The sequence below is a fragment of the Peromyscus maniculatus genome, chromosome 5 (assembly GCF_049852395.1).
Source record: "Peromyscus maniculatus bairdii isolate BWxNUB_F1_BW_parent chromosome 5, HU_Pman_BW_mat_3.1, whole genome shotgun sequence".
In the NCBI taxonomy this organism is placed as follows: Eukaryota; Metazoa; Chordata; class Mammalia; order Rodentia; family Cricetidae; genus Peromyscus; species Peromyscus maniculatus.
Genome location: NC_134856.1, coordinates 67,839,587 through 67,911,675, shown reverse-complemented (window position 1 = coordinate 67,911,675; position 72,089 = coordinate 67,839,587). Strand labels below are relative to the sequence as shown.

The 72,089-nt window shown below is 47.3% G+C and overlaps 1 long non-coding RNA gene across 1 annotated transcript; it reads left to right on the top strand.

The window, feature by feature from the left end:
• The first annotated feature begins 26,919 nt into the window (after positions 1-26,919).
• Positions 26,920-50,944, top strand: LOC121829491 (uncharacterized). Its single transcript, XR_006072377.2, has 4 exons — positions 26,920-27,047; positions 36,826-41,606; positions 47,404-48,439; positions 48,723-50,944. It is a non-coding gene; the product is annotated as an uncharacterized LOC121829491 (long non-coding RNA).
• The last annotated feature ends 21,145 nt before the right edge of the window (positions 50,945-72,089 follow it).

Sequence of the window (72,089 nt, the reverse complement as noted above, 5' to 3'; positions counted from 1 at the left end):
TCCCCTCTACAAGTCTTACAGCTCTGAAGAGAAAGGGACCCTGGCAGTCGGGAGCCAAGGAATACCACAAAGTCACACCACACAACAAACCTCGCCCAAGAGATTTATCGGGGAAGACCCAAGAGGGCGGCTGCCTCTGCTAGAGCAAGAAACAGAGGGGAACTGAGGGGGAGGCAGGCTTTATATAAGATTTCTTTGAGGGTGGAGTTTCCGGGGTGGGGATTGGTGAGATTTCAAGGCAAGCCCAGGGACTGGTGGGTTTGGGTGAGTTTTCCAACCCTGAAGTGGACTGGGGCCGTCTTCCTAAAATAAGGTTGCTATTAGTCTGTCCAGGTTTGGCTTGGGCAGAGGACAGTTGCTTGCTTTACTAACACGGCATGGGGTCATCCTGCTCCAGCACTTGTGCTTAAAACAGAGAACTGTTTTGTAAAATGAAATCATCCAGGGCAAGCACAGCCAGCTTAGACCAGGGCACAGCCTGCTCCATGCTCCTCCTGGGCAGAATGGTTCCCAGAGTCCCCTAAGGACATGGAAATCTGCGTATGCTGCAGCTCCTCATATGTCATAGTCAGGTATTTATCTAGAACCTATGCACATCCTTCTGCATAGTTTAGATGTCTCTGCAACAGTTACGGCACCTAATATAATGGAAATGCCATGTTGATAGTAGTCATACTGCATTATTCAGGAATGATGAGGAGAAAAGTACTGTGGATATATTTGCCCCGATATTTCCCAGTCATTGTTGATGGAATTGGCCAGCGAAGAACTCAAGAATCCTGGGTAGTAGGGAGGGGCTGGCTATGTAGTGATGCTCTACTAGAAAATATGAAAGAACGGGCCCCATGATTTAAGTTTTTTTTGTCTTAAATTTGTGTGTGTGTTGTGTGTGTGTGTGTGTGTGTGTGTGTGTGTGTGTGTGTGTGTGTGTTTAGGGGATAGTAGACATGTGTACAAGTGGAGATCAGAGGTCAGTATCATATGTTGTTCCTCAAGTACCATCCACCTTGGGTTTTTGTTTTGTTTTATTTGAACCAGGGTCTCTCACTGGCCCAAACTTTGCCAAATAGCTTAGACTGGCTGTCCAGCAAGCCCCAGAGGCTCACCTGCCTCTACCTCCCCGAGTGGATATTAGAATATTAGAAGTACACACCATCATGCCTGGCTTCTTCTTCTTCTTCTTCTTCTCCTTCTTCTTCTCCTTCTTCTTCTTCTCCTTCTTCTTCTTCTTCTCCTCCTCCTCCTCCTCCTCCTCCTCCTCCTCCTCCTCCTCCTCCTCCTCCTCCTTCTTCTTCTTCTCCTTCTGGTGGGTTCTTGAAACAGAATTCAAGTCCTTATGCTTACAATCCAAGCACTCTGCTGGCTGAGCCCTCTCTCCAGCCCCTGATTAAATTTTCAAAAGTACTTAATTAGAGTTGAGAAACTTTATAAAACTCCCATTCGCTGGTCACTCCAACGGAGCCTGCCCTCACTGTCACTACGCTTCCCTTCTAGTGAGAGCTGCTAGGGATGCCATTTTTTGCTTGACCCAGAGTGACAGGTAAGATAGGAACAGCATGGACAGATGATCCGTCTGTGCTGTGGAGTCTGCGCAGACATCTGTCCTGCTTTATAACGGCTCTAGTAAAGGACTCTAACTCTGCCCACAGGACCACTCCTGGGGTCCTCTACAAGGTGGGTGGTAGAAGAAGCGGTTGAAGACAGCATGGGACCAAATAATTTATTATTGTTGTATTAAAAAATATAAAGGCCGGGCGGTGGTGGCGCACGCCTTTAATCCCAGCACTCGGGAGGCAGAGCCAGGCGGATCTCTGTGAGTTCGAGGCCAGCCTGGGCTACCAAGTGAGTTCCAGGAAAGGTGCAAAGCTATACAGAGAAACCCTGTCTCGAAAAACTAAAAAAAAAAAATAATAATAATAATAATAATAATAAAATAAAAATAAAATAAAATAAAATAAAATAAAGGCTCAAAGAGATTCTAGCAATTGTCAGTAAGCACAGCCGACTCAGTCACTAAGTGGCACCAGGGGCCTGTTGCCTAAGCTCCCAATTTCCTTGAAACTAAACACCGGTTGACTCGAAGTCTAAAATTATCCCATCATGCTAATGCACGTGAACACAGATAAAAACACCCAATGGAAGCTGCCGGATGACACTGAAAGGCCTTATTAGTGCGTTATAAATCAAACTCTTTACAAACGGACAAGGAATAATAGGCGCTTGGCGCCATTCTGATGTTCACACCAGCAAGTGGCAGCTCAGCTCACCCACCGTGTGCCTTCTGCGGTCCTTTCCTTGTGGATGCCAGGCAGTGGTCGGGCACAGCTCTCAGAACAAGCTTTTAGAAAGGAAAAGCATGTTCTCCCCATGCTTTAATAGAGAAAATGGAAACATAGAAACATGGTTACAAGGACTTCTTGTCATGCTTTGTTACATAAGCAGCACAGTGTCTGAGGCAGATCCCTCCTTGACAGCCTTTTGTGTGGTGTGTGTGTGTGTGTGTGTGTGTGTGTGTGTGTGTGTGTGTGTGGCGCGCGCGCGCACGCGCGCGCAGTCACACTGTGGTTCAGAAAAGGGTGGTTGTTTTTTTTTATTCTCAATTTTCAAAAGTGTGCTTTTTAAAAATTACTACTCTAGCAGAGAGGTGGCGCAGCCTAGAGAACTGGGGTTCAGTTCCCAGCACTCATTTCAGGTAGCTCGCAAACACCTTTAAGTCCAGTTCCAAAGGATCCAGCATACTTTTCTGGCCTTTGCAGGTACCTTAGTGCACGCGCGCGCGCACACACACACACACACACACACACACACACACACACACACACAGACACTACCAGCACAACCTTTTGTGGTGGTTGTTTTCTTTTAAATCAATTTTTTGTTTGTTTGTTTCATAATTTTTTATTGATTCTTTGGGAATTTCACATCATGCACCTCAATTCTACTCTCCTCCCAGTCCCTCCCTATCTGCCCCTCACCCCTGAAGCATCCCCCCAAAAGAAACCTCTCCAAAAATTAATTTAAAACAAAACAAAACAAAATTACCTCGCTCCTCCATCTTTCCCGCCTCTCCACCACCTCTTTATTCCTCCCAGTGACGTTGGGAGCTGCAGAGTGTCACACAGTACACTGTTTTGTCCACTCAGCCCCCCCACTAACGTTCATTGCAATGAGTCATTGGTCTGGTTCAAGGTCACTGGCTCATCATCATCTCTGGACCCTCACAAAAACTCTTCTCGGACATCCTGCTGTTGCCCTGAGTCATGGGGATCCGGCGGTTAACCCGTCCCTTCCTGTGCTCCAGCAGGTCATAGATGAGATAGGTGCTAGTGTGGGCCAACCTAAAGCCCAGGATGTGGGCCTGGGTGATAGCTGAGCTGGTCAGTCTAGGATGCTGGGAACTTCCCCCTCAGGCGAGGGCAGAGTCAGCTCTCCCACACTTGTGCTGAGGGGTGGGACCATCTGTATTTTTTTTTTAATTACTACTTGAATATTTCCCAGTTGGTGTGAATTGGCTTTATTCTAGTCCGCACAAGAGTGTTACTTCTCGACATTCTTATTTTCAGAGTCTTCTAGGTATTGGCTGTGACAGCAGTCATTGTTTTAAATAGAATGTCACATTTCATGTGAGTCTGGTGATTGGTTCTCATCAGATAGAATCATGTGATAGAAAATTCCAACTGCTGTACTAATAACCAATTGCTAATTAAGTAAAGCATGATGGAATGCATAAGGTGACCCCTAAGTTACACTCTTATTTGATCACTAATAGCCACTGCCACCAATTTGGATATATTACACCAAAATGTTGCTGACAAAAATACCAACTAAAAATGATGAAAAATGTCAGCTGGGACTAGCAAACATCTGGATGCCATTAAGACTGGAGACTTTCCCTCTATATCCTTACTGCCAAGGTTCAAACCAACCACCCAGAAACTGAGCCTCAGCTAACTCATTGTTTATGTTTCATTAAAAAATGGTTTCAGGGATTTACATCTCTCTGCATGGCCCAGTTCCCACGCTTACAGCATCAGTCTCGCTCCGCATGCCCTGGAGTGCAGCTAGATACCCCTTGGGTTTGAAGAGAGGGTCTTCTTGGACAGCAATCCCAGGTTCCTTTCTCGGACCTACAGCCCCATCACAAACCTTCAGGCTACATCATCTCGAAAGAAATGAAGAGACCAAAGCCAGGATATAAGATCCAACAGTGAGAATATTAAAATAAAAAATTACTATGTTGAGATTGGCTTTTGGATGTCTAATAAATCCCCATTGTGTCATGAACATGGCTAATGGAAAGCCCTACAGTGGCTTGGCATCGCTGCTGTAGGAGTCACTTCAAACAGTGGGTTCAAACACAAACTGCTTTCTTACTGGTCTGTAAGTTGGAAGTTTATTGCAGATATGGCTGAGTTAAAAATCAAGATGCTGGGCTTGGGAAACAGCTCTGTAGGTAAAGCACTTGCCATACAGACATGAGGATCAGCAGAGTTCGAATCCTCAGAACCCATTTAAAACATAGTGGTGGAAGCACACATATGTGACTCCAGCGTTCTCACAGCAAGGTGAGCTGCTGCAGAATACTTGTTTACACTGTGAAGATGTGTCTCTGCCAAGGTGCCTTCTGATAACAAAGAGCTGAATGGCCAATAGCAAGGCAGGAAGAGGTTAGGCAGGACTTCTGAGGACAGAGAGGACTCCGGGAAGAAGAAAGGCAGAGTCGCTAGCCAGACATAGAGGAAGCAGGATGGGCAGTATGGAGAAATGAGGTAATGAGCCATGCAACAGAACATAGATTTAAAAATATGGGTTAATTTAAGTTATAAGAACTAGTTAGGAACAAGCCTACGCTAAGGTTGAGCTTTCATATTTAATAATAAGTCTCTCCTGGTGGTGGTGGAGCACGCCTTTAATCCCAGCACTTGGAGGCAGAGACAGGTGGATCTCTGTGAGTTTGAGGCCAGCCTGGTCTACAAAGTGAGTTCCAAAACATTAAGGGTGATTACACAGAAAAACCCTGTCTCGAAACAAAACAAAACAAAAGTTTCCATGTTGAGATTTGTGAGCTGGTGGCCCAAAGAAAAATCCATCTACTGTGAGTGGTAGAGACAGAAGAAACCCCTGAAGTGTGCAGGCAGGCTAGCCCAGTGTATGTATGCTAACAGGGAATAGCAAAGCAACTCTGTCTTAAAGAAAGCAGTAGGTAAGGAACCACATTCAAGGTTGGCCTCTGACCTCTCCATATGTGTCATGGCATGTTCACACCTGCATTCACACACACATACATGTGCATGTATCACACATACACACATACACTAAAATCAAGGTGTCAACATAGTAGCATTCCTGTTCGTGAGTTCCTCAGCAAAGTACATTTTTTCACCCTGGGAACTGTGCTTTGCCCAAATTTTCAAAGCCTGGAGCCTGGCTTGAGTTTTGCTCTGGATGGCTACATATCAGTAAGTGTCTGGAAACGGATTGAGGGCTCATCTGTCTTTGGGGATGTGGTTGTCATCGGCAGGAACCTCTGTGCTTCTTTGTCTCTTCCTGTCCACAGTCATGGCCCTCACCCTCCATCTTCACAGCTGGCAAAGTTGCCCTGCTCTGCCCTTCCATAGCCCCTAACCGCTGCAGGGCAAGGGTCCCCGAGTGAAAGAGCCCCGGGGTTTGTCTGAGCTCCCTCAGGCTGACCAAGATAAACCCTCCACTTCAGACCCTTTAACGCCTGCCCAGCACCTTACTGAGGTGGCATGGCTCCTCACAGAGGGGATGCGTTCCCTGGTACTGCAACGCGGGCATCTTTGGCAGGCGCATGCTGCCTCTCAAAACCTCTCTCTAGAATCCCAGGCGTGAAGATGTCTGCAGCTCAAGTGTTTACCAGTCAAACCATCCCTTTGCAAAATTGCATTTTGCCCGAAGAAATAAGACAGACGTTTCCAATACATGGAGCCGTAAACATGGGGCCATTCTACAAATTGCCCAAATCCAGAATAAATCCCTTGGCTAAAAGTTGTTGGTTTTTTTCCCCTCAATTTTCCACATGATTATTTCAGTTTTGCTGGTAAACATGAGCTCTATCCAACTTCACTATTGTAGATTATATGAGACATTAAGTAGTGGCTTTTTGAAGCAGCAAGCTGTTAATGCAAAGTATATTCCTTCACTTTTAAGACTATATGGACAAGGGGTGTGTGTGTGTGTGTGTGTGTGTGTGTGTGTGTGTGTGTGTGTGTGTGTGTGTGTGTGTGTCGTATATGCACGCATGGGCCTGTACTAAGGACAGAGAGGAATAAAGAATACCCGGTATCCTCTGCCACTCTTCACCTTGTTCCCTTGAGAGAGGGTCTCCCCCTGGACCTCAAGCCAGCCTGGCAGTTAGCAAGCCCCAGGGATTGTCCTGTCTGTCCCCGCTTAGCCCTGGAGTTACAGGTACATATGGCCACACCCAGCTTCTTATAGGCGTCCCCATACTTCACAGCAAGCACTCTTACGCACCGAACCATTTCTCTAGTCCCACGTGTGCTTCTTAAACCCTGCCTTTCACACTGGCTTCCCTCATGGTGTGTGTGGATACGCATTTCGGGGCAAAGAGGAGCACTCGCATCTTGGCCAGGCTCGCACTCCTGAGTGATATCATGCACTTGAGACTGCCCTGCCTGGCAAGCCCTGGGCTGAAGCCAGGGATCGAAGATGAAGTGCTTACAGCTGTTTTGTGAACACACCACGCTTTTGGCGGATGCTCAGCAGAGGACATTTCTTTTGCTCTGGGCCCCGTGGATATGCTCATGTTTTTAAACTCAGAGCGCAGCTTAGGTTGTAGTCTGGATCTCTGTGTAACCTCAGGAGGTGTGCGGAACGGCTAATGGCTCGTTTACTGTGGGTTTTGGCAGGATCACACTGTTCTCTGACCACGCCAACATGCTTTCAGGAGGTGCACACAGGATCAAGGTCTATAATGTGTGACAGGGAGGCCACATTTTGCCTAGAATGACTTAGGAAGGCAGAGGCAGCTTACTGAATCCTTAGCTCTACTCTATCTAGGTAAACTGGGGCCTCAAGGCTTTTGCTTCTCCTGTAATACATGCCCAATGCCCCTGCAGGAGTCCACTGGGAAGCCAGTCTACTCCTCAACTTCATTCCCTCCGTGGTTCAGGCAGCTCTCCAGTAGTGCTTGTTCACAGTCCCCCGGAGCCAGCCCTGACTGCTGCCAGGCTGTCCACGTCAGGGAGGAAGCTTCCCTGGCCAAAGATGGGATATGCAGATTCCCTTCCTGTCAGGAGGGTTCTTATGAAACACTTCATAAAGATTGTCATCCCACCTCCTTTCCTGTCCTCGGCCACTCCTGAACGTCACAGCAGGGCAGCTTCCTCACAGCATCATCTTTACGTGCCGTGAAGCACCTCCCTCCAGCACCTGGCTTTCAGATACCACTTTTAAATGCCGCTGTGAAGTGGAGCAGCCTTGTCCTGGAATCCACAAATCATAGCTCTGCACCCTGCACCCTCTGAGCCCTGCTCAGGCTCTGGCCCACAGCCTGTCCTCCTTATTGCCACTTCCTCTGGTGACCACTGTCTCTGTTCTAATTCTCAATTTAAATAAAATAAACTTACTCTTCCTTTCTTTTTTTTTTTTTTTTTTTTTTTTTGGTTTTTCAAGACAGGGTTTCTCTGTGTAGCTTTGCACCTTCCCTGGAGCTTACTTGGTAGCCCAGGCTGACCTCGAACTCACAGAGATCCGCCTGGCTCTGCCTCCCGAGTGCTGGGATTAAAGGCGTGCGTCACCACCGCCTGGCTACTCTTCCTTTTTAAAGCAACAAACAATACTCTCTCTCTCTCCCTCTCGCCCTGCACCTTCTTCCTCTTTCCTTTCCCCCCTCTCTCCCTCCCCACCCCTGCTCCTTGAGTGAGGGTGTTCTTACTCTGACTCTGGGGCCCAGTGTAGGCTGGTTTCTGAGGGTTCTGGATGGAGCTTCCCTTGTTCAAGTGTCGGGCTCATATTTGCTCAGAATAGATAGATGATAGATAGATGATAGATAAAGACAGATAGATAGATAGATAGATAGATAGATAGATAGATAGATAGATAGATAGATAGATAGATAGACCTAATCTGTCCTGAAGGTAGCTGAGTTTAACAGCAAAAAGGGAAACTATTTGGTTACATGCTGGTAGCTCCAGTCCTAGGAGGTTAGGAGGTAAAGATATGGGGATCCTGTGAGTTCTGGCCAGCCTGGTCTACATAGCAAGTTCCAGGCCAATCAGGACTACACAAGGAGACCCTGTCTCAATGAAGAAAAAGAAAAAGAGGAATGCTCTTTTCTAGAGGCAGCTGCGCAATCGCCCAGCCAATGCCAGCTGTATCAGTTGTATCATCAGTGTATTAAGGTACATCGTCTCCACGCCACTTACTTATTCTTAATAGCTTGCTTCTGGTTAAATAAGAATAATGTAAAAGGTGGTGGGTCGGGGGTATGGAAGATCTTTTTAAAAATTCACTTGCAAGGCTAGCCATGCAGCTCAGCAATAGAGTTTGCCTGTGCCTGACCCTGGACGTGGAGAACATCAGTCCCACCCCAGGCCTAAGGGAATAAGTAGTAGGAGAGAGCGTTTGCGCTTAAACCCGCCAATATTTTCCTATCTGCCTTTTCCATCAGAAAGAAACCCTTGCTGGTCTGATGACAGTTTTCCGTGCTGGTGACCATGAACCTGGATATAAATTAATGCTAACATTCGCTCACAGGAATACACTTTCTCTCGAACAGTCACCAAGTAATGGAGGGCAAGGAAGCCTTCGGATTTTGTCATAAATGAATGCTTTCATGAACACGGGTACAAACAGTTCTTAAATCCTCTTGAATAAAATGCATGACGTTAAATTGCTGGGTGAAAGGATGTGTAGACGTTAAGGCTTTTAACACTGCTGAGCAAGCTGTACTGAAAAAACTCAAACACTTGAACGCTTCCACATGTCTGTGTAAACTCACCAAGGAAGCTTGCCCTTCTAGAGAAGGCACCTTCCTTACAAATGATGAGCTCCCGCAGAGCTTCTGAGCCCCTGGCGGCGGTGAGAAGGTTGCTGCTGCAGGTCACCTCACCTTGAGCCCTAGAGTCTGCTGCGTTCACATCGCCTGTGGAGCTGGTAAATCTTCTGTTGCTGAGCCCACTCTGGAGGTGCCGGCTTTGTTAGCACTGGGTGGGAATGAGCTTGCGATCACATAAGGGATCTGTCTTAGTCATTGTTCTATTGCTGTGAAGAGACGCCATGACCAAGGCAACTCTTACAAAAGAAAATATTTAATTGGAAGCTTGCTTGCTCACAGTTTCAGAGGGTTAGTCCGGTATCATCATGGCAGGAGCGTGGCGGCACTCATGGCACTGGAGCAGTAGCTGAGAGCTACATCCTGATCTGTGGGCAGAGAGAGAGAGACACTGGGGTTGGCAGGGCCTTGGAAACCTTCACGCCCATCCCCAGTGACACACTTCCTTCAACAAGGCTGTATCTCCAAATCCTTCTTAAACAGTGCCACTCCCTGATGACTAAGCATTCAAATCTACGAGCCTATGGGGGGCCGTTCTGATTAAAGCTATCACAAGCTCTAAGCACTGATGTCAGCCAAGGTCAGGAGTCACCTAGCTAAAAGACCTTTTAAGTGGAAGAATTATCTAGAAGTACAGTTAGATTAGGTTGTACGCCAGGGGATGACCCGCCAAAATTCATGTATTGCCCACAATTCTTTGACTTTGCAGAAAAACACTACTAAGAACACTGTAACAGATTATGAACTTCGGAAAGGAAATCACGAGGTCTCGTCTAAGACACATAGCTTAAAATAAGACACAGCTCATGAAGTACCTGTCTTGTGAACATGTATGTAGTATGCTCTAGCATTTGAATAGCTTCTGGGGAAGTAGCTGCTCTTACGCAGCCACAGACCTGGGTTTCCAGGAGTGAGGACACTGAAAGCCGAGGGACCACAGACCCCAGCTCCACACTACAGATGGGGTATCCATCCCCAGAAGAGCCATGCTGCTGCTGGCTGCTGTGTTGATTAGGCACTTCCTCTGGGGGAGGAAGGAAGAGGTACAGGCATGCTACCTACACCCAGGGAAGTTTGCCTGAGTGGGGACTTTGTTTATTTCCAAATATGCATGAGAGATTCTGGTATGTGAAGTTCTTATCAGAAGCAAGAAGTATGAGCTCAATGCCCTCAGCTTGTTAAAAAGTTTGGTTTTGTGTTCATTTATGTGTACACATGTGCATCTCTCCGAGTGTGTGTCGTGTGGTGTGCGGTGTGTGTGTGTGTGGGGGGGTGCCTGAAGAGACCAGCAGAGGATGTCAGATGTCCTGGAGCTGGAGTTACAGTAGTTTTGAGCCACCTAACACAGGTGCTGGCTCCTCTGGAAGAGCAGCAAGTGCTCTGAACCAACGAGCCACCTCTCCAGCCCCAAGTCGGTTGTTGTTATTCGTGTGTGTGTGTGTGTGTGTGTGTGTGTGTGTGTGTGTGTGAATGTGTGTGTGTGAGAGAGAGAGTAAGTGTGTGAGAGATAGAGTGTATGTGAGAGTGTGTGTGAGTGTGTGAGAATGTGTGTGTGAGAGAGTGTGTGTGTATATATGACAGAGTGTGAGAGATAGAGTGTGTGTGTGAGAGAGAGTGTGGGGGGGAGATAAAGTATGTGAAAGATAAGAGTGTATGTGAGAGTGTGTGTGTGTGTGTGTGAGAGATAGTGTGTGAGAGAGTGAGTGTGTGAGAGAAAGTGTGTGTGTGTGAAAGTGTATGTGTATGACAGAGAGTGTGTGAGAGATAAAGTGTGTGTGTGAGAGAGACAGACAGACAGACAGAGTAAGAGAGAGAGTCTGGATGTGATGTATAAGCACAAGCACACACATGCCAAGGGGCTTACATGGAACTTACTAGAACTTTTGGGAGTCAGTTCTCAGCTTCCACCTTGTTGAGGTGCGGTCTCCTGCTATCTGTCAGGCTGCAGAGCCCAGGCTGACAGGCCAGAGAGCTTCTGGCCCATTCTCCTGTCCCTGCCTTCCATCTGCTCCCAGGGCCATGTTGGGATAGCAGATGTCTTCACTGCTGCATTCAGCCTGCGTTCTGGGGTTGGAACTCGGGCCATCGGGCTCACAAAGCAGGCACTTTTACTTGCTGAGGTCTAGCTGACCCCCAGCAGTCCACATTTTTAACACTCCCTACAGTAAGTTTCTTCACCCGGCCTGTCAAAGGTGAGCTCTTGTCCCGAAGCCAGCCAGCCTCTCTGGAACCAGTGTGGCCGTCAATTCTTTTAAGGAGCCCTTTGGGGCTCGAGGCTTATACAACCAGAAGAAACTTTCAAACACACCCTCCTTTTTTTCAAACTTATTGTTTTGGGTCAGAAGTGTCATAAAACTTTACTGCAATACACAAGTACAGTGTGTTCCATAAAAAGAGGGGAAGAGAGAGAGAGGGAGAGAGAGAGAGAGAGAGAGAGAGAGAGAGAGAGAGAGAGAGAGAGAGAGAGAGAGAGAGAGAGAGAAGAGAGAGAATAGAAAAAAACAGCATTTCTGAGACTAAAAATATAAAACAGTTGGTAAATCCTAGGAGAAAAATCATCACCCAACACATTGTTTTTCAGACCAAGTGCATCCTTTGAAAGAATTTCTGGAGCAAGTTTTAAAGAACTTATGGCCATCCAGAAACTCCAGATGAGTGCTCTTTGGAAAAATTAAATGTAAATTATTGCTTGCTTCTAATCATGGTCTTCAGTGGCGAGGAGTCCCATCCAAATGGCTTAGAGAAGACAGGAGGGGACAAGGAGGTGGAGTGCTCTCCATATGGCCTTGGGATGCCCAAACGTTCCCTCTGCTCTGTAAGGCAGTGGCAGCTTTCTCTAAATAAAGCGGGCCAGTGAGCACAACAGATGTGTGCTGTTGTTCAAGCTGGCCCAGGGGAAGCAGGGGTGACAGCTGTACTGCGTTCCCCACCCCTCCTCCAGCAAGGCCATGGGTGAGCCCCCCTCAGGGCCATGCTCTGGTCCCTACAGCACCTGTCAGTTTCCTATGAGCCTCAGTTTTCAAAAAACCTAGTTACCCCAGTGACTGCCAATAAGCACAAGTAGGGACACTAAAGGGTAGGTCTGCCACCTCACCTCAATGTCCATCAGCAGAGCTGTCAGAGTTCCCCAAAAGAGCAGAACCAAAAGAACGTATGCATATATGTGTGTGTATGTGTGTATGTATGCATGGGTATGCATGCATGCATATGTGTGTTTCTATGTGTGTGCATATATGTGCACACATACAGTCATTTCCACGGCCAATATACAGAATGAGATTTGTTTTGAAAGCGTATTTGAAGTTCAGAGCATGGCCATGCCACCGAAGGTTCTGTGCTGAGGGAATGTGCTGCTCCTGTGCTGCCCAGCACATTAGACACTGACCACACTGGCTGTAGAGCCCTTGGAAGGTGACTAACTGGACGCTGCATTGTAAGCTCGAGAGACGGCTCAGTGGTGAGGAGTGCTTGCTGCCCTTACGGAGGAACTGAGTTTGGTTCCAAGGACCCGCAGCGGATGGCTCAAAATTGCCTGCAACTCCAGCTTCAGGAGGTCTGATACCCTTGTTTGGCCTCTGCAAACATGTACACACACACACACACACACACACACACACACACACACACACACACACGATGTTTTTTAAAAAATAAACTGAATTGTGAACTTTACATAACCTTACATAACCTTGATGAATTTGAATTAAAATTTATTGTATGTGGCAATTAGCTGCTGTTAAGGACGTTGTGGTCCAAAGGCGGTTCTCTCATGCAAGTGAAAACACAAGTATGGAGGCCGCACTAAGCCATATGCCCGCCTGTGTTAGTCAGCTTCCCACTCCTGTGACAAAATCCCTGAGGTGATCAATCCACAAAGAGGAAAGGTTTATTTGGAGGTTTCAGTCCAAAGTCCACTTGCCCTGTTGTTTTTGGCCAGTGCATGGTGTTGGGAGCACACAAGTGGACAGCGAAAGAGAGAAGGTCATTATGGAATCCCAAAGTCCCCTTCAACGGCACACCCCTATTGGCCTAACTTCCTTTCATAGGCCCCACCTCTGAAAGGCTCCTCACTTTTCCAGTGACACCCCTCTGGGGATGAAGCCTTTAATGCAGAAGCCACCAGGGAGACACTGCAGGCAGGCCTTTGAAGAGTCTAACCCAGCCCACTTCCAGCTCAAGCTCTCCACTTCCCATCTGCCACCCAAGATGCAAGTGATAGCGTCGCCCCCTTGGGGAAATATCTAAGGAAGCAGATTGTTGGCCAGTCTGATGTCAACTTGACATAAATTAGAGATATTTAAATGAGTCACACAATCCAACCTGCATTCAAGGGGGGTAGAAAGTGTGTAGGAGAGTGTAGTGATCTGAATGAGAATGCCCCTCACAGGCTCAGATATTTGAACACTTGGTCAGTGGAAGAGGAAACCTAATTTAAGAAAATGCTCCTACCAGATTGGCTTGTGGGCCATTTTCTTGAATGATGTGGGAGGACCCAACTCACTATGGGTGGTACTGCCCCTGGGCTGGTGGTCCTGGGTGCTATAAGAAAGCAGGCTGAGGAAGCCATGAGAGTATTCCAGTAAGCAGTGGCCCTCTGTGGTCTCTGTATCCATTCCTGCCTCCAGGTACCTTCCTGGTTTGAGCTCTGCCCTGACTGCCTTCAAAAATAGATAGGACCTGGAAGTATAAGATGGAACAAACCCTCCCCTCAACTTGATTTTATCATGATGTTCTATCACAGCAATAGAAACCCTAACTCAGACCCAAGTCATCTTTCTTCCCACTCTTCTCTCAATTCTACCAAAGGAAAGTTCAGACAAGAACTTACTCATTGTTGATCCCTGTTGCTACTATAACATATCACTAGAGAGACTGTAGCTTAACATGCAACATGCACCTTAAGGTTCTGCAGAAGTCCAGCAAGTTAGGTCAGCCAGGCTGCATTCCTTCTGGGGTTCTGTGGCGGGGAATCTCTTTTCTTCATTTCCCAGCTGCTGAGATGGGCTCCCCTCTCTGGTGCCTGGTCTCTGTAAGGGAAACTTTGCATCCTTTGCTGCAAGGGTACTGGGACTTCCTCACTTATCACTAACATAACCTGTGATTCTCCAACTTCAACCAGCAGCAAAACCACCCCAGGTGTTATGGAGACAGACTGATGGACCCACCCACGGGGTGTGAGCACAAAGCAGAGAGGATGTACTAGACATGGGGTGGGAATATAAACACTCAACGCCTGTCCCCAGTGACACATGTCTCCCTGCAAGGCCACACCTCCTAAACCTTGCCAAACAGAGCCACCGACTGGGGACCGAGTGTTCAAATATCTGAGCCTGTGAGTGGCATTCTCGTTCGGATCACTACACTCTCCTGCACACTTACTGCCCCCCTTGAATGCGGGTCTGATTGTGTGACTCATTTAAACTATTCAATGAGAATGACAGCATGTGACTTTGAAACAAGGTGCCAGAAGGCATGGAAGGTTCTGTGTTCTGTCCCTCCGTTCGTGCCTTTGGGGGAGTCCAGTCACAGTATAGAGAAGAAATAGGCTCTCCTGGGAACACTCAGAAGCAAATTTCCAAACTGGGAAGACAGTCACCTTGAGCCTGATTCTGCGGACCCGGCTGAGTCTTCAGATAACTGCCTCCTGCCTGACATGATGATGGCAGCCCCAGAGGCACACCCTGTCGTCACCCAGCTAAGTGTTCTCAAATTCCTCACCCACAGATACTTGGAGAAATGGCAGTTATTGGAATTTTCCATGGCTTGGGTGTGAAACGCCTCCCATGGGCTCACGGGTGTGAATACACGCGTTCCCTGGCTGGTGGTGGTGTTTGGGGGAGGCTGTTAAAGCTGTGGGATAGGAAATATTGCTGGCAGGGGTGGGTCATCGGGGGCAGGCCTTTGAAGGTTGTAGCCCAGTTCACTTTTGAGCCAACCCCTCTGCTTCCTGTCTGACACTGCAGTGTGACCAGCTACCAGAAGCTCCTGCCACCACAGGCCAAAGGGCAATAGCCTCCATGTTTTCCCCACCATGATCAACTGTCCCCTCTGAACTTAAAGAAAGTCTCCTCTCTCTCAAGTTGCTTGCAGAGATGTTTGTCGCAGAAACATGAAAGTGAGCTAACATGGTTATTAAAGCACCGTGCACCGAAGTCAGTGCTTTCTGTGAATAATTAGGTCCCACAGCTAACAACAGGTTTGTGTGGGTGTAGCTGGTGATATAGCAAATAGGTAACCAATGGCACCCCGTGACCCTAAGGCTACCTGTCTGAGAATCATGTTTTGAAAAACCACAGCTCTGTCCTACATCCCCAGGAAAAGCCAGGATGTTGTCCTGCCTGCCTGAGCCCCATCAGGGAGCCAGAGGAAGGTGGATGTTCCCAGGCTTACGTAGTCACCATTTCATGTTCCCTGCTTTGCAGACATATTCAATTACCACCAGTTACTCTTTTGTGGAAGTGTTTTTCCTGGGAAGAATAACAACAATATGTCAGATGATATCTGGAATCCAGAAGCCTGTAATAAAAAATGTTCTGCACATGGACAAAGAACCAGACAGGCTTACGGAGAAGAGGAAATGATTAAAAGATGATCCCATTACCCTCTCGCAGGCTCTTAAATCTGGAGGTGAACAAGACGAGGGGAGAAAAGCTAATAAGAAAGGGAAGGAGAGCATGGGGCATCCAGCCGGGAGCTAATGAGAACCCGATGCTGCCCTGGTTATGTCGGGGCAATCCTGAGCCAGCTGTGGAGGGGACGGGCGTTTACATTCTCTGGGATGTCAGAATGAACCAAGTGGACACACTTCCTGTCTAGTTTTCCCTGCAGATCAGCAGACTCTTTGATCAAGATGTTTTTCCAAGGGTTTCAGTTTTGTTTGCTTTCTCAACTGTCGGATGGATGCCAAGAAAACACACTGGGCTCCCATGATGGGGGGTGGGGTGGGAAAATGGGGGTGGAGATAGAGCCCCCACAGGGCTCAGATAGGTCGTAAGGTTGAAGAAGGAGGTGCAGGGTCTGTAGGATGGGTTGCCTCCAACCTGGGCAGTGCAAATAAAGATGGTCCAGCAAGCCACATTCCAGATGCCCATCCTGGCTGGTGGGATGCTCTGGCTTTATGTTACAGAAACTGTAAGCATGGCCTGAGGTCATTTATACGAAGGCGAACTAGTCTAGAGAGAGCAGTAGTGTTGGGGTGGTATTACTTAGGGGAGGTGACAATAAAGGGGCATGCGGAAGTTTGGGGGGTGATAGAAATGTTCCTTAGACTGACTGTGCTTATGTACACACACACACACACACACACACACACACACACAATTGAACCATATACTTTACATTTTAGTTAGTGTGCTTGTTTTTATTGGGATGCACACATCCGTGCCAATATATGTGTGTAAGGGACCATGGGTAACTTGCTAGAGTCTGCTCTCACCTTCTATCAGGTGAGTCCCAGGAACTGAACTCATGTCATCAAGCTTAGCAGCAAGTGCCTTTTCCTGAGAGCCCAGAAGCTGGCCCTGAACTGCATCTGTGGTACTTGTATTGTGTGTAAATTATACCTCACAATTTCTGTTCTCAAAAGCACACGTCCTGTGTAAGCCCTGTAATGGGGCTGTCAGTGTATTAGACTCTTGGACTCATTTATTGTAACCCAAGGAATGAAATAGAGTAAACCCCCGAACATGAAAGGAAGCCCGGTCCCTCTCTGTGTCCATCTGTCAGCAGTCTTGCCCAGCTCTGCCCTGGATCCGGGTGAACCTGTGACCTGAGTTGTTTTGCAAAGGTGTAGTTCACAGCAGCATGGGAGCAGAGCACCGGCTTCCAGCAGAGCTCCCCGTGAGTAATACGATCCCAAGCTGTGAGGAGAGGAAAAGGTCTCACTGTGATTCATCATGCAAGGGGCAGAGATGGAAAGATTGACAGCTGTACACCTTCTTGGCCATAGATGGGCAAATGGGGTGTCAGGGTACTCTAGGAAAAAAATGATGGACATTCTAACTATGAATAGGGTGTCAGGGTACTCTGGGAAAGAAATGGTGGACATTCTAACTGTGAATGAGATGTCAGGGTTCCCTGGCAGAAAGCTGGTAGAGACTCTAATTCAAAAAGGCTCAGAAAACCAAAGGCGTTCTCATTGCATCTTGTAAACCTAAGGGCAAAGGGAACATAGACTGAGTTTGTTTTTCTGTCAGCTTAGTGGCCACACCTGAATCTACTGATATTTTAACTATAGTCTGCATCCTGCGGCCCCACAGTTGGCACCCTACTGCTCAGACCCAGGCCTGGTGGGATTTCCGGTCTTGTCATCACTGGCTTGGCTGTGGCTGGCGAATACAGCTTTTAACTAAGTATCATTCTATTTACCAATAAAGACTTGAGAGTCAGATGTTGGGATGAAAACCTGCTAGATCAGAGAAGCTGAAAAGCAACCGGCTGACCTTCCTTTTAATGGCCGGAGACTCGGCAACAGATATATCTTTCCACTCATGCCAAACCAATAAAAAGACCGCGAATCTCTAAGCCCCTCCCTACTTCTTCCTATGCATCTTGCTATCCATCTTCCTGGCTCCTCTGGCCTCTCTATGGCTAATTCCTGTCAAGTAGTAGCTGGCACCGCCCCCGGATCCAAGGTTAATTTTATTAGCACAGTCTCAAAATTTCACAGTGAGATCGAATATCCCACAACAGACCAGGGCTCTGTGTTGATTTAGCCATCAGGCTTCTGTCCTAGGGGATGACTACAGCCATCCCAGGGCCCACATCAATATTCGTAGGGTATCACTGTAAGTAGGGTTGACCACAGACATTCGATAGTGATGCCATGCCCACTCTGGGGCTGGGATGAGGAGAAGCTCAATACTTCATGTAGCATACCCAGTAAGGGAGAGACGGATGGCTGCGACGCTCAGCACCAGGTACCCAGTGTCCCAGGACAACCAGAGCATTTGCTGCTGCCCACAGATGAGTGGCCGTTTTCCTATTTTAAGGATGTTAGTTTTGAATGTTTGCATATGAAAATCATAGTCACGTAGTAAATCACATAAGTATTTGTTGTCCAATAATAATACATTTTCCTGATCCAGTGACTTGGAATCCTTTCAGAATTCATTTCTACTGGTAAGTAGCACAGAACAGTGAGGCCCAGGGCCCCAGGTGTTTGAAGATCCTCTTTTGGCATTTTAGTGTTTTCCATAGGAGTCTGGATGAAGCTGATTCCATGGTACTAGAGTGAAAAATAGCCCTAGAAAACAAAAGTAGCCTTGTGGGGAAACTGAGGCTCAGAACACATGAACAGATTCACTGATATGTAAGTGAAAACAATTGGAGAAAGATTCAAGCATCTTTATTTCCTGCTCCGGTTCTTTCTCCAGAATGCATATATCACTCTGTGTGTGTGTGTGTGTGTGTGTGTGTGTGTGTGTGTGTGTGTGTGTGTGTGTGTGGTGTGGCGGGGGTGGGGGAGGGGGGACTAAGGAAACTGGTTTTATGCCAAGGAGTAGAATGATGGTTAATCCTATGTTTCCACTTGCCTGGGCCATGGTGCTCAGGTTCATGGTCAAACACTATTCTGGGTGTTTCCATAAAAGTGTTCCTTTTTACTGGGTATTGAGTAAAGTTGATCTCTACCATGTGAACCAACAGCACCGCTCATTCGGGGTTCTGAGCAAAACATCACTGCTATTGGGGTTCTGTTCTTGTCTCAAATGTTCCACAAAATGAGAAAGAATTCTCCAGCAAACTGCCCTCAGACTTTGTCTTCAGAAGCAGCTCTTTCTGATTTGTCAGCAAACTGCCTTGAACTTGGCTGCCACACTCCTGAGTGTCCAGTCAGCCCCAGCGACTTGCCTCTGAACTCACCAACCCTCCACAACCATGTGATTCAATTAAATAAACTCAATATATTTATCTATCTATCTCTCCTACCTTTTCCTCTATCTATAGACCCTAGCACGTACAGATGGTGGTTTACCTGAGTCTGCTTCAGAGATTACGTTATATTTGTCCCGAGAACTGGGTTGTTCAGGTTATTATTGCCTCATAATGAGCAATACCAATACATGCCTTTAACAGTTCTGCTATTATTCCTGATGCTCCTCAGGCAGGGCCAGACTCAGCTGACTGGTTCTTCAGCTATTCCTGCTGGCCCTTCCCAGTTTGTTCATCTTGGGGTACTCAGCTGGACGCTGCTGATTGGTGGGCTCCAGCTGGTATGCTGAGATGGTTGGACTTCTCTTTGGCCATGTAGTCTCAGGGTCACTCCCCCAAGTGCCCCTCTAGTGGTCTCTCCAGATGGTCTCACAGAGCTCCTTGTGGGGAAGATTAGGGTACTAAAAAGCCCACACACATCAGTGACAAGGCTTTCCTGAAGCAGAAGGTCCAAATCAGGACAGTTCAACTTCCACTGTGGCTTATTGGTCAAAATAAATCATAGGACCAACCACCCTAGATCAAAGAGTTCTACCCAAGCCTAGCTACAGCCACGGCAGCCTCGTTCTAGCAAGGCCACTGCTGAATGTGCCACTAAGCAAATGTACTCCTCAGCTCTGTCACCACAGAAGAGAAACAGGTCTCATGGCAGGAAAACAAAGGACTATGGTGGCTGTGGAAACCGGAGTGCTGAGATGGATGTCCTCTGGACCACAGATCTTCTCATTACACCCTAGTGGCATTGGCTTCATTTTCTCATTAGCTCTCATTAACATCCATCATCTCTATTCTTATCCTTTTGGTCTCCCTGTCCAGATTAATCTGTGACTCTTACCGCATGATTGATGATGGAACCTCACTAAAAATAGGGACTGGAGGAGTATGCTAACTATCCCAACCTGTTGCCCAGCTACTTCCTCGATCAGGTATTAACGCTTTCATTCTTTGGCTGTAATCATCGGGTAAAAGCTGGGGCTTTGGACAGTCCATCCTGAGGCTTCTTAGCACTCCACTTGGCTCTCCTGCCCAACCTGGTCAGCAGATGCCCTGCACCTTGCAGTTCCCAGGTGGCAATACATGGCTGAGTAACTGTGAAGGTTCCCCAGAGCCTCCAGGGATCATGGGTAGGCAAAAAAACTCATAACGGTCTGGTGACTCTGAGTAAAGGAAGTTCTGGGCTGGGTGTTAGGGGTCATGTGGGCCACACACTCTGGGTGTCCTGAGCAGGGCAAGAGAGAGGTGTTCACCCCAGCTTTTCCAGGACTCCAAGTCAAAAGCCGCCCTAGACTTTGCTTCTCAGCTGAGCCTCTGAGGGGTGAAGAAGATAAAGCTGGATCTTATGCAGGGGGTCCCATCATCCAAGGGGATGCACTCCAAGATTCTTTAACGCAGATGTTGCCCAGGCTGGCTGGCTGGACCTGGTGCTTCAGGTTCTTGGTACCTTTTTCAAAGAATTGAATAAGCGCCCAGAGATTGCAAAGTGGCCAGGAATTTTATTCAGAAGCAAAGTGACAGGACAGATGAGATCCACTGTGAACGAGGCTCTGTGACTGGAAATACTCAAGGGTCCTCACTATTGTTCAGTGCTTCCTTTTAGGGGCTCCTTTCCCAGGAGGGGGACAGTTAGCTGTTAAAGGGTGTAACATCTAATTTAATAATATATCTAACAAATTATGCATGGGCATAAGATGGAAAATAGAGGATTTTCCCCAAAAGCTCAGCAAAAGGACACAATCTGCCTTACTGTACATACACCCTGTCCTAATTAGCATCAACTATGAACCACAGCCTAGAACCATCTCAAACAAACAAAAAACCTCAACTGAGTAATGGTCATTGTCTGATTGGCTTGTGGACTTATACTTGGGGCATTGTCTTGATTGTTAATTGATGCAGAGTATCATACTGTGGGTGTCATTCCCGGGGTAGGTGGTCATGGGAGATAAAAGAAAGCTAGCTGAGCATGAGTTAGTGAGCCAGCAAGTGCACTTCCTCCATAGTTCCTGCCTCCAGATCCCTGCCGTGACTTCCCTCATGATGAGCTGTAACCTGTAAGATGGAACAAATCATCTCCTTCCCCAAGCTGCTTTTGGACAGCCTTTTATCACAGCAACAGAAAGGAATCCAGAAGATACCCTAAACTGATTCAGACTGGATCAGCCCTCTGCCTTTAGATCCCAGATACGTTCTGGGAGAAGTTCAGATGGAAACTGACCACAAGGGGAGGTTAACAAGGATATTTGGTTTGTTTGCTTGTTTGTTTGAATTTTATTTATTTTATATTTTATGTGTGAGTGCTGTGCATGAATCCCTGGAGGCCAGAGGAGGGCACCAGATCCTATCACAGTTGGTTGTGAGTCACCATGTGGTTGCTGGGAATTGAACTCAGGACCTCTGGAAGAGCAGCCAGTCCAGAGCTATTAACCTCTGAGCCATCTCTCCAGCCCCCAGGTTGGTTGGTTTGTTTTTGTTTTCTAAGGGAAGAGAAGTTTGCTTCATTCTTTGATGTGGCGTGTGCGTGCAGCCCAGCGCAGGTGGGAACTCTGTATTGCTACGTTCGCTGCTAGCCCATATCAAGTGGAGTCCCAGCTTGCTAGGCAATCCCTAGGTCTGCCTGACTCACAAACAGTGTATCAGGACAGTTATCTAATAGTCCTGGTGGCTACTGAGCAGCAGGCTGGTGTAACCCCATAGCCTGGGTGGGATGGGCCCAGACAGCTCAAGATTTAATCAAGTGACTGGGAACCACATGTAATTCAAAACTTAGGATTGTTTATTCTGCAAATTTTGATCTAATATTCGACACTGTGGTTGATTGTGGGTCACTGAAACACTCGGAAAGCAAAACAGTAGGAAAAAGGAGAGTGCTGTGTATTCACAGCTCCCAGCAGATAGGAGGTCTTAGATTTGATCTCTAAGTCACAGTTCCAGAAACAATGCCCTACACGACATGGTAGGACCATGCTTTCAGGAGGGACGTGGCAGCTGCTCATCAACAGGAATGGGCACAGTGAGCCTTGCTAACACACGGGCCTCTGTGGAGAGCTGGCATGGAGGAGTGAAGCTGGCCTTTCAGAGAACTGTGGCTGCAGCATGGGCTTCCCGGGGGACAGGGCTTTGCAGGGTTGCCAGAGTGCTGAACTGAAGTCTCATGGCAACACTAACAGAGATGAGCTCTACCTACACCCTCAGTTCCTTCAGGAAAGCCTAAACCCCAGAATGATGTGCAATGGGGTCCTGGGGACAGAGCCTCGTGATAGGACTAGTGTCCTTAGGAAAGAGATGCTCACAGCTTCTCTCATTCCTTCCTTCCTGCACGTGAGGACGCAGAATGAAGGCACCATCTGTGAGCCTAGAAAATCACTCACAAGACATGGGATTCACCAGCATATTGATTGGGGATTTCCCAGTCTTTGGAATGGCGGGAAATAAATGGCTTTACAAGCTACTCAGTTGGTGGTATTTTGTTATAACACTCCAAATATATGAACATAGTTTGCATGACCAGACATGCTGGGCAGACAATGATTTGTGCTGACTAGAGCCATGCTAAGAATCTGGAGTGCCTTAAATTGTATAGTCCTCTGCCTTTCTGTCTCGCCTGATCCTGTAGCATCCCTCAGCAGCAAGCATTGCTGTTTCTAGTCTACTGACGCAGACTCTGAGGCCAGAGAGGTTGAGTAATCGGCCTCAAGTCACCCAGACAGTTCAAGGCAGCACTGTGCCTTCCTACACAATAGAAAGGCTTCAGGGAGCCTGAAACTGGAGGTGCTAGGAGGAAAGACACAGCGTGAGCCTCCTCACCAAGAACCTGTTTCCAGCCAAGTCTGAAACGAGAGAAAGGCCCCATCCAGGCCCACCGGACGGCAGAGGTGGCGCTTAGCCACCTGGCAAGGAGTAGCCAAGATCGTGGTTGTGGACCCGAGGACAGCTTGCCACTCCTTCCTGTTGGGGTTCCAGACAAAGGAAAGGCAAAGGGCACCAGCAGCACCACATCGTGCAGAAGCTCCCTGCACGGTGCCATGGCAACCAAGCTGAGGGCCAACAGCAGGAGCTGCTGCGGTGCAGCGCGTAGGCTGAGGATTAACAGCACCACAGTCCGCTGACCGTGTGCCGGAAGTCAGACTGGGCATTGCACTGGCCTTCCTACAGCCGTCTAGCCCGAGGAGGAAGGAACCATTCCTACCCCCTCGAATGATGAGGAAACAGACACGGGAGGTGACCCATGCCACCTAAGAGAGATGAAATCTCTGAGCAGTTTCACTGACTCAGCATGGCGTCTCTCGCCCCAGCCCCACCTCCATGCCTTCTTCATCTCCCCAGACTCGCGAAGAACACTTCTCTCGTGAGATCGAGGACATGACGAATGGCGCACTGAACAGGGGTTCCTCCTCCGAGGGGATTTGCATTCGTGCTGTTCATTGGTGTGACCCAGGCTTCTAAATCAGCGCTGGGCACTTGGTGGACGTCTGATAGATACTTGTTGAGTGAAGGAAATTATCAGAGAGCCGCCAGGGAGGCCAGTGCCGAATTGGCCGAACGATTGCTCCATACACGGCCTTGCAGCTTGAAAGTCAGCATTTTCTCTGTGAAACAGCACTTAGTCTCTTTGTGTCGTTCAGAATATAATGTGATCGGCCACTGAGATCCGTCTTGGCCCTGTCTGTTTCACACAGAAGGCAAGGGAAGGAAGGTCCTGGAAAGCGGTCTCTCTGAGGGAGACCTGCTTCCCATCACCCTCCTGCAGCCGCGTCTCAGGCTTGCCTGGCTCATCCAGTTCATCCTCAGCAGATCACGGCCTCCCTTCACCAGGTGGAATAGAGCCTGTGCGTGCACTACAGTGGGATTTCCACCCTGCCATGTGCCATAGATCTTAAGTTCCCTTGTAAACACTACAAAATACCAGTACATCGTCCATCGAGAACGGAGTTCAGTCCTGCCGCCGCTTTCCTGCATATGCCCAGCACCCCTGGCCTTGGCTGGAACCTTACCTGCTTAGATATGTCCCAGTGGCCAGGGGCACAGGCTCCATGAGAGAGGGAAAGCAGTCCTGGGCACAGAGAGGGCTGTGTTGCCTGATGGGTCAGACCCCCGGGCTCCATGGAGCAGGCTTGTTTTGTTCTCTAGACAAATGAGGAGCTGGAGGCTGTTTTTATGCTTGCGAATTCTTGACATTTTTTTTCAAGCTCCTAAATAAGCAAAGCTACCACTGCCCATCTTGGCTGGCACTGCTCAGGGCTGTTTAATGAATAATAGAATCAGATAGTGCTGGTGAGCGAGGCCCCAGAAAGCCCTGATTCATACCCTTTTCTACATGCTACACAGTGTAGGCTTTCTTCCTGATCTGGGTTTACACTGAAGTCTGTCACCTTAGAGCACAGCAGAGTGAAATGAGGTATAATGTAGCATAGTGTAGTGTAGAATAATGTAGTGATAATACAGTATAGTACGGTGGGGTATGGTGTGATATAATATAGTACAGTATAGTACGGTGGGATATGGTATGATATAGTATAGTACAGTATAGTACGGTGGGGTATGGTGGGGTATGGTGTTGTGCAATGCAGTTTAGTGTAGGATAGTACAGTGTAGGATAATATGGTTTACTATAGTAAAGCATGGTACGATATTGCATAGCATAATATAGTAATGTAGTATAATACAGTAGTGTGGCATACTATGGTGTGATATGGTATAGCATAATACCGTAGATTAGGATAAGGGGATGGAGTGTGGTAGCACGTGGTGGAGTGAAATTTGGTACAGTGTAATGTGCTGTGCTATGGTATAATATGGTACAGACGGTATAACACAGTGAGGCTGGTGGGGCATAGGCGCATGGGATGAGGGTGTTGTGTAGTCTCGTGTAGTGCAGTATGATGTGGTATAGTACAGCATGGCCGATTACGGCATCGCCCTCTGTAATACCTCCTATCTAAGGAGACTGCCTATGCTGTGAATGAAGTCAGGTGGTCACTGGCCCTTCCCTCTGTTCCTTCACTCACCTTCTCTTTGGCCCTGGGACCTGGCCTCTCTGAAACAATCTGGACTCCACCAGTAGAGATCTAGAAACGCGGTGCTAACCTGACTCCTACATTGCACTGATCATAAGCAAAGGTCCTGGGAGGCAAAGGGCTGCCCTCAAACTCTCAGAGCACATTAAGGACCACGCTGAGCCAGCACCATTTCCTGAGTGAGGACTCCGGGTCTCTCTGTGAACATGCTATCTAACACAGCACTGAGGAACACACTGTACCAGACAGGACCATGGGAAGCGTGCCCCCTCGCCTGCTCGAGGACTCAGCCAGTTGCTGGACGAGTGGATGTCCACTGATGCTCACACCTGTACTGCTTACTGTCCTGTAGCTTATGCTGAAAGAGCTTTCGTATGTGCCTGGCCTCCGGGATGGGTGACCCCCACCCACTTCCTGTGCCAGCTCAGACATAAAGATGTGACAGGAAATGAAGTTGTCACTGACTGGCTTTGTTCTCCTGTCTCTAAGGGACTCTTAGTCCTCAAACTGTGCCCTTCAGTGGCACCAAACAAGCAGACAGACCTCTTCCCTGCTTCTGCGTGGGTGATGCAGAGCAGGGTCATTATGACTCAGAACCACACACAGCCTAGAAGGGCATTTAGACACAAAGGCTTGACAAGCCAGAGGCCTACCTTACCCAGGCCCCCACCGTCTCAGTCAAAGTAGAGAGCACGTGCTTTCTATTCTAGAAGCTTCCAGCAACAGCGGACAATGAGTCTAAAAGCAATGGGGCAATGGCAGTGGCCCACTGTCTTGAATGGCAGCGTCTCTTCCCCGGTGAGGCAAAAGAAGTATGATGCGATGAGTCCCCGTCTCCAAATTGCCTCCCTTCAGTGGTCTGTTTTCCTCATCTGTTACCTTTCTCCTTCGCTTCAGCAGCCTGACCAATGCTGGCTGTGTATAGCAAGAGCCCCAGTGTTTTTCTTCCCCATAACCTAATGCCAGGGACACACAGGACACTCTCCTGACTCCTCCCTGAGCTCTCTTCCTCCCCTCTGCCCCTCTTCTCTCCTCTACCCCCCCCCTACACCTTTCTTCCATCCTCTCCCTGGGACATCTCACCCCATGTTCAGGGGAAAGTCACATGGTTTGGCCCGAACGTTCAGCAGTGCTCAGAAATCCTAAACACTGGGCTTGGCAGCGCCTGCCAGGGAGAACAGAGAATCTCCTTTCAGGCCAGGCTGTGGGCAGGCAAGATGGAAGAAGCCTTATTAGGTCATCCAGGCTGAGAAGGGCGTCAGCCTCAAACTGCTGCTCACAGGCTGGGGGTGAGGCTCCTGGTCTGATCATCTCCATTCCGGTCAGCTCCTAACTCCCTCACCATCCCTCGGGAGGAATCCACACTCCTCCAATGACCACAGGGCACCTTATTCCCTTCCAAACCTGGAGAAGCCCAGGCAATAACTCCCCACCCCCACTCCCAAATGAATTTGTGTATCTGAATCTCCCCACCCTCCTGATCTCTTGCTTTTCTCTAGCCTCCGGCACTCGGCGCATATTTCCACTCTGTAGACCTTTCCTATTTCTTGCCGACTTGTTTGTCTGTGTCCTGCACTAACTAACATAAAACTCCTTGACCAGGCATCGGCTCTGTTTGGCTCACGTATGAATCTCAAGTACAGTTTCAGTAAATATTTACTGAATGACTTACGCACTAAGGTAACCCTTGAATCCATATTCTCGTCCCATGATTCTTGTGCTTGCCACGTCTACACAGTGAGCCACCCCATCATGCAGAGATAGGCACATCACCCTGGCCATTCCTCACATTTCTCTGGCTTTCCTCCTTCCACCTTCTTGGGGCAAGTAGGCTACTCTGACTAAACCCTTTTCCCTACTTCCTTGTGCCATGAGCAAGCAGGTTCCAAAATCTGTAAATGATTGTCAAAACCCGTGAGGCTGAGCAAACATCAGCAAATCAGCCCTAAGCTGTGCAGCCCAGTAGCTCTGAGAACCCCTGTTCCAGTCAGGAGCTGGTACCCTACCTCTGGAGCAGATTCTTCCAGCTGCAGTGTTATGGTTTCAGTCTAGACTGTTTCCCATAGGTGAGTGTTTTGAATGCTTGTTACCTAGCTGGTAGGTTGTTTTATTTAAGAGGTTTTGGGTGGCTGTGTATTCTCTAGGAGGTGGGACTCAGGCAGCAGAAGTAGGTCACTAAGGTGGTGCTTTGGGCTCTACCTTGGCCCCTGGTCCTGGCCTTTCAACCTCCTAATCCACCACTGTGTGAACAGTCACCCCCACATGCTCCACAGCCGTGCACTGCCATGCCGTCTACTAGAATGGGCTGTATCCCCTGAAACCACAGACACAGTTCAATCTTTTCCCCTCTGGTTGTTTCTGTTCAAGTACTGATGTCAGTTACATGAAAATAACCCATATGTGTCACCTCCCAACTCAGAATTGTTCCCTTGGAGGAATCTTACAGCCCCTGCCAAACTAAGGCACCTCCAGGAGCAGGTGTACTTTCTACAAGCAAGTTTGGTGGGTGTCTGCTGCGAAACTGCTCATCTCAAGGGCACCAGGAGCTGGCCACCCAAGCCTGGATCTTCTGTCTAAGAGCCTAGATGTTCTTGTTCAAAATGTTAATTTGTGTTTTCTTATCATATAATGACACATCCTTACAGAAAATGTTGCTCTTGAATCTTGCATTAAAGGAACCAAAGAGCTAGCGACATAGTTCAATAGTAGTAGCACTTACCCAGCATGAACAAGACCCAAGGTTCAATCTCTGTACCACACCGCACCACACCAGACCCCCCCACCCCCCCAAAGCATTTAAAAACTGAAAACTCATTAAGCATAGATAATCCTGTATATATTTTAAAATTTTTAATCTTTCTCTTTAGTGTAACCATTATTACTGCTTTTTTCAATTTCTCTTTTAGGAAAAGAAAAAGGTTTAATCTATTCTTTGCATTGCGTGAAAGCACTTGTATTGATTGGTGGGACAGCTTGAGTCGCTGAGGGCAGGGCCTGTGTGAGGCTTCCTCAATGGCCCCAAAGTGACACTACGCCAACTCTTTCAGGTCCAGCTGCTTTAAATGGCAGCGCCACCAGCAGTGGGTCCCTTCCGGGACAATAAGAAACTTTTTTTCCCCATCAGAATGCCTTCTTTTCCCTTTGCCCAGAGTCCACACTTCCACTGCAGGAACAGCAGCAGCACTGACCCCCAACTCCGCTACAGGGGATAAAACTGAAATCCCAGGAAGCAGAAGTCACCTTGTTAGAGAAATACTTGGAATCACAAGCACACACCACTCACAGTTATATGAACAGGGGAGATTTAGGGGCACAGATCTGGACAGAAGTGGGGACCCAACTAAAAGTGGGAACCCAATTAAAGCAGTAAACATGGAAGAGGGACACACACAAAGTAATTTCATAACTTTTCCCTTCCAAGTTATTTCTAAGGGCTTGTCATTTCTGACTTGAAATCGCAAATTATCTAAAATCTGAAACTGTTTGAGTGTTAGTGTGATGGTGCAATGGAAAAATTTGTCACCTGACATCTGTTGAGTGACTGTGACCAAAATGCATGAGACTAAAACCCTGAAGACAGTTCCTTCAAGTAATGTGAGTACAACATACACAAAATAGAAATGATTTGATGTTTACTCCTGAGTTCTGTTCCCTGAGGGTTGCATTATTCTTAGGGATGGGGGAATCCCTGGATCTGAGACTTCTGGTTTCAAGCATTTTGATTAAGGGATACTTATCTGGTACTTAAAAGGACAGAATTAAAGACTGTCTCCATTTCTGGTCCTGGTTAACTGAGGGACCCAAGAACCTAAGATAACAGGACTGGGCCAGAGTCAGAGGCCCTTTGATCTTAATGCACACAGTGATTGCCAGTACTGTAGCTTAGAAAATACAGATGTCTGGGCCCTACCTCCAGAAATCCCTATGAAATGGTCTAGTTTACAGCCTAGGCAGTAGTTGAGGTTGCCCCCCCCTCCCAACACAATCCAGCAGACTTTAGGATTTTGTCCGAGCCCCTTTTTAGTTCTAAATTAGGACTCTGTATAGTTTGAGAACCAAGATGTCTTGCTTGGTCCATTCTTACTGCCAGGTAGCCGCCTAGTCTACCTGCACACATCTCTGGCTTCCACAGTATATGCAGGTGAACATACACATATGTGTGCAGCTAGTCTGCACTCACAGAGAGCTGCACATTTCTGTGACTATTGGTCACAGAGTCCAATAATGATGCAGTTCAGTCCTGCTCCCAAATCTACAGGTTTACCAACAACAGAGAGATTAGATGGGAGCAAAGGCCCCTTTATGTGTAAATGTGTGTGCATGTGCACAAGTATATGCATGTCATGGGTGTTGGGTGAAGGCCAGAGGACCATTCTCAGAAGTCAGTCCTCTCCTACCATCCTGTGGGATCTGGGGATCAAATTCAAATTGTCAGGCCTGCATGCAAGCGTCTCTACCTCTATTGGCTGAACTATTTTGCTGGCCCAATGAGTCCGGTATGGATTTATCCTGAGAAGATTGAATCCACTTTCTGATCAAGGACCACTCATAACTCATCCATTCCATAAAACACTACATCTGGCAGTTATGAGGCTGTTTCTTTTCTTTATTAGGAAGTCTTATTGAAAAGTCATTTTAAATGGGGGTGGGAAGGGGGAATTGGCCAGGGAGGAAGAGTAATTTGCAATCAGGGGGTGGGGAGGTAGCTCAGTTGGTAAAACGCTTGATGTGCAAGCATGAAGACCTGAGTTTGGAGCCTTAGGCTCACTTAAAAAGCCAGATGTGGTGGCACACGCCTGCAGTCTCCATATTGGGAAGGCAGAGACAGCGGCATGCTAGCCAACAAGTCTAACCAAATTGGTGAGCTCCAGGTTCTGTCTGAAAAAATAAGGCATAGAGCCTCTCTACATGCATGCACACATGTGTGCATGTGCACCCCCACTCCCACACACAGAGTGAATGCACTCACAACTAATCATACTGCCATGGTCTGTAAGCTTCATTTCCATGTGTTAATATGAGTTAATGAAGGCAGACTATGTCATCGGTGGAGGCTGGAAACAGAACTGTCAGCATCAGTATAATCTACTGATGCCTCTGACCGCCTTGGGGGATTCCTTGTAGCATATGCCTACCAGAGCTATAATGACACATAAACACACACAGAGAAAATGAGTCACTTTCTCAGGCAAATCAGTCTTGTAAGCACTTGGCGTGTTTTCTTCATTCCCTGCAGGCCTCCAAATACTCAGGCGTTTTCTCAAGTCTGTGGAAAAGCAGGCATTCTCATGTTTCCCCAGCAAGTGTCCATTTCACAATTGTTGGCGTCTTTGCCTGAAGACATGGGCATCGATTGTTATTTGCTCATCCACTGGCAAACTACCACTTATGACCTCAAGCTTCATCTGATTCTCATCAAACGTGCCTTGTGTGTAAAGGGAAACCAGGGCAAGCTTTTATAAGGTCATCACAGGCATACCTTTGCAGGTGCTACGTTGTGTATGTGAAAAGTAATATAACAGAGGGGCCATTTCCAGAAAACAGCCAGCTGTTAGAGCTGCTATGGGATTTTTGGAGGAATATGTATAAAAAGCCAGCCCCTGGGCCATCTCAACATGTCATCAGCTATCAGTAGGAGACACTGAACAGGGCAGATGTTGAAGCGTCTGAAACATCCCAATCCAGGAAAAGTGAGTGAAGTCGTGGGCTCTCTGCACACCTGACCACATGGAAAGTGAGTCAGTTTTACTCTGGTTGCATTGCAGGCATATGAGAGCCTGTTGTTGCCAATGGGAAAAGCCAGAACCCCATCCAGGCACAACAAAGCTATTGATTTATTACAAATCTTCCATGTGAAGGGGGGAAAGTAATCTAATTCTGGGAGCAGAGCCATCCCTGCGTTACTGTTGGGGCAGCAGACAGCTGCCTTCAAGGTCTCCTTTCATGAGTCGCCGCCTGTCACGGTGCTTAATATTTCCACCGTTAGGAATTCTCCATTGTATCCAGTCGCTCTGTCTCCACAGGTTCCAAAACCTCCTGTGCAGCCGGCCAGCATGGACATTTCAATGTCTGGGATGCTAACTGCTGTACAAGACATTGATTCTAGAAAATTCTGCCCTGTATTGAGTTGAAGTCCTTCTTAAGATTTACAGTCATGATTCTTAATCTTTCCCCCAGCACAGAGTATCATAGAGCCATCTGTTACCTTTCTCCCTGTGATGGCTGTCAGATTTTAGAGGACTTTCAAAGCCCTGCTTCACATTCAAGACCCTGAGCGTCTTCAAACCATCCAAAATGACTTTGTCCCCACAGTCTTCTTCGCTCGAAACACCTTTCCCTGGACTAGGTAGCTGAAATTGGAAGATAAACGCTAAGCGCAGTATTCCAGAAGTTGTCTGTCCATCAAGGCAGAGGTTGATGAGATACAGTTTGTCCCACAGGTTCACAGGCTGGACGCTGTTCCCAGCGCAATGGCAGTGAAAACAGGAGGGCTTTCAGGGGTGGAAAAGGTGACAAAGTGGGGACTACCCTCATGAAGTGATTAATGTCCTAGGTCTCACGGGATCTTAGCACCCACAAGAACACATTACAACAGAGAGCCTGGTCCCTCCCTACTTGCTCTTGTGTCCAATCGTGTTGTGATCGGCCAAAGGGCCCTTAACAGATCCTCACTGCGCTGCTTACACTACCATCCTGCCACCAACACTGTAAGCCAAGTAAACCTCTTTTCTTCCTCCATCACTATCCTCAGGTATTTTGTCACAGTAACACAGGAAGTCACACCAAGGCAAACATGCATATAGCTTTATAGCTTCCTTTGATTTCTTTCTTTCACTGTGTTTTGTGATGCTGTTTGCAGCTTGGGGTAACTACACGGTGGAGAGTTGACTAAGCACCCTTGAGTTTTCAGAGTTTGAATTCTTACTTAGCCAAGTCCCTTGCAACCTACCCTGCTTGTATACGCATTATGTGTCCAATTAATCTCAATTCTTTATTGGTACACTCTGCCACCACCCTTGCAAATGCTGAATCCGCCTTCCAAGATTCATTATTATTTATAAATGATAAGCTTCCTGTGATATCCTGATCCAGGTCAAATGTGAGATAAGGAGCCCCAATAGGGAACCCATCCAGTGAACACAGGGATCAATCATCAGACACAAATACAAATCCACCTGCGGACTCAGTCCTGCCTTTTCCTTTGTATGACTCTCAACACACACCGTGGAGAGTTTCCTTCCTTCCTTCCTTCCTTCCTTCCTTCCTTCCTTCCTTCCTTCCTTCCTTCCTTCCTTCCTTCCTTCCTTCCTTCTTTCCTCCCTCCCTCCCTCCCTCCCTCCCTGCCTCCCCCTCCCTCCCTCCCTCCCTTCCCCCTTCCTCCCTCCCTCCCCCCTTCCTCCCTCCCTCCCTCCCTCCCTCCCTCCCTCTCTCTCTCTCTCTTTCTTTCTTTCTCAGAGCTTCAGTGGAATTTAAACAGGATGCCGAAACTGAGCTTGCCCTCACTAGCCTTTCCATCTCCCTGGCTAGACCTTTTTCATAGCGTTGATGCTTTTCTGGCTGGCTGACCAGATTCTCCTGCTTCATGGAACTTTCTATCATCCAGAGCAGGCCCTTTCCCCATGCCAGTTTTCTTTGGAATGGGACCACTCAAGCCATTTTGGCTGGTGCTTCTCACAAACCTCAGCTTATTCCAGGCCATCCCAGCTAACCCCTGCTGGGCCCTGCTGGTTTTCATCTCTCTCCTTTGTCTGAGAAGGTCCTTCTGCCCCTCCCAGCTCCTCGGATGTGGACTCCATGGGAAGACCACTGCATAGCCACGTTGCTTGTTTTGTGGGTTGCCCGCACTGGGATGGCATGGCTCACTGAGGGGGTGCTGAGCAACCTCACCCTGGATCCAAGCAGGAAGGCCAGCTGCAGGTCCGAGGTAGTGGAGACTTAGCTTTGACAAAAGAGAAGTGTGCCCTTTGCCATGGGCCCCCAGAATGCCCTTCCTAGTAAGAGATTCGTTGCTTCCCTGGGGGGTTTTAGCCACGATGCAGTTCAACAATGTGCTCCTGGGGTTGGACTCTGGGACACACCACACCAGTTTCAACATCTGGAGATGTTAGCTGATGCCTCTGCAAGAGGCTGGAGAGCGAAAGTCATCCACATGGGTCCTGTGTAGCAGACAGACACCCACAGTTTCAGAGAGCCTTCCACAGAGTGGCCGGACTCTGTGGGTGTTGTCATGGCTGGAAAGAAGACATGGCGTGGGAGACGTTGATTTCATTTTACAAACTTCACCTGTAAAAAATCCTATAATTGTACATACAGCATTTTGGTGAGTTTTGTCAGTCATTTCAGAGAATTGCTAAAATGCAGGATGGTGCTGGGGGCCCCTGAACCACTGTTATCTGAACTAAGGACAATTTGGTGTTCTTCTGATCATGTGATTTGCCTAACTCTCCTTCAGCCCCTTGGTGTAGGGCGACAAATGCCTGTCTTTGTCCAGTTTCAGCTCTCTCCTTGAAATAATTAAGTCCTCGGAGTTAAGGGAGTGTACATCTCACACTTTTGGTCACACTCCTGGGGCACAGGTAGGCAGAGCTGGAATATGTGTGCTAGCGCATGCTCGCAAGCTAAACATAACCAAGGCCCCTGGCAGCAGCCATGGACAAAGGGACAAACTCCAAGCCAAGGCCAGCAGACAAGGCCAGGTGTCTCAAGGCTGGATTCCAGTGTGGAGTGGCTGAGAGGTGAGAATTCCACGTCTGACCCCTCGGGAACTCTATTGAGGTGTACTTCTTTCAAAGCAGCACAGTGGAACATGTTTTATTGAATTTAACAGCTTGTTTGCTTGACTTATGGCCCCTAAGTATCTAGACACATGGTGTGCAGGGCTCTGTTTTTCGCTCTTGCCTCAGGCCTAGCAATGGCAGGTGTGTGCCTGTTGCTAATTGTAAGAATTTTGTTTTCAGAAGCTCCTTCTGGATTATCGTGTCTATTGAGACGGGCTGCTAAAGCTTGACAAAGCCCTGCTTCCACATTTTCTCAGGTTACCTCAAAACAGGCTGTCAAAATGGAATTTTATTTATGTTACTTTCTCCTGAGGTTTCAAGTGCTAAGAATTAGTAAACGCTCCCCATTCTCATATGCCAGAGTGACACGTTAGACTTTTGCTTCGGGTTATATAACAAGACAGGCCTGAAGTTAGCAATGCTGATGCATTTCTCAAAGTGAAGCTTAGAAATGTACACAATGCGCAGACGAGGTAGGAGGTGGGGGAGTAGGGAGTGGGGGGATGGGGGTGGAGGGTGGGGGTGGAGGGTGGGGGTTGTCTCCAGCACGGCGGGCATCTCGGGCCTCAGCTGGAATGCCCCACCACTTGGGTCTGGCTGAAATGGCTCCCTGCTCCTACAGTCAGGGCTGTCATCCTCCCAGGAGTTCAGTTCTTCATCTGTCCTTCAAATGCCGGCTCACAACATGGAAAGACAACATGACAACATAGAAACCAGGCCACTTAAGGGTACGATCTCAAGCTGGCACAGCATTGCTCTAAACCCCCCAAAAGCCTGAGAGGTGTCAGGTTAGAAATGACAGGCGACTCTGGGAAGGCGTAGAAATACGGAGATTCTTGTCCCATGCTTCTCCTTCCAGCCTGGCAGGAGGGCCTTCAAGGAGGCATCACAGTCTGACCCATTTTCCCAACTTGGATTTTGGCACTCCTGAAAAACCCGTGGCACTTGCCCACCAGCTGCCTCCAGCACAGCTGAGGAGAACCCGGCTTGTGACCACCCATGTCCCTAGAAACACAGCAATGACTAAAAGATGGAGCTGGGTGAGCAGGCACTAACCGTGTGGTTCTGGGTGCTGTCCTCTTCTAGGACAGTGGCATCCTTTCATCTTCTAATTCCACCAACCTTTTTCATTTTGTACCTAGAACAAAAAGCTTTGGACTATATTTTTAAAACTCAGACTTTCAAATCTTCTCCCGATACTTTCCCCTTTCCTAGCTTTTCTGTCCAAAGTCGGATATCAACATACTGTGCACATGGTGGCTAAGAAAGGTGATAACATAGTCTTCATGGACGTGTGGTGCCCAGTGTGGCCCCTGTTTATGCAGACTCCTGTGAGTGCACCAGCACCCACGCATGGACTTCCTCTTGCACCTGGACAGCTGTATCTGCACCGACTTCTCCCGTGTGTAGATAGGTTTCCTCCAACTTCATTGGGACAATTGCCCTCTGCACAAGGGCAGGGTCCATCTGCATGTGCATGCTCGCTGCCTACGCTCGGCTCCTACATGTGGCTGGCTAGGCATCCCCGGGCCCATTCTTCCTTGTTCATTTGGAGGCTGCCCAGACAAAGGCAGAAAACAGGTTCAGACAGTAGACTGAGTGACAGGAACAGCAGGCCATCTAGCTTCTAGACTCAGTCGGCAGAGGCCATGAGGTCCCATGTTCCAGGCTTCCACGAGACTCAGTGAGTCAGACAGCAGTGTGGTAGAGTGGTCAGTGACAAGGGTGATACAAGCTGGAGTTTCCCCACTAACACCTGGCCTAGGCCCGTTCCCTCCAGGATCCTTCCACACTGAGGTTTCTCTGTATGCTAGGATGTATAGAATGGCATCCTCTGTGGAGTCCTGCACCCTTATCAAGCTGAGTAATATATGGTGGCCAGAGGATGGCTATCCTCCAGAGGGAAGCAGAGAAAGCTTTGAGTTTACATTTGGAGCATCTGTGAATGACTGTTTATGGTACTTGAATCTATAAGCTTCTTCAAGATTCTCCTCCTGTCTCCATCTGGAATTTTTCCCAAAAGTCATTTATCATCCAGTTCTAAGTGGGTCTCAAAGCCCCAGACATCCATCTTGGCCATGGGAGATATAGCTTTTTGCCTTGACTTTGTGATGATGTCCACCAACGGAAGTGAGGTGAGGAGCACCGGTCTAAGGCCATGTTGTAAGCCTTGCTTGCTGACACTGCCACACTGGCGCCCACAGCTGATGGTCCAGACTCAGCCCTCCAGGGGTCAATGATCCTGTTAGACATGGCATAGCCAACCTCACATGTGAACAAGCCACCCAGGGAGCACCAGCCAATGCCTCAGTCCCACCAGCCCCTTGACATGCCTTATCACAGTGGAGCAAGCCCAAACCACCCTTGCCCTGGCCAGCTGGAATCAACTAGCATCATAAGACAGTGTTGCTCCATGACCTTCAGGGTACTGTTTCATGTGACATTAGTATCTGGGACTTTGTCTCAGCATCCACTGCTAAATCAGAATTGATTGGGTGCTTTGTTAACCAAACTATTGTTAAGAAAGGTAAGTAGGTAGAGTAGGGTGCTGTGATGGTTAGTTTTAAATGTCAACTAGCCACAACTTCACATGTCCGTGGGGGATTGTCTTGAGTGTTGATTGATGTAAGAGGCCCCAGCCCACTGTGAACAACACCATTCCCTAGGTAAGGGTGAGTGTGTGTGAGGTAAGGGTGAGTGTGTGTGTGTGTGTGTGTGTGTGTGTGTGTGTGTGTGTGTGTGTGTGTGTGTGTGTGTGTCCCCATCCTGAACTATATAAAACAGCAGAAAGGAAGCAAACAGGCAACATGGATGCATTTCTCTCCCTCTGTGCTTGGCCATGACTGTGGATGGCATGTGACAGGCTGTCTCCAGCTTCTTTTCTCTCGGTGGTTCCCTCAATGAGGGACTGGAACTTGGACCTGTCAGCCAAATAAACCCTTCCCTCCATGACGTTGCATTTGGTCAAAGTGTTTTATCATAGCGACAGAAAGGAAACCAGAGCGGGAGCCCTGTGATCCGCCACAGCTCAGCCTTTTGGATTCTGTCGTGTGTTTTATCTTTACAGAGCCCTCATCCCCCCGGACCCACACAGAGATTCTCCAAAGACAGCAAGCCCGGGAGAGCATCCTGTGCAGACTCCAGAGCGGGTCGTGTGGCAGCCACCCTTCTTGTTGTTTCCTGGAGCTGCTAGGAGTTGAAAGAGATGGGAACTGGAGGGACTTCCTGCTCCTGCTAAGCGGATCACAGGGCACCCTTTTTGCCTAGGCGGTGAAAGGGAAGGAAAGCCACAATATGAGGAAGTTTGCGGGGCATCAGAAGGGTCACCTCGGAATCCTTCTGCAGGAAAGAGGGAATGGTGTCACTGCCGATGACAGGTCCTCCCCCCAGCCCCGCGCCCACGCCCCCGGTGGCAGAGGATACTCATACAGTTGAAGTTGCGTCCGTATACGACACCGGCTCTGGAAGGCGTGGGAAATGTGTCAGTTTCGTCTGTCTCTTCCCTCAGAACGGGATGTCACGTGTGCCAGCTCATGGCCTGGCTCCATAGGACAGGTGTGTCCTGTGTGCTTGGAGTCGAGGGGTATGAGAATCTCAAGGCCACACAGCTACAGAGCAGCAGCTTGGAGTCATCACGCTTTGATGGCAAGCAACGCGAAGCATGAAGTCAGCTCACTGTGGAGGGAATTCACGGGAGGTGCTTGCTGGACCGTGTGGAATTTTAGAAGCAGGCCCCCTCTTGGGGCTTGAGGGATTGGAAAAGGCTTATCCACGTCACACCACTCCGATGAATAAACCACCAAAGGCCCTCTGTCTTTTCAGCACTGTTTTCCTCAGATACAAGGACGATTTGTGATGCAGACCCCCAGACATGAGCCTGCATTCTGAAGAGCTCACTGGTTAGCTATGTAAATGGCATCCCTTAACTAGAGAGACACACAGTGCTCTGAGTGGCAGGCTCACAGGGAAGCAGTCATCCTGCCTCCTTCCACCAAGTTGGAATGCTACCCCTAAAGGAGATACAATGCATGCTGGGAAACACAAGAACAGTGAACTTGCTCCATCTAGCCCGGACTCTTCCTGGTTGGTTAGGATGGGATCTGTCCCCTAGAGGTTTATGTGTTAGGCCCTTGGTCTTCTTTGTGGTGCTGTCAAGAGGTGGTGGGACATATAAGAGGTGGGGCCTCGTAGGAAGGGGTTAATGGAGACACTGCCCTCAGGAAGATTTAATGCAGTTCTCATGAGACCCTAGTGGGGTCTTACCAGACAGTTGCCACAAAATGAGCTGGCCATTTGCTTTCTGTGACTTCCTGTCTCACCATGTGATCTCTCCCTCTGACACGTGTTCTCAGCACTGTGATGTCATCTACCATGAGGACTTACTTCACCAGAGCCAAGCAGAAGCCTGTGGATGCCTTGATCCTCTAGAGCTGTGAGCTAAATCCTTTAATAAAGTACCCAGCCTCGGGTATTTCATTATAGTAATGGGAAGTAAGCTCCCCACAAGGGTCTCGACTCCCACAGGTTTCTGTGTCAATGGCAGCATTACCCTACTCTGCAGGACAGATGCTTCTGTGGAGAACCTCTGAGGGAACAGGCAGAGAAGGCGTCTCCTCTGAGCCAAGGGTGGAACCAGCTGGAAAAAGACCTTCAGCCCAGAAGAGGCTGGAGTTTTACATTATTTATGACCTCCTGGGCTGCTTTTTATAGGACATTTTTGCCTGGGCCACAGGTTTGATAACGAATGCAATAAAGTGGGGCAAATGTGATTTAGTAGAACAATATGGCAAGATGATGTCATCTGTGTAGTAAACAAGGGGAGCTATTGGGTCATAAATAGTCTTTTTACAGCAACTGCGAGTGGGTCCGAGAGCAGATGCACAGTAAACACAGTTGCTTTATAGAAATTCCTTTCCTTTCCTTTGGAAAGGATTAGAAAAGCACATGTGAGACACTCCTGTGAGCTTTCTTCTGTGCTTTTTGTTGGGATTATTTAACTCTTCTTTGCTCACCTAATAGAGTGGGCCTTGCTGAGCATTACCTGCTTCTGTGCACCCAAATTATCAGGCATTGGAGAGGGCTCAGCATGCATTCACACACACACACACACACACACACACACACACACACACACACACACACACACACACACTAATAAGCGCAGTTAAACAATTTTTAGAGACCACAGTCCAGGAAATCTGAGTCATTTCATTAGGTCTATTTCTAAGGCTGATCTGTTTGTGAATGTAAACCTCATCGCCACCAAAGACAGTGTTCTACCCCTGCTGTCTTCTTCAGTCTTTGAAAAGACGGAGAGCCTTTCTTATTTGGGTATTTTGATCCTTCGGGCATTTTGTCACAGTAGCAGAAAAGTGACTAACGTACATGACTATTCCCATTTGACAGCTAAAGAAGCTGAGACTCAAAAGGCATAATTTGAGCACAAGATCTCACAGCTGATAGGCAGTAGAGTTGACCTCCTCTGTCAGCTGTCCCTGTGTCCCAGCCCTGTCCCTCGGCCCTCTCAGCATGCCTGCTCCCGGCTGGCAAGTGCCTCTTTCTCTTTTCTCCAGGAACACAAGGAAAACTCCTTCTTTCATCATTTGCGCAGTAAAAAGAAAGCGAATGCTTATTACTGCTGATGGGAATTGGCTCCCCTATAGCAAGGCGAGCAGGAGCCATGGCTTGGCTCTGAAGAAAACGACTGAATTGAGGGTTTGCCCATTGCCGATTTCTGCCAGAAGATAAATGAGGGGAAGGTCACAGACTGAACCATGAGCTGCTTCAGTCAGCAGTTGCAGGGCCCATGGGCCCATCTTGGTCCATACCTGAAGCCCCCGATTGAGAAAGCAGCTAGAGTTTGCATCTGATGTATTTACAACACACTCCTGAGCCATCAACTTTTCCATGGTGTAATAGCATTTTACCTCTTTATCAAATTTCAGTTTTATCCAGCAACCTTGGATACAATTAACATGGGCTTATACTTATCTCTGTTGTTCCAGACAGCCTGGCAGAAATCCACTGGACAAGTTCAAGAGGGTGGGGAGGCTGCCTCTTTGGAACCTCATCCTCGACAGCACTGTCTGTCCCAGTCATTAACTTTAACTTCTGTAGCTAGACAGAAAAAAATCATAGCACAGCTTCCATCTCTTTTAGACTGCGGCGTGAAAGAATGGGAAGAGTCTAGGGTAGGCTAGCATGGGGGCAAAGAGGAGCTGCTCTCTTTCCCGTGCACCTCAGATGACAGAGCCAGGGTGTCTCTGTGGTTCATTACAGAGCAGTCCATCAACTAGAGCATCCTCCTCCCTGTCACCCCAAGCACATACTGCCCTGGGCTTGCTCAGAGGGACGAAGGCCAGCCTCAGAATGGTGTCTGAGGACAGCGTGTGTCGGCACTGCCGGAGCTTCCCAACCGTGACTTGGGCTTGGAATTGAGGCCCCTTTTTCCATTGCTCCCTGCCAGGGCCCCTCAATCATAATCCCAGACAGCCCTGCGGAGGCAGCCCTGGCCTGCGTGCGAGGAGCTGGCTGGCAGAGCCTGATTTCATGGGGCTTTAGAGATGCAGGCCAGCAGAGCTGAGGGCCAGACTGCTGCCTTTTTTTTTTTTCCATCCTTGGCAGCCACACTGGGCTCTGAGCTACTTCCCAGATGGACTCTCTTCCCTAGTGGTTGCTTAGGGCCACCCAGTCTTGTTTCAGGTGCGCAGTGTAGAGGGTGAGGGTTGCAGTGTGTACAGAGTGGGCAGGGGCAGCTTGGTGAGTCTCCCATGGAGGTGCCTTCAGGCCTTCCTCCTGACCAATCAGGGTAGCCGAGCCAGGCAAAGCCCCAAGCAGCACCGAGGACCAGCCACAGCATCAGAATCCAAATACTTTACCACTTGGGAAATGGCTCAGTACTTGCTAACAGATGTGAGGACCTGAGTTCAAATCCCCAGAACCCACATAAGGCTGTACAGAGTAACCCATGCCTGTAGTCCTATTGGTCCTGTAGTGAGATGTGAGGCAGAGACAAGAGAATCTCCAGAAATTTACCGGCACGCTAGTCCAGAGGATACAGCTGCAAACAACAAGAAATAAAAGGTAAGAACTGACATCCGAAGTTGTCTTCTGACACCCTCCCCTCGCCCCCGACACACACATGTGCCATGGCATGCAAGCCTGTACTCATATGTGATCACATACATATACAACACAAACATACACACACACACACACACACACACACACACACACACACACACACACACACCCCACTGCTTTCTTTAAATCCCTTTGGAAGATCTCTTCTGGCTGGCAAAGTTTACAGGTGACCAATACTAACCAACTCTATTGGTCTGTTTTTATGAAACATTTTAAAATCTCGAAGTAGGTACCAAAGAAGTAAGAAGGATATTGAACCCAGAGAAGGAAAGACAGGACAAAAACCAGCAGCCAAGCACTGTCCCTGGCAGAAGGGTCTTCAGCCTTTAACGTGCTGCAGGTTCATAGCAGGCACTTGAAATGCAGGTGGGCCTCGCCAGGTGAGTGGTCAGAGTGTACACCCCAGTGACCTGACACATGGTATCCAAACTGCTGGTCCCTAGACCACACTAAGAGTGGTCACTAAGAGTGCTTGGAGTCTCATACATATTCATTTCAAATGAAGGTCATTTCAGCAAACAGACATTTTGTGTGAAACATCCATCTTCACTCATGTGTTCATTGATTTATGCGACCAAGAGTTATTGAGTGTGGATAATGTAACTTTCATGCTCCCCACCAGGTGAATAAATGACTCAGCCGAAGACTTCCAGGTGCCCGGCATGCTCCTGTGAGTGTGTCAAGACATTCATCTTGCTCATTCAGGTAAGGCGAGCTGGAGCAAGTGTGCATCGCAGAGAGGGGAATGCAGATGTGTTAGCAAACATTCTTCTTTACTGAGGCTGTGACATGGAAAAGACAAGTTAAAGTTCCAGGGTGAGAGCAGGAGTGTGTAGTTGGTTGTTTTTTTTACTCGTTACTCTTTAGGAGCCTGCCATCCAGCTCCCAAATAAATACACACACGGAGGCTTATTCTTTCTTATGAATGCCTGGCCTTAGCTTGGCTTGTTTCTAACTAGCTTTTCTTAAATTATCCCATTTACCTTTTGCCTCTGGGCTTTTGTCTTTCTCTTTTCTGTATACATTTCTTTACTTCTTACTCCATGGCTTGCTGTGTAGCTAGGTGGCTGGGTGGCTGGGTGGCTGGGTGGCTGGGTGGCTGGCCCCTGGAGTACTCCTTTTCTTCTTTTCTCACTCCCTGATCTTCTCTTCCAAGATTTCTCCTCCTATTTATTCTCTCTGCCTGCTAGCCCCACCTATCCTTTCTCCTGCCTTGCTATTGGCCATTTAGCTCTTTATTAGACCAATCAGGTATTTTAGACAGGCACAGTAACACAGCTTCACAGAGTTAACCAAATGCAACGTAAAAGAATGCAACACATCTTTGCATAATTAAACAAATGTTTCACAGCATAAACAAATATAAGACATCTGAAATAATATTTGACAACAGGAGTGATCTGTATACATTATCTTAGACACTTTCTCTGCACAGACATGTCTATACCTAGAAGACCAAACAAAATCATAGTCTATGTACTGAATAAACATCCTTTAGTTACAAGATTGTTTTCACGTGTTAATTCTCCACTTCTGCCTTAGTCTGTTTGCACTGCTCTTACAAAATTCTAGAGACTGGGTAATGTACGGACAGTAGAATGTAGCTCCTACAGTTCTGGAGGCTTGAAGCTCAAGGTCAGGATGCTGGACGGTTTAGTGTCTGGTGAGGGTCAGGACTCTGCCTCTGAGGTTGGTACCTTGAATTCTGTCCTCTCGAAGCCAAGGGACTGAACAGCAAAGGGGACTCTGCAGTTCCTTCCTGTCCTTTATGAGAGGTGAAGTGAGCTGATGACCCTGCCTCTTTAGCACTGCTCTATTGGTAACTAAAATTCAGCACAGGGGTTTTAGGAAACATTTAGGTCACAGCAACCTCCATGTTTTAATATATTAAATTTATTCCTCACCATGATTTGTGTCACCAGTTTAGCAGTAATCAACATCAGAACAGTTTTCCTTTTTACTAAATCAAAGGACATAGAGCTAGACGGATGCTAGTGGCTTAAGAGCACATGCTTCTGTTGCAGAGGACCAAAGTTCAGTTCCCAGAACTCAAGACAGTCAGCTCCCAACTGCCTATAACTCCAGCTCCAGGGGAGCTGGCCTCCTCGGGCAACACATGCATGTATGTACACACACACACACACACACACACACACACACACACACACACACACACAAAGGCATATATCTTTGCATGTTTATTTTGCATAAAATCACTCTCAAGAGGAATAACTGGATAGCAGGAGATGACCTCAAATTTCCCTGTAGATAGTTGTGCTGATTTCAGTCCTGACAGCTGAATGACCCACAGCTATTTCCAGTGCATTTCCAATCCAATTGGACTTTATTGTTGTTATAATTTGCATTTCTAATATCTTAGCAATGCAAGATATGAGATGTGTGATCTCCCTCTTGGGAGCAGTCTGTCTGCAGCAGCTCTTTGTTTATCTTCCTCTTGTATTCTTCTTATTGGTTTATAGGTGCTCGTGTGTGTGTGTGTGTGTGTGTGTGTGTGTGTGTGTGTGTGTGTGTGAGAGAGAGAGAGAGAGAGAGAGAGAGAGAGAGAGAGAGAGAGAGAGAGAGAGAGAGAGAGAGAAGGGGGAGACAACAGTCTCATTATTTTCTCCCCTTACGAATGAGCTAAGACAGGTTTATTTGCTTTTCCTGAAGATCATCACAACATTCTGGGTTTGCTTCAGCGCCCCACTTCCCTTCCTTCCTCCTTTCTCTTCCTTGCTTCTCTCTCTAGTTAACCTCTGCCTGTTCCACCCTTCGTACACTCAACTATGGGGGCCTGGGACAGGGATACCCAAATCTGCCCTTAGCCTATGTGGGTTTCTATGATACTACTACGTTTTCCTCCGCACCCCACCCCCTGGATCTCTACTTCTTGCTTTGTCTTCTCCATTTTCTCCTCACACCTGAAACCCCCTCTCAGTGTCAGCCATCTCTGTCTTAACTCAGGGCCAGTGATGGGAGGCCACGCCCACTGTGCATGTCCTACCCTCTCCAGCTTTGCTGGGCTGCCTGGGACCAGTTACCAGGCTTATCTCTCTTCCAATTGCAGCCTTGCCCTTTCTCTCCTGGTTATTTTTCCCTCTTTTCCCCATCAGTCCTGCCTAGGAACCAGCCACCTTTAAAGAGCCAATGCACATCCACCCCCTTCATCTGTGAAAACATCCCAGTGGTGGTGGTGCTCCTTCTCCTCCTCCTTCTCCTCCTCCTTCTCCTCCTCCTTCTCCTCCTCCTTCTCCTCCTCCTCCTCCTTCTCCTCCTCCTTCTCCTTCTCCTTCTCCTCCTCCTTCTCCTCCTCCTTCTCCTCCTCCTTCTCCTTCTTCTCCTCCTCCCCGTTCTCCTCCTCCTTCTCATTCTCCTCCTCCTTCTCCTTCCCCTTCTCTCCTCTCTCTCTCTCTCTCTCTCTCTCTCTCTCTCTCTCTCTCTCTCTCTCTCTCTCTCTCTCTCTCTCTCTCTCTCCTTAGCTCAGCCTCCCGTCCTCCATTGCCAGCATCCTACACCCCACAACCTCCATCCTCCTTGCCAAGTCCACTGCTCATGCTTACCGGACTCATGGCTGGCTACATTCTGTGGTTCATCTCCTCTCCATGAAGTACTTACTTCCCCTCAAGACTGGGCTCTTCCTCGCAGGATCACTGCCCCCATCCTTCCCGTAGCTCTGTGAGAACCCTCTGATGTTTTTGCTCCTCTTCCCGTGGCTAAGCCTGAGATGTCCCCAGCTTCATTCCTGTGCCTTTTGTATTTTCATCTGCACATATTATGGCAGCTAGCTAATCTTCAGTCTGAAATACTCCCTGTTATCATGGCTTCTGAGTTCTCTCTAGCCTTGGTTTCTCCCTGGAATTCAGAGCCACGTTCTCAGCTATCTTTGGGTCATCCCACATCTTGGTTGCCTAACAAGAATCACTGTGCTCCTTGGTGAGTTCACTGTGGGCTATTGTCTGACTTGTACACTGCCCCAAAGCAGCTAGCCAAGAAGGCCAGAGGGTCTGAAGTCTGCCCTTGTTGAGTTGGCTACGCTCCAGGAGTGGGGCTTCATTCACACACTGCAATGGGACCTTTCTCTAAAGGAAGTGTCTGTTCTCATTTCTAGAAATATATCTTATAGGTTTGTTGTGGCTGTGGCCAAGTACAACTTTGATTTTTCCCTAAACCTACTACTTCCGGTAAATGGCACTATGCCATTGAGAGAAGTAAGTTGGGGTGGGCACTGAGATGGTCGGGAAGAGGGAAGAGAGGGGCCAAATAGGGGAAAAAAGAAAAAGGAAGGAGAAAGTAGGAGAAGGAGAGGGAATGTGGAGGAAAGCTCTCTTCTTGGTGTGTTTGACTTACCTGCCACCGTCGCCTGAGGCTTCCTGTATCTTCCCTTCCCCTTCCGCCACATTGATGGTCTAAGGGGCATTGCCTCTGGTCCCGTGCAAAGGGGACTCCTCCATCTCCTAATGCCTTCTCCACTGCACACACAAGGTGTTTCCTGAGACATGTGCATTCTCACCCAGCCTGCTTCAGAGCCCTCAGAGTCTTCCCTCTGCCAGAACCATTTCCACCCCAGCCTCCAGATCTCAATATTGTTTCGTGCCTGTGGCTTTTGTTTGGTTGGCTTAGCCCAGGCTGGTCTCTAAGTTACAATGTAGCCAAGGACGACCTTAACACACACACACACACACACACACACACACACACACACACACGCACACACACACACACACACACACGCACACACACACACACACACACACACGCACACACACACACCCCGTCGTCTCTTGCCTCCACCGCCTGAGTTCTGGGATTACAGTGGTACCTCACTTTGCCAGGCTTGCATACTTAGTCTCCCATCATGGCAACCTCCCATCTGAGTACCACCCTCCTCCTGTCTCAGACTCACCTGCTCTCTGTTGTCTCAGGGCCTTTCTTTTCATTCACCTTTTGTTTTCCCCAATCTGGACACCGCCACCTCAATCCCAACATCTTAGTCTAATGTCTGGAGTGTTTTCTCAAAAAAAAAAAACAAAAAAACAAAAAAAACAAAAAAACAAAAAAACAAAAAAAAAACCTTTCTTGACCAAACTACTCAGAACTACCACTTTCTGTCTCATTTCTCCATTTTATCTTCTTTATTGCACCTGTTACCTCCTGAAATGAACGTATCTACTGTGTTACATTTCTATTGCTGTGACAAAACACTGTGACCAAGGCAATGTATAAAAGAAAGCATTTATTGGGCTTATGGCTTCAGAGGGTTAGAGTCTGTGATGATGGAGCAAGGGCATGGTGGCAGGAACAGCTGAGAGCTCACATCTTGATCCACAAGTAGAGTCAGTGAGTGAACACTGGGAATGGCAGGAAGCTTTTGAAACCTCGAAGCCTGCCCATGTGACACACCTCTTCCAACAAGGCCACACCCCTTAATCCTTCCCAAACAGTTCCACCAACTGGGAAACCAAGCATTCAGATACTTGAGCCAGTGAGGGCCATCCGCATTCAAACCATCACGTCTACTTCTTTGCTTCTTTTAGTAGCACCTAGCCCATGAGTTTTGGGGTCTGCCAGTTCTCTGCTCAGGTGCCACTTCCCAGCCCCGGGATCAGGAAGAGTGCTGGGGCACAGCAGGTGCTCTGTGGGTTGATGCATCAAGTGACCCAGAAGCGTCACTTGAAAAGATCACCAGTAGGCAGAGCAAAGGAGAAAGGTCGAGGAAGCAGGAAAGGGAGGAGGCAAGGAATGGCAATGGCAGCCGTGGGCTGGGAGGGAAAGCAGGTAAGGTAGGGGTGGTCTAGAAGACAGCAGACCCCACAGGGGAAATGATGGTTCCCGGCACCAGAGGGAGTGAGCCACTCTGGCAGCAGGCCTTGCCTTGTGCGTTTCCCAGGCTTGCTGCCATCACCACAGTCCCCTGTTAGGAGGTGCAGGTTGACAGCCCTGAGATGCAGATGGCTGATGGCTGCCAGAGTTAAAACAAACACCCTCTCCCTCCCCTCCCAGAAAACCAGAAACAAATAAACAGAGCCTCACTAATCCCCACGAGAACTTGCTGGACTGACTTCCAACTCCAAGGGACCCTCCTGCCTCTGTCTCCATGGTCCTGGGATTAAAGGCAAATGCCACCATGCCCAGCTAGACAGGCAGATTTTAACTCTACTTCCAGCAGAGATAAGGGCAGAGCACAGGCACAGAGAAGTCAGAAGAAGCCAGATGTTGGGATGTATGAAGACATCCTTGGCCTCTGATACTTTGTGAGATCCCCCAGGCCCTGGATAGAGCCAGAAGCTTGGAGACTAGAGTTCACTGGCCACATGAGTATTTGCAAGGGGCCTGCCTGCTGCCACAGAACATGCCCCTCTGTGAAGACACAGGAAGGCCCAGCTGTCTAGCACGGGAAGCCCTTTCCAGATGCTTCCCCATGCTTTCCTTTCCTCCCAGTTCCAGAGAGGAAGCCTTTGTCAGCTACACTGTATGATTTTACACTAAAGACCCTTTATTTCAGAGCCAGGGGGAGTGGCCCATACCTGTGATCCTGGCATTGGAAAAGCTGAGGCTGGAGGATCGTGAGTTCAAGATTATCTTGTATAAATAGTGAGACCCTGTCTCAGTAACCAAACAAACAAAAAGTGATATGCTTCTGATGGGAGAAAGGAGGTAGGATCCCTTCCTTGAAGAGCCCCCAAGGTAAGACCTTTGCCCCGCCCCCTCTCTGTGGTCACTTTGGTTCTGAAAGTTAGGAAACAGTGAGCAGCTAAGCTGTGCCCATCACTGCAGGGATTATACTGTGTGAAAAGAGGAGAGAGGTGCAGGAGATGGAAACAAAACTGCCTGGATCACCCTCCACACCCAGCAATCGAGCTTTTTTTTTTTTTTTCCTGGGGTGCCAAAACCCTCAGGAGCCATACGATTTCAAACACGGTGCTCAGGAGCCAGCACACTCTCAGCATGCTTATCGCTAGAACTATCTCTCGCTTGTTTTTGTGCCCCTGGGAAACACTGTCAAGACAGGCACAGACTGACATCAGCAGGTCATCCAGAGGGCCCTGTGCCAGCTCCCTGTCTGTTTGATATATTGGGGCTTTGCCTGAGCACAGGCTTTGGGAACAGAGTATGTCATCAAGCCCACCTGGATAAACTCCCTGAGCTCACCCAGAATTCCCCCCCACATGGGTCTCCTCTACAGATTCAATGTGGGTTTTATTCCCCCACATTTCTTCCCCCTGGGTGCCTTTGAATTGTGTGTGTTAAGACTGCAGGGCGGCGTGCTCTGAACCCCGCAGAGAGGCAGCCGCACAAACCCTAACCTTGTATGGTCCGAAGCAAGGCAAATGACTTGCAGAACTCTGGGCAGTGACTGCCCAGATACAAATTATTTGGATGGCAGGGACTTGGAGTGTGCCGTAGACCACGTGGCTTGTGAAGGGGAGCTACTAATTGAACGGTGCTGTTCGGCAGATGGACCAGAGCCCAGAGAACAGTTTTGGCCAGTCTCGGTCCTTATGCTCCACGGGAAGGGCTCTTTCCACTCCAATAGAAAGGTAAAGAGCTGAAAATGGCGCTGATTTATCTAAACGGTCATCTGCTGTGCCAACTGGGGACCTCAATGAGAAATCAAACCTAGTCTTGTCCTGCCCATTATTATGGCTTATAAATCTAGAATGGCCCCTGAAGGACTGACCCATTAATAGGTTCAAACTTGGATGACACTATTGGCAGCTGATAGAAGAATGAAGATGAGGCCTGCCTAATTGGAGTAGGTCACTGGGATCATGCCACTGAAGGACGTCTTGTCCCCTGATCCTTCCCCTCTACCCTCTCCAGGCACCACAGAGCCCTGCTCTACCATGCTCTCTCGGCCGCAATGCTCTGCCTTACCCTGGCCAGAAGCAACCAACCTAAGCAATCATGGACCATGATGAATCCTTCCTCCTTTAGTTCTACTCGGTCTTATCACAAGACTGTTATGCAACACGTCCAACCAGAGGGTCAATGTCTCATCTTGGAAGGAGTCTCCTTTGGATTCAGCACCAAGTGATTTCAAGATCTCAGTTGGCACCTGGTTTATTGATATAACTTGCACAAATTTCCCTTTGCTCAAGTCAAGGGAACTTGGCATGAACATTCCCCTGCTCATTCATCAGACCAGCTCACCATTTCTAAACTGTAGTAGACCTCTAAGTCACAGGCAGGAGAGACTCTGTCTGTGTCTGTCCCTTCATTGATGGTTGGGATGTCCTCGGCTGATCTTTGTTAGGAGTCCCCTCTCTCCCTCTTTGATTCTTGAGCATCCTTTAGCAAGCTGTAGTCTCCTTCTAAGAAGATGACATTTCCAGAGGAAAAGAGTAGGTGCCCAGGTTTGCATGTGATCAGGGCTGGAGTTCCTGCCACCCATATTTTGGTCCTTTCCTGTGAGTCTCTCAGCTTCCTGCATCTCCAACAGCCTGCAGCTTGCATTCCCACAGCCCTCCCTATTTGGCATATGCCTTGGCTTGTATCTCATTGTGTCTATCGGGTCTCAGAATCACAGCTGCGTTAGAGAAATCAAGAATAACATTATTTACACATTTGGCGAGCACACGTCTTTATGCAGAAACCACAGAGCATCATCTATTCTCTCCTTTGGAACACACTGAGCACTGTTTGTGGGGCTTTAGGGGTGAAGGACAGAAATAGAGATTATTGATCATGTTCATCCCAAGGGACATAAAGAGACATGTATTTCACGCTTTGAATTTTTATCTGCAGAATGCCATAAAAGCAGGAATACTTCGAGACATGGTTTAACTTTTAAGTCTGGGGCAGCACACACCAAGTGGAGCTGAGGTATCTTATTAGGCCCAAGTGCAAAAAAGCCATCAAAGTCCAAGCAATGTGTGAGAAAGGCAATGGAGCCCACACTAAAGGACTCTGTGGGAAGTATGGAAGGGACTTGATTGAAAGACAATTGATTGTTACCTTGAAGCCCAGAGCTTATTATCATCATCATTATCATCACTGTCATCATCACCATGGTTTGAAAGTCCCATCTCTAGGAAATGACCCGAATCCTTTTTGGACACCGCTGCAATCAACTATTGCAGGGCACTCAGGCCTTACTTGGAAAGCAAGTGGTTAAGAAAGCGTTAAGCAACTTCGTGTGGCCTTCCTGTCCACAGTGTGTTTAACCGATCCTTCTTGAGGAGGCGACCTTCACCTCATGGAGAAAACCTACCTGATGAGTGGGAAAGGACACTGCACTTCTGAGCAGGATCTCATGCAGCCACTAATGAGGGAGCTGATGGAAACCCCCGGGCTCTGGGAAAGCTTGCTGGATAAAGCAGAGGAGTCTGGTGCTCTGGCCACCTCTCGCTGTAGGCAGCCTGACTGGGCAGCATACTATCTATGTGCTCAGTGGGACAGCATTACCTACTCATGGGACAGGAAGGAAAAGGCCTCCCACCACTGGGTTACATCCCAGCCCCTGACAACAGGGATTATTGTGTGATGACAGTATCGTGGATAAGATTAAATGGTCTATTTTTTTTTTTTTGGAGATACATACAAAATAATGTGGTGGTAAAATGACGTCTGACCTTTATGTTAAGGGTTTTTCTGTGGCATCATTTCTGCTTTATGTGTGTTTGACATTTTCATCATAGAAGAAAAATACACGTTAGAAGGATTCATGATGGATCTTTTTATAGAACATGGAGCTGGCTTGGTAGATAAAGCACTTGCCAAGCAATCCCACAGACCATAGCTTGGATTCCCAGTATCCACATGACGAAAGTCAGGCAGGTGTGGCAGCCACCAGTCATCTTAGGGCTCAGGACATGGGGACAGGAGTGTCCCCGAGGCAAGCTGGCTAGCCAGACTAGCCAAGTTCGGTAGCCCTGTGTTCAAATGACAGACTTGCTTTAGTAAATAAAGTGAGAGATGAAGGAAGACATCCAGCAGCAACCTCTGGCCTCCTGATAAATGTGCAAATACGTGTATGCACACCCACACGTGTGTGCCTCCATCAGCGTGCAAACACAAATAAATGCACATACAATAACACAGTGAAAGTACTGGTGTGAACTGGTTGTTCAAGCGCTTGGCTTTACGTTCAGCTTTAAACGCTAAGTTAGACAAGGCTGCTCATAGTCTCATCATTTCTTTTACAAATCAAAATAGTTCATATTTTAATTTGTGGGTCTTGTGGTGTGAGGATGGGGGCGAAGTTTGCACGTGCACCATAGTGCTCATGTGGAGTCACTTCTCTCCTTCCACTACATGAGTCCGGGGATGGAACTCAGATAGTGAGACTTGGCAGCAGGCTCTCTCACCAAGTGAGCCATATTATAACCCCTTCCTTTCATGGATTCCAATAGGAAAGACTATATATTAGTCAAAATTACAGTAAAGATATATAGAGTCCAGGAATATTATCACTTTGAGGCTGGGATATGACTCAGTCAGTAAAGAGCTTGTATTAAGGACGTGGAAGCAGGAGGATGGGAAATTTATCCTTAGCTACATAGTGTGTTCCAGGATAGCTTGAGATAGATGAGACTCTTTCTCAAAACCAGAAAGAAAGAGTATCATCACTTTGTAGTCATTCTTGATGATTGAAAAATTCTTGCAGGGCCATGTAGATGCTGGTCAGGACAGGGACTCCCCGAGAAAATCCACTGTGGAGTGTCTCCTTTGAGGAGGCCATTCCTGTCTCCTGCTCCTAAAGGGCAGAAGGGCCTGGAGAGGCTCGTGGCAAGGGGGAGGTGTCTTCAGTGTATGCTACTTGGTGATATGGTAACTAACTTTGTTTTTTAGTATTTTGTTTGTTTGTGTTTTTGCTCCAAAACCTCACAGTTTAACCAGGCCCTATGACTAGTTCTGGCTTAGGAAATGTTCTCATGTGTGTCTCTACCTCCCCTTCTCCTGCAGCTCTCCCTTGGGAGAGAACCCTGCTGTGGTGGTCTGAATGAAAATGGCCTCCTTAGACTCACAGGGAGTGGCATTATTGGAAGTGTGGCCTTGTTAGAAGAAGTGTGTCACTGGGGGGCTTTGAGGTTTCAGAAGCTCAAGCCAGGCCAGGCATAGTGGCCCACTGTCTCTTCCTGCTGCCTGCTGATCCAGATGTAGAACTCTCAGCTCCTTCTCCAGCACCATGTCTGCCTGCATGCCACCATGCTTCCCACCATGATCTTAGTGGACTAAATCACTGAACTGTAAGCCAGACCCAATTAAATGTTTTCCTTTGTAAGTGTTCCTGTGGTCACGGTGTCTCTTCATAACAATAAAACTCTGACTAAGACACCTGCATACCTTTTAACTTTGAAAAAAGAGAAAGTAATCAACTCTCCCTTTCTCACAAGCCACTGAGACTGAGGTTTTTATCACTGCAGCATGGCCCGCTTGATACTTACTAACAGAGAGTACAAATGGAGTGAGCTGTGTGTGTTTCCATCTCTCACATTTGTTTTACTTCACTTTCTACTATAATAATAGTGCTATATAGTACATAACAGTAAAGAATGAGGGTTTACTATGACTTAGTGGACGTTGCCCTAGCCAGTCTCTGCATATGCTATTATTGTTATTATCTCCACATCACATTTGAGAGAAAAATTGAGGCTCAGAGAGGTTTAGCCTCTCACCCAAGATCACCTAGCTGGTATGAGGTACAGTCAGAACCAGAGCCATGTGCTGGATTCCAGGGAACAGTCTTTAGCTTATAAGTAGTGTTGTTTTTTCACAGCATTCTCCAGAGTCTGGGTTCTTACATTTGCAAGGGTTCTGTCCCCACTCAAAATGGCTTATTAGATGTTTTTAAAATAACCGTTTCAGAGAGCCATTCCATAATTGTGTGGAACAATAGATTGGAGGCAGTCTGCAAGTTTCCCAAATTGGAAGCCTGGGTGCAGGGTCTTTGTCACTGTTTACCTTTCCCTAGCATCTGGGACAACAGCCTTCAGAAATTGCTCTGTGGGTGGGAGGAACCTTTGCCTATGTATCACTTCTATCTAAATACAGGATGGCATAGGGAAGGTTCTCGAAGTTTCTGTTTGAGTACCCCGTGGTTCTTCAAGAGCAGTGGCTCTGTGTGGGAGTGACCGGCCATGTCTGTACCCTGGCTTCCCAGATCCTTCTGCCCCACGTCCTCCAAGGATCTGTGTCTCCCAGGAAGCCAAATCTCCCAAGATCTCCTGAGCACGTGGCCAGCTGACCACTTTTCCAGTGAGTCATCTGGGCTAATCCTGATGGGGACCCTGTGAGGCAAATATTACCAGTCCATGTCACAGATGGGTAAAGTGAGGCACAAATCATCTGTGTAGTGTTACCAGGACTGCAGAACTCATGTGCGATAGGACTAAAGACCTGGTTTAGTCCTGTTACACATGGGCTGCAGCCTGGTCTCCTATGTAGAGATCCTCAGCACCAGATCCCCCTGCCGAATCCCCGCTGTGTTTCTAGGAAAGGCCGCCTGAGAGCCACAGAACCACGTGTTCTTCCCTGAGGCGGACTCCTCAGAGGACACATTTGTGAGAGACAGTGACAGTGCACCTAGCAGACCCAGTCCCTGGTGGCACTTTCTGACCATCCCACACACATCTCTGCCACTGCCATCACTCAGGGATCTTGCTAGAAAAGGGTTGGGGTTAAGAGGGCTTCCTCTGATGGTCATGGCTAGGCCTTCCTGGAAGGTCCAAATCCTAAGGCTACTGACAGCAGACTGAATACTTTCCTTGATACCAAATATTAGCATACTGTGGAACTCTTTTTTAAAGGATGTATTTATTTTTATTTTAGTGGTTTTCTCGCATGTATGTCTGTGTACTGTGTGTATGCCTGTTGCCCACAGAGGTCAGAAGAAGGTGTGGATTCCCTGGAACTGGAGTTACAGATAGTTGTGAGCTACCATGTAGGTGCTGGGAACCTGGGTCTTCTGTAAGAGCAACCAGTACTTTTCACTGCTGATCTGTCTCTCCTATGGTGGAACTCTTGATTAAACTTAATGTCAAAAACAGTCTTGAAGAAAAAAATAATAAGTTAATAAAGACCAGGCTTGTGGTGACTGTCACAAGCCTCTGTCTACATCCCTTTTTGATAATAGACTTGTTTCCCTGCCATGGGAGATGCTGGTGGCCAAACACCAGCTCACCAGACCTTGCAGGGGTCACTCGGCTTAGACTCACCTTTCCAGGGTGGCCCACACCCACTAATTGTACGCAGCCACTGTACAGAGTAGATGGCCTTGGTATGTGTGTGTGTGTGTGTGTGTGTGTGTGTGTGTGTGTGTGTGTGTGTGTGTGTGTGTGAAGTGCTGGGAGTAGAACATAAGCCCGTACTCGTGCTGAGGACTTGCTTGCCCACTGAGCTCTTCGCCAGCCTGCCTGTCCTTGGTACAACTCTAGAGAACCATTGTCACTCCAGGGTTCGAAGGCTGCCACTGGAACTCCCTACAGCCTGGCCCCACTCCAGTGTCCTGTGCCTCCCCTTCTCTACCACAGATGCTCTCCTCATCTACCTAATATGTGCAGCCATCAGAGTTCCAGCACGCCACGGGTGAGGCAAGGGACACAGGCCGAAGCTAAGGCTCGCACTGTATGGCCAGTCTTCCCTCCGCAGATCCTGGTCTAGAGGGAGCGTAGAGGCTTGGGTCCGCATGATGCCCACCATGTGGGAGCTCTGCATGGGGACCACGTCTTCCTACCGTTGCCCCGCAGTGCTGCATAGAGCCACACTGTCTTAGTACACAGACTTCCTATCTTCCTTCGGAGGCACTAGAAGTTTGGGGCAAAGAAGCCCACATCCGAGAGTGTTCTGGGCCCCAGAGTAGCTGGACCAACTGGTCAGGTCTTCCAAGTCACAGAATCCAAAGAGAATGCCTCAGGAGCAGCAGTGAGGTTACTGAAGACAAACCCTGAGCATCACAGTGTGTCTCACAGGAAGCTTCCAGCATTTCTCCATGTGGAGTTATTCTAGGCATTAGCCAGATTCTATGAAACTCTGCTTCAGACATCGCCAGCAGCATCCATCACCTGGGCAGTTACAGGGTTCTCTATAGAATTACACATGAGGACCTAACTTCTGTTTCCACTGGTAAGAAGTTCTCCTGTGGGACACCAGCCCTCTGTCACAGGATGTGTTTCCTTTACCAACAGCAGCTGCCTGTGCCCACCTAAGCATCACCCCTACCCGGTACTTGCTCTACCTGGCAATCTCAGTGAGAACTGAGGAAGCATTGGTTGGAAAGAAGCCACCAGTCTCAATCTGGGTTTCCATATGTTCAGATGTGATATGTCACACATCACAGTACAGCGCATTGCATGATGAAGCATCCATGCCTACCCCAGCCAGGTGCCCCCATTGTGAACTTTCTTTCTCCATTGGCCGCTTTCTCCTCCCTCCCTCCCTCTGCCTCTTTCTCTGCTTTTCCTATCTTGTTTTGCTATTGTGCCTTGCAGAAGTCTGGTCAGATATTTGTTCACATAGTTACGTGCAGTCTTGCTTTGGAATTAGGCCTTTTAAAAGACTGTGCAGAGCGCAGCGAGGTTGGATGAGTCCAAAGCGGGTCAGAAGGAAAAGGAAAACTCAGGCCTGTGAAAACATGAGGCCTGAGAATAAACAAGGACCACAGCTGGAAGCCAAGCCCAGCTCTGTGCAAAGCGTGTTTGTGTCCCCAGGCACATCATGCTGATGTACACTGGCATGTGACGGGGCCCTCCTTGCTCTGACCATGTCATTACCCATGGCTGCAAGCACCATTTACACACTTGTGACTGCCCCTAGCAGGGACTGTGCCCTTTGTCTAGAAAGTCACCGGGCATAGGCACTGAGGTGCTGATGAGCTCTGGAAGGTCTGTATTCATCAGCTCCCCATGCAGCCATGTAATTATGTCAGAGCAACGAGATGAAAGGCAGGCTCTTCAAAGGGAGCTGACTCAACCTGAGGGGCAGCCTCTCCCCAACCCCAAGCTTCCCTACCTCCTGAAGTATGCAAGGAATGGCCAGGCTGCGCACGGACCGACCGTGGAGTGGCCTTGGTAAAAATCACTTATAACTCAAGCGCTTTTCCTTATTGGACTCACTTGTGCGTCTCTTGTTCTCCATTTTCTGTCACTGAAGGGTGCAGACTCTTAGATAGTTGCTTAGAAAAAGAAATACAAGATACTTTGGGCTGAAAAAAAAAAAAACACTCTAGGGACAATTTCTTTCAGAGTCCTGTTGTTTAACAAACAGAGCTTCCAGGCTCTGCTATAAGGTTGTGGGCGGACCCTGCGGACGACCCACTAGGCAGCCGGCACTGGTACGCCACTGAGCCAACATCTGGGATCTGTTCGGTTCATCCCCTAAGACGCCCGTTTTCCACATCTGAGAAAGTGGGACCATCAGCCCCCGACAGAACTGAAATGTGGTCATTTTTATTCTTTTCCAGATGGGTTCTATCTGTCAGTACTGTTTGTGACTCTTCTTTCTCAGAAAATGTCCATCTCTCCAGAACGACATGCAGAAACAATTAGGGGAAATATTTGTACACAGTGGATTTGCTCATGTATCTTCTGAAGGGAAGAAGTAGAAAGAGGCCCCAAGGGCTTCCCACCTAAACACAGCAAGCTTCCATGTAAGTTTTGAGATGATCTTCAGGGACTAGTGTCTTTCTAAGAAGGGCGATCACCGCAAGGCCTGTCTAAAGAAATCCGACTCTCCGGATGGCATTAGGTAGACAATAAGGTTAATGAAGGAGGTGGCTAGGCAGGTAAAAGTGCTCGCTTGCCACAAGAGCCAGATGGTCTGAGCTCAACCCCCAGGAAAGATGTCTGGACCTTGTTCTTCAACATCCACACAGTTAGAAGTAAATCCTGAGGAAAAGGGGAAGGGGTTCCTGGGGATCCAGCTCAGGGCTTCAGCTTTCATCCCTAGGACTTCAGGGGAGAAAGAAAAGAATATTAAAATCATATTTTTTAAGTCTTTTGGCAAAGAGGAAAGGACTCTGATTTATGCTGTGAACACATCCTTCCGTGGTTAGCAATCTCCTCGCCTTGCGTTCTGTGGAATTCCAATGCCGTTTGCTGGTAACTGGACAAATGACGAAAGAAACAAGTCTGTCTTGAGAAACCGCTGGACTCGGTGTCTTTCTTGGCACATGATGGGAACATTAGGTAATGCATGGATACATTATAGTGGTTTCATTTTCAAGCAAACGCCACAACTTCAGGAGGAGACAGATTCATCGCCTAATAAAATATGAATGCTGTATTGACAAGCCTCTTCTAATATCTACAAAACTATATTCTCTCTCTCTCTCTCTCTCTCTCTCTCTCTCTCTCTCTCTCTCTCTCTCTCTGTGTGTGTGTGTGTGTGTGTGTGTGTATGTGTGTGTGTGTGTGTGTGTGTGTGTGTGAAAGAGAGAGAGAGAGTGCTCTCATGCACACAGTCACATGTGTGTGCACAGGTGCACATGTAGAGGTACATGTACACTGAATCTTCCCTGATAGTCACAATAGTTGGAACATCATCATTGTTATAGTTTTAGTAAGTTCCAGGTGAGGTCTCTGAGCAGACAGGGAAGGAACCATAGCTCATGCCACAGAAGACTGCCTTTCCTTCTGTGCCCAGGGTCAAGTCTTGACGTAGGGCATCAGTTGGGATGTGTGAGAGACCCCCCCCCCCTTCCCTCCCTTACACAGCAGCCAGCATGGTCCTCGAGTAGCATGCTCAGAGGAGGAGCAGCTTCTTTTTGCTGTGCTGTGTGTGTCTTGACCAGAGATACCCCTTGCAGCCCCATTTCAGCGGCGGGGAAACTGAGCCACAGAATCCTCAGATGACTCTTGTGTGGTCACTCCACTATATCATCTCAAAACTGGAGCTGAAGCTCATAGGTCTTGATGTGTAGGCTTGCTGGCTCCATACTGCTCAGAACAATGCAGATCCCAGAACCATCTTTGACTGGATTTCCTGTTGGGAGACCCTCCCCAACCCCAGCTGATGAATGCCCTTGTTGTGACCTGGACTTAGAAAAAAAAAAAAAAAAGACATTTTCCCTAACTCTCCTAAGGTAACTGTGTCTTTTGTTTAAGATTTATTTTAGTGTGTGTGTGTGTGTGTGTGTGTGTGTGTGTGTGTGTGTGTGTGTGTGTGTGTTTCTACTACATTTCTGCAGGTTCCCAAAGAGGCCAGAAGAGGGGTGGGATCCCCTGGAACTGGAATCACAAGCTTCTGTGAGCTGCCTGATGTGAGCGCAGGGAACTGGACTCGGATCCTCCGGAAGAACAGCAAGTGCTCCGAACCAGTGAGCCATCTCTCCCACCCCATCTGTCTCTCTTAAGCAGAGAAAAATCACACTTGTCCGTGACCAACCCACTCTTGATTGGTAATCCTTCTCAAATACTCCCAAGTGGAAGCAACTTTTGAGACGGGGAGGGACGATAAGGAGTTCAACACTCTCCCTGGATACGTAGTGAGACGTCCTCTTAACAAAGCAAAGTGAATCAAGTTGAGCAGGTTCCAGACAGCCCCATGGAAGACTCGGGTGCTTCAGGGAAGCCCTGTGGAAGGCATTCCTGACTTCACAGCTTGAATGTGGAATGTTTCACACAGGCTCTTACATTAAAGCTGAGCTTCCCAGATAGAGGCGGTATTGCGGGAAGTTCTAGAACCTTAAAGAAATGGGGTCCAGTGTGGCTCTCCCTGTGAAAGGGAAATAGAATAGATTTCAAGGGTAGACTGGGGACAGGTGTGGATGGGAACAGGGGTTGAGGAAAGAAAGAGACTGCTGAGAGAGACAACTGGAATTGGGGGGGCATTTCGGGGTTGAGGTAGAAATCTAATGCAATGGAAACTCCCGGGAACTCATGGGGGTGACCCTAGGGAAGGCTCCTAGTGCTGAGGGATACAGACAGAGACCCACAGAAAGCGTTAGGTAGAGCGGGGGGAGGGGGGAGTCCTGTAGAAGAGAGGGAGGAAGGACTGTAGGAGCCAGAGGGGTCAAGGCCAAGACACCACAAGAAAACAGCCCACAGAATCAACTGACCAGGGCCCGTAGGGGCTCCCAGAGACGGAACCGACAATCAGGGAGCCTGCATGGGACTGACCTGCATCCTCTGCATGTATGTTAGGGCTGTGTAGCTTGAGGTTCCTATGGAACTGCTAACAGTGGGCGCTGGGGCAGTCTCTGACTCTTTTGCCTGCTTTGAGGACCCTTTTCCTCCTACTGGGTTGCCTCATTCAACCTTAATATGAGGGGATGTACCTAGTTTTATTATAACTTGATATGTCATGTTTGGTTTATAGCCTGGGAGACCTGGCCGTTTCTGAAGAGAAAGGAGGAGGAAAGGATCTGAGAGGTGGGTGTTGTGGGGAGGAACTGGGAAGACAAGAAGAATCTGTGGTCAGGATATAATACAGAAGAAAAAACTAAAAAAAGAAAAAGAAATGGGGTCTAGCTGGAGGAAATAAGTCATTGGGGGACCAGAGGGAATATCTTGTCCCTGGTTTCTTCTTGTCTTTCTGCCTCCTGTCTGATGTGAGGCAAGCAGATTTCCTTCAGCACAAACTCTGACCTCCGCGATGCTGTGTTTCCCTAAGGATCCAGAAACACAGAGCCAAGTGACCCTGGACTGAGTGCTCTGATACCGTGAGCCCAAAACAAAACAAAACAAAAACAAACAAAAAACCTTCCTCTCAGATCTTCCTTTCAGTCATTAGGTCACAGTCACATAAAGGTGCACTCCCTACCTGCTGTCCCCTGGGAATCTGTCTCGCTGTCGTTTGTCTTTCTGTCCCCAGCCTTGCCTTATCTCTTGAGATGTATAGGTTCTCTCTGAGCACTGTCTTTTGAGAGTTGTTCAAGCTCCACCCCCAAAGCACCGCCTCCACTGGGAGCACACAGGGCCTGGGCATGCATTCCATTCCTGCAGACTTAGAAGACCCTGTTAGGATGGGATGGATTCGTGGGCTGGGTCAACCTCTGGCTTTTACAAATGTCAGTGACGATTCCGGCCCGTCCTTCTGACTACAGCACTCCGGTATATTACCAGCGCGCCTGACTCCAGTTTTACTGTGAAGCTAGGTTCTGTTTGTGTAAGAGTGCATTCCATCCTCCACTTAGTTTGGGACAAACCAGTGTGGAGAATGCACCTCAAGCATAACACATGCCACTCGACAAAAGAAAGAGTCTGGGTTCTAGGCCTCGGGCCAAATTCAACTCACTCTCCTGCTACCACCTCCAGGTTGTGATTCACAAATTAACCATTAGCGTTCGTGGTGAACATGGAAAAAACAGGCAATTTTGGAAGGCAGTCTGACTTCAGAACTGGTTTTCCATGTTGGTTGTAAAGGGCTGAAGCCCGGCTCATCACCCAAAGCACAGCCTTGTTTGTGCTGTGTGAGAGGAATGACTGACTAGCTAAACATCATTATCACTAAACATAAATAGATGCTTGTCTTGCTGGCGGGCTGGCCGGCCATGTGTAGAGAGAGAACTCAAATGGCATTATGTGACTAATTCTGTCTGTGACTGTGGACAGCCTTATTAGGAAAAGAGAGCGAAAGGACAGATTTCAAAGGATCACAGCGACTCCCTTGCACCCCCACCCGCCTGCAGTTCTCCAGAAAAGACATTGTTTGTGAGCTGCCTCTTACATGCAGTGTGAGGGCCAGGGCTCCACCTACACTGTGATTTCTGACCCTGTCCCTGGTTTGAAATAACAGAACCCACACGAGATTCCTTTTGAATACGCTGATAATGCCCACAATGATGGGCTGTTTTCACATTTACCTTCTCAGTTTCCATCCTGACCGAGCTCAGCTTCTGAAAACTGTGTCTGGCTTAGAGCCGCGCTGGGCTACCTTAACAAAGATCCATTAGCAAAAGTGACTGTCCTAGACCCATGGAGCCCAAGAAACAAAACAAAGCAGACCCTTTACCTAGCTCCCTAATATGCAAGGCATTCTTTAAACACACACACACACACACACACACACACACACACACACACACACACACACACACACACACACACTTCTGAAGAAACATCACCCTCACAGAAGAGTTATAAGCACAAGCCCTAGGCCCGTGAGATGGTTGGTGAGATGGACCAGTGGATAAAAGTGTTTGCCACTGAGGCACTAGATTCGATCCCTCAAACCAACAGAGAAAGGAGAGAACTGACTCCCGAATGCTATTCTTTGAATTCCACATGTGAATATATGCACATTCATACACACACACACTCCCGAATGCTATTCTTTGAATTCCACGTGTGCATATATGCACATTCATACAAACACACACACACACACACACACACACACACAAATAAATAAGTTGCTTATTTGATGTCCTACCAGCTATGAATTAAAAACAAGGAGCATCTCCTACAAATTAGTCTACAACACATGTCCAAAAATGAACAATGACTCATTGTTACTGTTCATCTTAAGGGTCTTTCTAATTTCACCAATTACCCCAGTATCTGTTTGGGTTGTTGTTTCAGTGTGTGTGGCCCAGACATATGTGTGGAGCCCAGAGGAAGCCATCTGGTGTCTGCTCTGTCACTCTCTGCCTTATTCTCTTGAGACAGGGTCTCTCACTGAACCTGGAGTTAGGGTGGTTGGCAGGAAGTCCTAGCAATTCTCTGGTCTCTGCAGCCCATAGTTCTGGAGTTACAGGTCATTGTGCAACTGTGTCTGGCCTTTTACATGGGCGCTGAGGATTTGAACTCAGGTCACTCTGACCCACTGAGCCTCTCCACAGCCCGCAGTATTCTTTTTATAGCACCCTGCTGCTGCCCCATGGCTTTCATGTGTCCTGTTACTTTTTGTTTGTTTTGATCATTAGGTAAAGGCCATGTCCACCAGGCCATTTCTACCCTTGGTAATCCGTGAGTGTGTTTAAGAGAAGTTACTTTGAAAGGAAAGACATTTGTATGGCAAAAGTCTCTTTTGGAGTCAGCCAGAGCTTTGGAAACACAGTTACGGATACAATAAAATGACGGACAGTAACTCTCCCAAGAGCCCAGGCCCATCAGCAAAAACCCTGGGAGAGGACACAGGTAGAGTTCCACCAGGAAACTCTTAAGCCTGGCAGATTGTTACATTGACTAGACTCGAAACAGGTAAGGTTTATGTAGGGGCGGGGACCACTGGAAACCTCTTTGTCACCTTTTCATCTTAGCTGGGCTTGTGGCAGAATAAAGGAAACTTGCTGTGACAGTGTTGCAGTTTTGTTGTTGTTGTTGTTGTTGTTGTTGTTAAAACTCATCTTTTCCTGAACACATAGAAGACTTCCAGAAACCGGCAGCCGAATTTGAAGAAGTCAAGGGTATGTCTGAGATAATAGGGGTACATCACTCCTGGCCATGTATGACAGAAAGTAATTCCTGCATAGAAACATGCTTCGCTAAGAGACCTCTAACTCAGCAGTTCTCAACCTGTGTGCCGCGACCCTTGAGGGCACATAGCAGATATTTACATTACGATTCATAACAGCAGAAAATTACAGTTATGAAGTAGCAATGAAATAATTTTATGGTTGGGGGTCTGCCCCAATGTGAGGAACTGTATTTAAGGGTCCAGAGTTAGGAAGGTTGAGAACCACTGCTCTAAATTTTGCACACCCAGGTGGAGAATCCCATCGTGGCAGCTAGTGGTGTCCTGTCTGAAATCCTAAATGAAGGCGATTGTAATATTATTTTCACTTCAGAGATAAGGTTAGTGGGTGTTGAGTAACAACTCCATTCTGTTCTACAGCTGAATTCTAAGTGAGGATTCCTGAACTCAGGGCCCTAGGAAAGAACCAATCACAGCTACTGACTCAGCAGAGCCTCACCCACAAAACTCCCTTCATCCTGGCTAAGATCCCCTTATTCTCCCCAAGCAAGCTATGTCCATCATGGCTGTAAGTATGGAGGTATAAGTCCCACTTTATTACCTAATATACCCTATAACTGCATCAAGACTCATGCTTATCACCACCATGAACAAGACCAACCTCGATAGAAATACATCATCTGTAGCCAATAAAATGTGTCAGATGATGAGCCATCTGATCCAGCAAAATGCATTTAGAAACAAAAACCTTATTTCCCAGAAGTTATATTGATAATTTTGTTCATTATTCCCCATGTGAAAACACTGTGGTAGAGTGATGATTTCTAAGATATGCAGGGTCCCTTTATCTGCCATCTTACACTTTGAAAAGTCAGCACCGACACTTCCTTTGAGTTGCCAACATCATTGGTCCTCAGGAGGGCTCAATATCTGTTCTGAGAAGCTGTAGCATTAGTCTTCATCATTTCCCAAATACCTTAAATAAATTACAGCCTTAAAAACACCCTGCTTGCTCTGTCTCCGGGTCGAGGTCAGACCCCTAGTGCACAAAGAGTCCGGGCATGTGCACAGGTAACAGCCTGTGTGTCTGAAACATCCCAGGGAGTCTAGGAAGACCCCAGTAACAACTGCCCCAAAGTGTAACAACCATCCAGCTGTCTCAGGAATATCAATTCATTTCAAAACACAGGATTTCCCACCAAATGGAGTTCCAGTTCCCACCCCAGGAAATGTAAGGTCATAACGTAATAAGGATGATGATGTTGACCTAGGCAAGAGCCCGTTTTGGTAACCAAACCTACAGAGCAGAAGGTCAAGAGAGAACCAGAACCAATGGGCCTGTTGTTGGTTAGGAAGGAAGAAGCCAAAACAGATCATACTGGGAACTGGGGAGAAGGTAGGGTTTCACAAAAACACAGGCCCATTCAAAAATACCTAGCAGAAAACTAAACCAAATAAGAACAATGGGTCTTCTCAGGCCCACCAGATTCCAGTAGATCCTCAGAAACAAATATATTGGACTTCAGGCAGGAAGAGAAAAAAACGTTTTTATGTTTTTGACTAAGCAAGAAGACCAAACAGACCTCAGTCTCAAGGGAAACAAACCACAGAACTGTTTCAGAGTCATTATCTCTTGGAAGAGCCATCAATCTGAAAGAGGTGAATCATGGGAGCAACACAGCTCGAGAGAATGGAAAGAATGGGCAGCACTCAGCAGCTGCCAGCCAGAGGCTGAGTCTCAGGTTTCACAGTGATGAGCACAGTTATTGCTGAAGGCGATCACAGTCGGCTATGAGGAGCAGGGGACAGTTATCTATCAGACAAGATAATCCTCCTGTAGGGGATTTCAAGAAGACTCTTGTTCCATCTTGGACTCTAGGACTCTAGTGGTAGGTAGAGATAATGCCATCAAACCTGCTGAGTGCCTCTAGAGCAGTGGTTCTCAACCTGTGGCCCTTGGGGGGGGGTGACAAATGACCTTTCACAGGGGCCTTAGGAAGGTGCTTGTCCAAACGTAATGTCTGGGTCTCATCTGGATTGTGATTCAGAATCAGTTAACCAACTCATTTTTAGAAATTTATGTTTTCACTAGCATATATTAACTACACATAATAATGAGTTTCCCTATGGCGTTTCATACATACATATGATGTATTTTGATCATATTCGCCTGTTATTACCATCTCTTCTCCTCCTACCCCTCCCACTGGTCACCTTCCTTTTCCCAAGCAGTCAGTCCCCTCTACTCTCATGTCTGCACATATGAGTCAGTGAGTTTTATTAGGGCTGCTTAGAGAAACATGAGCCAAGGGTTATTTAGGGGAGCATGGGTACCTCCCTAGTGGCTATACCACTGAAGAAATGTCTCTCCCTTTCCTGGCAACCATTAACAGTCTATAGATTCTCCGGGAGAGACAGGCTTTGAAAGTCAGTCCTTACTCTACAACAGAATATTGATGAAACCAATCTTGTTTGAGTCTCGTGCCAGGGATCACAGCTGAGGTGAGCTCTCAACAATCCACTTTTTGTTGTTGTTGTTTATTAAGTTTGGTTTTTGACAATGTGATATGCTTGTGTGGTACCAGGGACTGGAGGACTGTTGTAAGACGACAGATCATGTTTTTGTTTGGAGGAATGTGGACTTGGGACTTTGATTTCGAAAAGCAGTTGAATGCTTTAAGTGGGGCTTGATAGGCTATACTAGTAGGAGCCTGGAGGACAGTGATGCTGAGGGTGATTTGATCTGTGGAGGCCTGACTCAAGAGGTTTCAGAGGAGAAGAATTTTAGTATGTGATCTAGAGCTCAATCTTGTGATATTTTAGTGAAGAATGCGGCTGCTTTTTGCCCTTGTCCAAAAAGTCTGCCTGAGGCTAAAGTGAAGAGTTTTGGATTAATTCCATTGGCAGAGGAAATCTCGGAACAGCCTAGTACGGACTGCCTTGTGGTTATTAGTATTCACTCTGATGAAGATTCATAATGATAATGAACAAGCTGAGAAAGGAAAAATACAAAATGTACAGTCAACAAAGCTGAAATGAGTTGGAGATCTGAATAGTGCTTTGACATCAGACACGGAGATGAGATGCAGAGTTTGGAGTTTGCCCAGCTGGTTTTTGGTCTTGCTTTGGTCCAGTATTTCCTCACTATGCTCTTTTCCCTACCTTTTGAAACAGTAATGTATATCCTGTGCCATTGTATATTGGAATTATGTGACCTGCTTTTTCATTTTGATTTTACACGGGATTATAGTTAAGAGACTTCATGAATCTCAGAAGAGACTTTGAACTTTGGACTTTTAAACAGGATTGAGACTGTTGTAGACTATGGGGACTTTTGAAGTTGGACTGAATGTATTTCTGCATTATGTTATGGCTACAAACCTGTGGGAGCCAAGGAGTGGAATGTGGTGGTTTGAATAGGAATGTTTCCTGCAGACTCATGTGTTTGAATGCTTGGCTTTGTTGGAAAAAGTGTCTTGTTGTGGGGGTGGGCTTTGAGATCTCAGGTGCTCAAGCTAGGCCTAGTGTCATTTTTAATCCTGCTGCCTGTAGATCCAGATGTAGAACTCTCAGGCCCTTCTCCAGCACCATGTCTGCCTGCATTTTGCCATGCGTCTTGCCATGATGATAACAGAATGAACCTCTGAACTTTCAGTCAGTCTCAATTAAATGTTTTCCTTTAGAAGTGTTGCTGTGGTCATGGTGTCTCTTCGAAGCAATAGAAACCCTAACTAAGACAGTCTGTATAGTGCGGTCTGATTATTCTCACCTTCCACCCTCTCGTATTTCCCTGCTCCCCTGTCAACCCTCCCTCCTTCCTATAAATCCCTTCAACCTAGATTTTAAAAGACATTTTGAGCCTGTCCCTGGGCAGGTGCAGCTAATTTATTCAATGGTAGGATTACCTTCTAGTAGTGTGTGTGAGCATGCACAGGTATGTACACATAAGCAGAGCTCTTGTCTGTTGGAGATGCATACTAAAGCATTGGAGTCAAAATGATATCATGCGTGGGAGAGGTTTGTTTTAAAATATTCTTGGCCACCAAATAACAAAATATGTGGTGGAAAGAGAGAGAACACTCTTGAGGAATGATGATGGTTGAGCTTGAATAGTGGCCATGTGGCATGACAGTGGGGACTGGAGGCTGAAACATTAATGTTTGAAAGGAGCTGGACCAAGAAATCTCAACAATATGGTTGCCTAAACAAGATCATGCAGTGACATCAGCTAACATCCCAGTGTGGATGGGGAAAATTTCACAAGGCCTCATTCTTAGATGAAAAGCTACAGGCTGCTAATAGCTGCCATGAGAGAAGAACAGTCTTTCCAGGGATGAGCCCCCTGATGGGTTAAACAGTTCCTAACATGTCAGCCCTAAACTCATGTGCATACTAGCAATACATGTGTGTGTGCGCGTATGTATGTGACACAATAATAATTATAATTGAAGAAGGGTCCATGGAATTGAGAATGTGTGGGGAAGACTTGGGAAGAGTTAGAAGGCAGAGGATGGGGTAGAAATTATGTAGATGCAGTATTCATGTATACAATTCTCAAAAAATAGTAAAATAAATATAAAACAATTTAAGAAATAAAACAGATTCATTTTACTTGGTTAAAATAAAGCCACAAGAAAATTGGGAATCCTAGGGCAATCCTTGACAATGATCAAAAATGTTCTTGTTAGGACTTACTGGCCAAACCAAATGTTAGGATTTAGCAGCAGAGTACCTTGGCAGGTCCAGTTCAAGGTATGCTGCAAAGATCATACCACACAATAGATCTCATGGAAGGGGTTTATTGGGGGAGAAGAGAGAGAAAGGGTGTCTTGGAGTGGGGACATGAGAGACAGAGATAGACAGAGAGAGACAGAGACAGAGAGACAGAAAGACAGAGAGATACAAGACTTGGAGACAGAGAGAAGAAGAGAGAGCTGATGGCAGGGACCTTTTAAAGGGTTGGTGACTTGGGATGGCATAACCAGCTGCTGGTGCACTGAGTCCCCGAAAGCAGGCTGCGGGAGTGCCTGATTTCCAACAGTTCTTCTCCTAGCTTGTTCCGACCTTGCTGCTGTATAAAGCTCAGAGAACAAACACTGTGAGCGGGGAGAGACTAACATATGAAAGAATCTAGCTTGCAGAGGAAGCCTGGAAGCCCTTCCCTATCCAGGGCTTCTGTAGCAAACAGAGCTTGTGTGGGAGGTGGAGGAGCCAAGGAAATGCGAACCTCCAAAGTGGGGGACAGTGAAGAGCCCTACAATCCTATGGCTGTGGCTGCATGCTTTGGGGACTCTTTCTGCAGCCCCTGAGCCCACTTCCATTCTAGGGAGTCCTTTTCCTTTCTTAGTAAGCCATCTCTGTTTCTGCTCCTACTTGTGTGTCTGGTGCAGTCTTGGAACACAAAGCCTGAGGTTTAAATGCCCTCTGAACTTAGCTCCCGGACCCTTCACTCCTAAGCTGCTTTCTCCAACACTGTGGGCTTCCTCAGTGTTGAGAATGTGTCTCTAAGTCTTCTAAGTTAGGCACGGAGACCTGGGAAAGAACCTCCCGGGTCTCCGTGCCTAACTTAGAAGACTTCTCTGGCTTCCCTCCTCTTGGCAGTTGCCAGGATTTTCTGCTGGCCTGTACTGTTGTTTTTGTCTCAATCTCTAAGAAAATTGTCCTGGAGCTTTCTTTCTGAGTCCGTGTTTAAATTCTTTCATGAAGGAGAATAGGGACCCAAAAAGGGATGCTCACTTTCCCCGGGCACAGCCACGGGTGTTTCGTGAGTTCTTTCTCTATACATTTATGTGGCTTTGAAGTGATCTGGAGATACTGTTGCTTGAGCACCACAGTGATGACCAGTGTCCTGGATGAGGGAGAGACAATGGAGCCCTCATTTAGATGCTGTCAAGTCCCCAGAGGATTCTAATGCTGCTGCTAGGACTGTAATCTGCTGGGTGGTTGGGGATATCATCGTTCTACAAGAATAATTAATCAATGGGGAATATGATGTCCATGTCCTTTTCCTGGGCATTTATAAGGATCGCTAGAGAAAGGGGCAGCTTTTTTTTTGAACCCTCAGAACCCCAGTGAGTCTTTCTTCTTGCACATACATATATTTTAAAATTAAACCTGCTATTTTGACACAATTTTGGGTCTCCATATGCTTTGAAGAACTACGGCAAAGAGATTGCCTATAATCACTACCTAGTTTTTCCTGGTGGTTAACATCTTGCCAAACGACAGCACTGGCTGTCCTCACTGGGATGTCAATAGTGACACAATCAAAGTGTAGCACATGGGACCTGGAGAGATGGCTCAGTGGCTGGGTGTTTGCTGCTTTCCAGAGGACCTGAGTTCAGTCCCCAGCATCCACATTGGGTACCCCACAACCACCTGTCACTCCAGTTCCTGGGGATCTGATGTCCTCTTCCAGTCCCCACGGGTACTGTCCCCCCCCACACACACATATACATAAACTTAAATAATAATAATGTCAAATAAATGTGTGTTAAAGAAGAGGCGGAGCGGTTTTATCATCACGGGAAAACCTCCCATTGTCCCTTTCTAGCCACACCTGCTTCCCTTCCCTGCTATCTACTAAGCTCCAGCAACCACTAACATGTTTCTTCACCCTGGAATTGTGTCTTTTATAGTAATCTTTATATAACTGTAATTATAAAGCATAAGACCTTTGAAATTGTTTTTCTTCATTCCACAAAGTTCTCTGTAAATCCTTCCAGATTATTGGAAGCACCCAAAACTTGACACTTTTTAATTGCCACGTAATATTTCACAATATGGATTCACGGGTTTGCTTCGCCATTTAACTGTGGGAGGACATATACCAGGGTTGGGCATTAGTTTCCTTCTCTAGACTCTTAGCATGAGAGCTTAGAGGACTGATCAGAAGTGTTCCCTCTTTTACAAGTGCTCCCCTTCCATGTGCTTTAGTGTGCTATAAATCACAAGCGCTGAGCTTTCATTTCGTTCTGTCTGATGCCTTCTTAATACTTCTCTAAATTTCTTCTCAGCTCCTGCATTATTTAGAACTGTACTGCTTAGATTCCAAGCTCTCAGAGTTTGTCCTGTTTGTCTTATTGTTAGCGATTCTTGATTTTATCTCCTTGCTAAAGAACGCATTCTGTGTGGCATTAATTCTTTTAAATATTCTCAGATTTGTTTCCTGGCTGGAATATGGCTTCCCTTTGGGTATGCTCTGTAGTCACCTGAAAAGAACTGATAATGTGCTGCTTTTGGCTGAACAGGTCTAGATGCCTACTGGACACTGTCAGCTAAGACATTTGTACTCTCATCAGCCCTGGTTGATATTCTTCTAGCTGGCCTGTCTATTCAGGAAGGTGCTGATATAGATTTCTGTCTTTTCTTCTGTTAGATGATGCTCACTGGTTCTCAAGCTTTGGACATGCCGGATTGCCACAGCTTCTCGGTGGACCCACACTGTCAATTTAATTTGCTTTGTCTCAAAGTCGGCTTCCTCTGTCTCTCTCCTCTCCTCTCTTTCCCACCCTCCTCCTCCTTTTCTTCACTGTCATCATCATCATCATCATCATCATCATCATCACAGTCACTGTCACCGTCACCATCATCATCACCATCACCATCACCATCATGTCTCTTCATGTTTCTGCCTCTCTCCACTATCTAACTCAGACTAGCCTCAAACTCAAGATCTTCTCAATGTAGCCTCGCAAGTGCTGGAGTTACAGGTGTGAACCACACCTGACTTCTTTCACATCCCTTGTAATCTATCTGTATCATTGTATTTAAAATGATGTTTTATTATATTTTTGTGATTTGTATGCGTGTGTGCATGTGGGTGTACAAGTGTGTGGATGTCAGAGGTCGACTTCAAATGTCTTCCTCAATTGATCTCTTCCTTAGATTTTTAGACAGGATCTCTCACTGAATCTTGGGTTCCCAGATTCAGCCAGACTGGCTGGCTAATGAGTTCCCAGGATGCACTTGTCCCTACCTCCTCAGAATTCATGTTGCTACATCCAGCCTTTTCCATGATTGCTGGAGATTCCAACTCAGGTCTTCATGCTTGCACTTTACTGACTAAGCCATCTCCGAATCCCCTATAATGACTCTCTTGTAGACAGAATATAGTTGGATCATGTTGTGCTTAAATCCACCCTGCCAAACTCTGCTTTTAAATTACTGTGTGTGGCCCATTGGCATTCAGTATAATATTGGCACATTAAAAGTAAGTCAACAATTTTATTTTATTCATCTTTCTATTTTTCCTCTCATCATATGAGCTACTTTAACATTTTTTAGAATCTTATTTTGGTGTTATTTCTGTTTAATGTTTTGGCGTGTATCTTGTCTATAGTTTTTTTTTGTAGTTGCATTAAGTAGCATATTACATACATATATTATATTTCTATAAAATAACCAGCATATTCTTCTCATGTTGGAATGACACATAGAATCCCATCTTCCTTTAAACCCTTACTCTCCTAATCTGTAACTATCTAAATCATTTCCTTGATGTACATTTAAAGTCCCATCAGAAAAAAACAAAAGCATTTTTTTTTGCTTCAATCAATCACTGAACATAATTTAGAAAACTTAAGAGAAGGAAAATGTACTTTTTACTCAGGTATGCTCCTCTCTCCCTCTCTCCCTCTCTCCTTTCTTCCTCTCTCCTCCCTCCCTTCCCCTCTCTCTTTCCTCATACTTTCTTTGTCCCTTCCTCATGTCCCATGTTTGTTTTCTTTTTGTTTGGTTGGTTTTTGTTGTTGTTGTTCTTGTGGTTTTCTTTCTGTCCCATGATCTCCTTTAGCCATTCTGCCTGGGCACCCCTATAGGGACAATTTTCTTAGCTTTCCTTCATCTGAAGATTTCTCATTTCTTCTTTGTTCCTGAAGCAGATTTCTGCTGGATATAAGGATTCTGTTTGGACATTTCTGGGCATTTTTGCTTGTTTGTTTTCTTTTGCTTTTTTCAAGACAGGGTTTCTCAGGGTAACCTTGGCTATCCTGGAACTCTCTCTGTAGACCAGGCTGGCCTCAAACTTAGAGATCCACCTGTCTCTGCCTCCTAAGTGCTAGGATTAAAGATGCGTGCTACCACTGCCGGGCTAATTCTGGGTGTTTCTAAAATCTTTATTTATTTTTATTTGGTGTGCATAAGTGTTAGGCTGCATGCATGTCTGTACCTCATGTGAGTGCCTGGTGGCCTTGGATACCAGAAGATGCCCTAGAGTTGGAGTTACAGGAGGTTGTGAGCCACTTGAAATGGGTGCTGAGAACCTAACCTTAGTCATTTTAAGGGTTGAGCCATCTCTCCAGCCCCTGTTTGTTTTTGGCATTTCAAGAGTGAGCCATTTTCTTCTGGTTCCAGCAGTCTTATAAGAAGCCACTGTCAGCCTGGCAGCTGTGGCGCACGCCTTTAATCCCAGCACTGGGGAGGCAGAGCCAGGTGGATCTCTGTGAGGTTGAGGCCAGCGTGGTCTACAGAGCAAGATCCAGGACAGGTAACAAAACTACACGGAGAAACCCTATCTCAAAAAACAAAACAAAACAAACAAACAAACAAAAAAAGAAGCCACAGTCATTAGAATTGCTTTCCAAATAGAAACTGTTCCCCTATTACTGCTATCTTTTCACAGCTTTCCATTTTTAGAGGTTTAATTATGACAGATCGGCTGGATCTTTCCTGGGAGGGTACCTCAATGGTCTACCCGGCCTCTTCACTGTGCAGTTTTATGTCTACTGTCAAATTTGAAGCATTTTTAGCCACCATTCCTTCTGCTACTCTTATGGGCCACAAGAATATATTATAGAGATTCAGTTGTGTATTAAAGCTATATACTTTGACCGGTCAAGGGTCTGTCGAAAGGCAAACCATTTATTATGAATAGTTGGTGATATCCAGCCTTTA